The sequence below is a fragment of the Clarias gariepinus genome, chromosome 13, assembly GCF_024256425.1.
Source record: "Clarias gariepinus isolate MV-2021 ecotype Netherlands chromosome 13, CGAR_prim_01v2, whole genome shotgun sequence".
NCBI classification, from domain to species: Eukaryota; Metazoa; Chordata; class Actinopteri; order Siluriformes; family Clariidae; genus Clarias; species Clarias gariepinus.
The window spans coordinates 9,811,039-9,883,029 of NC_071112.1; the positions used below are offsets into that span (position 1 = coordinate 9,811,039).

At 39.1% G+C, this 71,991-nt stretch overlaps 3 protein-coding genes across 4 annotated transcripts; 2 read left to right on the forward strand and 1 right to left on the reverse strand.

Annotated features, from left to right (window-relative positions):
* Positions 1-10,993: 10,993 nt before the first annotated feature.
* sgms1a (sphingomyelin synthase 1a) lies at positions 10,994-24,330 on the reverse strand. 2 transcript variants are annotated; one of them, XM_053510201.1, is made up of 6 exons: positions 24,222-24,330; positions 17,989-18,779; positions 17,076-17,193; positions 15,561-15,714; positions 15,207-15,373; positions 10,994-13,226 (listed from the first exon to the last, which is right to left on the reverse strand). In XM_053510201.1, the coding sequence occupies exons 2-6, from the start codon at positions 18,591-18,593 to the stop codon at positions 13,038-13,040; spliced, it is 1,233 nt and encodes a 410-aa protein (XP_053366176.1). In that variant the 5' UTR covers positions 18,594-18,779; positions 24,222-24,330; the 3' UTR covers positions 10,994-13,037. The 2 variants fall into 2 exon arrangements, with proteins under 2 accessions (XP_053366176.1, XP_053366175.1); XM_053510200.1 differs by having other exon boundaries at positions 24,047-24,330.
* A 2,012-nt stretch (positions 24,331-26,342) lies between these two features.
* minpp1a (multiple inositol-polyphosphate phosphatase 1a) lies at positions 26,343-31,684 on the forward strand. The gene is made up of 5 exons (XM_053510078.1): positions 26,343-26,958; positions 28,024-28,218; positions 28,406-28,503; positions 29,222-29,352; positions 30,770-31,684. The coding sequence occupies exons 1-5, from the start codon at positions 26,382-26,384 to the stop codon at positions 31,125-31,127; spliced, it is 1,359 nt and encodes a 452-aa protein (XP_053366053.1). The 5' UTR covers positions 26,343-26,381; the 3' UTR covers positions 31,128-31,684.
* A 4,767-nt stretch (positions 31,685-36,451) lies between these two features.
* Positions 36,452-59,670, forward strand: ptena (phosphatase and tensin homolog A). Its single transcript, XM_053509802.1, has 9 exons — positions 36,452-38,121; positions 41,684-41,768; positions 41,870-41,914; positions 48,070-48,113; positions 50,213-50,451; positions 55,271-55,412; positions 56,280-56,446; positions 56,542-56,826; positions 57,331-59,670. The coding sequence occupies exons 1-9, from the start codon at positions 38,046-38,048 to the stop codon at positions 57,514-57,516; spliced, it is 1,269 nt and encodes a 422-aa protein (XP_053365777.1). The 5' UTR covers positions 36,452-38,045; the 3' UTR covers positions 57,517-59,670.
* Positions 59,671-71,991: the final 12,321 nt, after the last annotated feature.

The following is a 71,991-nucleotide window of genomic DNA, read 5'->3' on the forward strand; positions in this document are numbered from 1 at the left end:
TTTTAAAAAAAATCCCTTGATAAAATAGCATAAACAAATCATGGGTAGTGTATACCAGTGATTAAATATAAACAATACAACGCATGTACTGACATGTTTACAGCCTACAAGTGACTCAGCCGAGGTTCATCATTCTAAATATGTCCAAGATAACAAGGGAAACACATCCTGATGGCTAGAGTTCGTCAGGGGATTAAAAAACGCTAACAATTTCCTTTTTTGCCTTTACTGCGTTCCGTAGAAGCTCAGTGGTCCGCGCATATAGGCAATTTTTTATAGCCAAAAGAATCTACCTTCGGTATCATTTCGCAAACTGGCGCGTTCACGTTGTTGTCCCGTTGGACGCTGTCGAATCAAAAGAATCTACGGTACTTTGATTGGATGTCGTGCCGAGTGCGCTCATGCTCTCTGTCACACACACACGCACAGACACATAAACAGAGATAGAGCGGACCGTGTTAACATACTTTTTATCTTTGGGCTTTTTATGGGAAGTAGCAAGTCTTTACAAGTCAATAGGCGCAAGTCCAAGTGAAAGTCCGAGTTATTTATGTTAAAGTCCAAGTCGAGTTGCAAGTCTTTTTATATTTTGGAAGTCGAGTCTAAAGTCATCAAATTCATGACTCGAGTCCAAGTCACATGACTCGAGTCCACACCTCTGGAAGAGCCCACGCACGCGACGTGAGGAGAGCCCACGCACACCTACCTTCATATCTACACTACATGTTTACGTTTACATCCTGGACCATTGCACAAAGACACTTTAATAACTTTGCACACCTACCTTCACATCTACACTACATGTTTACGTTTACATCCTGGATCAGTGCACAAAGACACTTTAATAACCTTTGCACAAAGACACTTTGTTCTATGCATATTTGCACACCATCTTTCTTACAAAATATCAAAATTTCTCAATTTCTTAAATGCTCTTGTACAGTACAGTATATTTCAATTTGTACAGTATATTTCTATTTTTATGTACAGCATACTTCTATTTTTATTTTTAGTTCTATTTTTCCTAGTTTAATTTAATTTTTTAATTTAATTTTTCTATAATATTTCTTTTATTCATATTTATTTCTTATTATAAGGGTCACTGGCAGTCGTATAAGCATTTCACTACATGTGTATGTGACAAATAAAATTTGAATTTGAATTTTTGAATTTGAGAGCAGACAGAGGAATTTCCCGATCCGATGAGAACGAGAAAGAAAGGAGTTTTTAAATCCGTCTCTCACAGCTCTGCCGGATGCACGAGTTTAAGCCCCAGGAATGCGCGGCGGCTCGAAGCTTCTCAAGGAATCCGAGGCGCGCGCGTAGCACTTAATCGAAGCAGTAAAGTGTAGAGATCGCCCTCCGATATGGATTATACTCACAGAGGGACATCTCGTTTAAAACTCTGCCATTATCGGCAAGTTAAACACTTATTTTGCTGGTTAGACACAGACGCACACAACTAGGTGAAGACAAGAATCTGAGGAATGTTTCCAGTTCACTCCTATTTATAACCTGCAGGTGCGTCTTATCAGATGACGTCACCCGACCGAGGTTATAAAAGCCAAAAATTTTGTGTGTTTGATACATACATGCTTTACAACCGGCAACATGACAAGATGTTTCCCATAGCGTTTTCACGCAGCATCGAGTGTAGCCTTTGAAAGGAAACTGAACCGTTAAACCGTTGAGAGGTTATACAGGTTCCTGGGTTTATAATCACAACCCCATCACATGAATAAACTGACTGAAGAATTACCTATAGTGACCTCTAGAGCCCACTTACACTCCCACCAAATCATGTTATGATAAATGTATTCCGAAGGAATGAACAAACAGTTATTTATGCAAGATTTCCAAACTATAATAAATTATTAAATATGGGTATACAGTATGTCACAAATGCGAATTGTTTCGCCTTAGACCAACATGTCTGATATAAGTGTGTCTATAGGAATGACTATTGTTCATCTTCAAGGAGGAACACCAGCTTTTGAATGGGCTGCTCGATGATTGAGGGCTTAGAGCAATGGTTCTGTTTCTTTGTTAGTTTCCGCTTCCCAACTTGTACCTTTACCCGACGAACTAAACCATCTGTTCTTTCTGTAGTTTCAATGACTCATCCTAGCTGCCACTGATTCCTCAGAAGTGTATCTTCCTTGATAATGACAATGTCATTCACCTTCAAGTTGCGCCGTACATGCCACTTTTGCCTAAGGAACGAGTTTAGGAGGGATTCTTTCTTCCAACGGCTCCAAAACTGTTCAGTTAAATATTGCACAGCCATAGCTTCGTAAAACAGAGTTCTAAAGGGAAGCATCATCTAGTCTACCTGAACACTGAGCAATTGTCACATTTAGCACATTGCGGATGGTCCGAATTTGCTGCTCCCACACACCGCCTGCATGACTCGCTGAAGGAGCATTGAAAATGAACTCGCATTGTTTGTCTGCCAGAAAGGCTTTCAAAGACTCTGTATCACATTGCTTGGGTGCTTCTTTGAACTCATTTTTCGCACCAACAAAGTTTGTGCCCTGATCAGAGTGAAGCTGGCAAACAGCTCCTCTAAGACTAATAAAATACCCTAAGGCGTTAATGAAAGCATCTGTCGACATGTCTTCAAGCATTTCAAGATGGACTGCTCGAGATGACAAGCATGTGAATATGAGTCCATATCTCTTGCACTCTTTGCGACCTCGCTTAGTGACAAATGGCCTGAAACAGTCCATTCCGCATGACATAAAAGAAGCCGAAACTTCACAGTGTTCTCTGGGAATATCAGACATTCGTTGCTCCTGAACTGGTCGTCTGAGCTTATGGCATTGCACACATCTATATATTAACTTGGCGACTGATTTACTTGCACCAATCGCCCAAAATCCATTGGCCCGGAGCTCCATTAAAGTCTGGCTCCGACCCTGGTGGTGGATCTGAGCATGATAGTGAGACAAAATCAGCTTGGTGATGTGGCTGTTCTTTGGAAGTATAATGGGGTGCTTTAATTCTTGACTGAGTGTTGCTCCCTTTATACTTCTGCCAACACGAAGAAGACCCCCGACCAGAATAGGGTTGAGATAGTGAAGAGGACTTGAACTGAAAATAATGTCTCCATGAGAGCGCTTTTGCAGTGCCTTTAGCTCTTGAGAAAAGGCTTGCTGCTGGACGAGCTGAATTACCACCTCAGCAGCCCTTCTACGGTTCTCAACGGTCACAATTTTATCAAGATGTTTTAGTTTAGACCCTAGTCTTTTAATTCTAGCAACCACTTTCACAAGCCTTGTCCAGGTGGAAAACCGACTCAGACGGTTTAGAACATCTTTCCAGTCACCAACTTGAGTTGCAAGCACTTGAACCAATTTAACTTCCGGATCACTTGTAAGCAGCTCTGTTGAAGGCTTAGGCGTAGGAAGCACTTGTTTTTCCTATAGAAACTTGGGCCCTGTCAACCAGCTAGCTGAAGTGATGTCTGCTGCATGAAGACCTCTTGAGGCATGATCAGCTGGGTTTTGTGCTGTATCTACATAGTTCCATTGATCTGGGTCTGTAATTTCTTGTATCAGTTGAACCCGGTTCACCACAAACACATGGAACCTTTGCGCCTCATTGTTGATGTAAGCACGTACTACTTGTGAGTCAGTCCAGAAAAATTCTTGGTCGATTTTCATCTCAAGTTCTGCCTTCAGCATAACACTCATCCTGGCTGCTGTGACTGCGGCTGATAGTTCTAATCTTGGGATGCTAGTGATCTTCGTAGATGCAACCCTCGCCTTTGCCATTAAAAAACTGCAATGAATCTCGTTCTTGTCATTTTGGTATCTGAGATAGGAACATGAACCATACCCTACATTATTAGCATCCGAGAAGTGGTGCAGTTCCACCCTAACAATTTTACCAAAGTTTTAAGGATGGTAACAACGAGGCACGGCAATTTCTTTCAACCTCTGTAACCCATTCCTCTATTCCTCTCATCTTAACTGCAATGTCTCAGAAATAGGATCATCCCATCCCATACCTCTGCGACATAGCTCCTGTAGGATGCGTTTTCCACTTAGGGTGAAGGGAGCTACGAGACCAAGTGGGTCATACAGAGACACAACGACTGACAAAAGACCATGTCGTGTTGGGGGATGGTCTTTGGCATCAACATTGAAGCTAAAGGTGTCATTTGACCACTGAATGCCAAGTACGTGTTCTGTTGAGATTGCATCAAGGTTAAGGTTGAGAGGATCAGTGGTTACTGCTCTTTCCGAGGGGGCTACACAGGAGAGGACCTCCATTTGGTTTGAGTTGAACTTGTGCAAACGTAGACCTGCTTTTTTGCATAATTCTTGTGCTTCAACAATTAGTTCCTTAGCTTCTTTGACTGTTGGAACGCTGGTTAACCCATCGTCCACGTAGAAGTTTTTTTTCCACGAATACTGAAGCTGAAGGGTGGTCAACATTGTGTTTCTGTGCCAGATGCTTAAGACAAAAGTTGGCACATCCAGGGGAGGACGCAGCCCCAAAAAGGTGGACTGTCATCCTATACTCTTGTGGTTCAGTCCACCCTCTCACCAGAGGAACCTTAGGTAGTTGCGAACTTTAGGAGAGACACTGAACTGGTGAAACATCCTTTCAATGTCACAGATCACAGCCACTGCTTACCTTCTAAAGCGACAAAGAACTCCTATCATGGAGCTGATTAAGTCCCGGCCTGTCAGTAAAGTGTCATTCAAAGAAATTCCACGGAACTTCGCAGAGCAATCGAACACTACTTTTAGTTTGCCTGGCTTCTTGGGGTTGTACAACCCATGATGTGGGATATACCACACAGACTCTAACTCAGAAAATGGAGGGGCTGGTTCAGCACCACCTTTCCTGATAATTTCTTCCATAAAGGCTGTGTGCACACATCTATAAAATACTGTTTGTTGGCCTTTAACTTCTTTTTTAGGTGTTGTAACCGAATGGTAGCCAGTTTCTAATTGTTTGGTAGAACTGGTGGAACACTGCCCTTAAAAGGGAGGGGAATCTCAAAATGGCCATCCCTTTTCTGCTTAATGTTATCAATAAGGAGCTGTATGAAGCAGACGTCATCCTGCGACATAAACCTGTCCTCATAGCTTCTCTCATTGAAGTCTGTTTCCAGAACCTTTAAAACATCAGTGGCCACTGGCACTTCTTTAACTGCAACACGATGCACAAAGCTTTCGTTTCCATGTCTATCCAAATGGGGATTGGCTGAGCCTATAATGTTTCAGCCCAGCACAGTCCTTTGTGCAAAAGGTTCATTTTCTTTGCCCGTGATGACCTTCAAGAGAGCTAGTGCTGATGGGCAATCATAACCAATTAGCAGACCCGCAATCATGGAGTGGATGTAACTTGTTTATTAACTGTTTTAGATGAGGCCACTGAATGGCTGTACTTTTAGTAGGGATGTGAGACTTGTCGACTGAAATAAAGTCTTGTGTGTAAGTCTGCTGTAGTTGGATGTGAGTTTTAGAGTTGAGTCCCCGAACTTGTAAACCACTTTCCGCAATCTTGCTTGGTATGATAGTATTGACAGCTGTCATTGTGCTGAGTTTAAGTTGCACTGGCTGAGTGTTTACATTTAGATCAGTGACCAAATCTTCCAAGATAAAGGTTGAGTCGCTTTGTGTATCGAGTAGGGCATAGGTGAGAACTTCTTTCTGGGGTTCTATTGAGGATGACACAAGAACTGGAACAATGCTAGAGGTGGCCGAAACATGCCGCGTCAATGCATGGGCCATGGCCTTACGGATTTCCTTGCTTGTATGGTCTTTTGAGGAACCTTTGCTTGTAACAGGGCTACTGTTTCTTTCTCTGTGCAAGCAGGTTGGATGACGTCGACCACATGTACTGCAGATGTGTCGCCTTTTACAGTCTTTGGTAATGTGCCCCTTTCTTAAGCACCCAAAACACAGGTGACTATCATGAATAAAAGCTTTTTTTTCATCCATGGTCTTTACTGCAAAGGTTGAACACTTATCAACACCATGATTTTCATCTTTACAAACTAAGCAAGGTGGTTTTAGCTTTTCCGGAGTTCCTGAGATTAAGTTTTTCATTTGAGTACTTGTGCCTTGGCTCTCTTTGGAAGTCTCTCTTCTGTGGTTTTAACATTTATTACCAGAGGAGACGCAATCAGGTTACAAGCTATGCGAGCTTCAGTTCGTATAAACTCTGTAAAATGCGCAAAACTTGGATACTCCCCAGATTGGTCTAGGTCCTTCACTACAATACGACTTAATCTGCGCATCATCCACTCAGGTAGTTTTTTAAGAAGCTTGTAATTTTCTTCACAATCATTTAGAATACCCAAGCCCTTAATGTGAGGTATGGCTTCAACACAACCTTGAAGGAAATCTGCAAACTCTGCTAAAGCAATAGGGTCATTTGCAGCTATTTTTGGCCACTTCATGAGCTTGTCTCTGAAGGCCCTTTGGACAATGAATGGGTTACCATACCTATCTTGTAAGACTGCCCAAGCACCCTGATATGCCCTCTCTGAATTTAGGTAAAAAAATCCTTCAACAGCCTTGCGTGCTTCCCCAGCAAGATAACTCTTTAGAAAAAAATTTTTTCACTAGCTGGGAGGGGCTTTTGGTCAGTGAGAGCCATGAATGATATCTTCCAGTCTTTGAACCTTAAAGGATCACCAGTAAACGTACGCGGTTCTGGTACAGGTAAATGGCTTAGGGTGAGTGAGCTTGCAATTGCCTGAGCAAGGCTAACCTCCTCCTGAATTGCTGGTGCATTGGTGGGTGTGGAGTGAGGCTGGAATGGCACTGCTTGTGGATTTAGTGGACTTTTGAGTCCAGCATCTTGCCAACCATACTGGGTTTTATGGTCAGTCTCTTCCTCAAAACTTTCAACGTCATCAAAATTGTTGTATTGAGTTGTAGCCCGACCCTAGTGATGACTCTAAAATTACTGTTTCTGTTTTTGTATTTCCAAACACTGAGCCATACTCATTCTTATTTAGCGCCATTCTCACCCTCTATTTCTCTAGTTGATCATTGAAAGCCTCATCTATGTTCTCTTGTCGTTTACTGACAAGGTCACAAATCTCAACTGTAAGAGTGTCACAAGCATCCATTCTTTTGATGATATCCGAACTGGTAGTATGATTGCATCGCATGGGCTCATAATTTTGGTGTACTATAGCTTGTTTAGATTTAAAGCTTATTTGGATTTTACCAATATCCTCAGCTGAGCAGAAGGCCTTAGTTTTCCTCCTGACTCCTTTGCTGTGTGCTTCCAAAGGTCATATGCTTTGTTAAATGCCTTTTGCTTTCTGTTTATGTAATTCTTGACCCTTTGTTATTAAATTACGCTCACAGGAGCTCGACCTTATCTGTTGTGCTTCTGGAGGGTTGTCTTTTTGCTTATCGGGTGATGACATCTTGAAGATCTAATGGATCTGTGTACTGTAAAGCCTTGGGATTATTTTACGTCTAAACTCAAGTTTGGGTGAGTGGTGTCTTTAACTTATCTCTAAAATATATTACCACTCACATCAGACGTTTACACTTGTGGAAACCAAGGAAAGTACACAGAGAGTAAGCAAAATGTCATAGACACGAACACTGCTGATAATTTACAATCACAATTTTACCCCTCAGAAACTGTAAGATTCAGAAATTAATGTACACATCACATTGACCCTTACTGTACTCTTAGACCATGTAATTGTCAACCTTACAGGTCAAGCTTTTACAGTATTTTGTACTACACACTAGAATTATTTAGGGTATAGCAGCTCTTAATATCTCTAGATGTCCAATGTCCCATGCAATAAATTAGCTGAGCACATAGTCCCAATTACTGCAGTGACTTCTATGTAGTTTACTTGTATGTGTACGGTATTTGAATCAAAAACACACACTGACTTCAATGCACATGTTGGGGAAGGGAACAGAGGTAATGAAAATGTGATGGGCAGGTTTGGTCTTCAGGACATGAATGTAAAAGGACAGATGGTGGTGGACTTTGCAAAGAGGATGGAAATGGCAGTAGTAAATATTTTCTTCCAGAAGAGGCAGGAACATAGGGTGACATATAAGAGTGAAGGCAGAAGGACTCAGGTTGACTACATCTTGTTTCGACGTTGTAATCTGAAAGAGATCAGTGACTGCAAAGTGTTGGTAGGGGAGAGTGTAGCCAGACAACATAGACTGGTGGTGTGTAAAATAACCCTGGTGGTGAGGAAGGTGCAGAGGACAAAGGCAGAGCGGAGGACAAAGTGGTGGAAGCTGAGAAAGGAAGAATGTTGTGTAGTCTTTAGGGAGGAGTTGAGACAGGCTATGGGTGGTCAGGAGGTGCTTTCAGTTGACTGGACAACTACAGCCAATGTAATCAGGGAGACAGGTAGGAGGGTAGTTGGTGTATCATCAGGTAAGGGGAAAGTGGACAAGGATACTTGGTGGTGGAATGAGGAAGTCCAGGAGTGTATACAGGGAAAGAGGCTAGCTAAGAAGAAGTGGGACAGTGAGAGGACTGAAGAGAGTAGACAGGAGTACAGGGAGATGCAGAGTAAGGTGACGGTAGAGGTGGCAAAGGCCAAACAAAGAACATATGAGGACTTGTATGCTAGGCTAGACAGTAAGGAGGGAGAGGTGGATCTGTACAGGTTGGCAAGGCAGAGAGATAGAGATGGGAAGGATGTGCAGCAGGTTAGAGTGATTAAAGATAGAGATGGAAATGTACTGACAAATGCCAGGAGGGTGATGGGAAGATGGAAGGAGTACTTTAAGGAGTTAATGAATGAGGAAAACGAAAGAGAACAAAAAGTAGAAGATGGTATGAGAGTATGAAAAGAGTATAAGAAGGTCTGGAGTGGCAGAGAAGTATGTTAGAGTGGTGCAGGACATGTATGAGAGCTGTAAAACAGTGGTGATGTTGGTGTGACAGAAGAGTTCAAGGTGGAGGTGGGTCTGCATCAAGGATCGGCTCTAAGCCCCTTTTTGTTTGCTCTGGTGATGGACAGGATGACTGATGAGGTTAGACAGGAGTCCCCATAGACTATGATGTTTGCAGATGACATTGTGCTTTGTAGCGAGAGCAGGGAACAGGTGGAGGAAAATTTGGAGAGGTGGAGGTATGCTCTGGAAAGCAGAGGAATAAAGGTTAGCCACAGCAAGACAGAATACATGTGTGTAAATGAGAGGGACCCAAGAGGATCGGTGAGGCTACAGGGAGCAAAGGTAAAGAAGGTGCAGGATTGTAAGTACTTAGAGTCAACAGGACAGATAAACGGAGAGTGTTCAAAGGAGGTGAAGAGGCGGGTACAGGCAGGTTGGAATGGATGGAGAAAAGTGTCAGGTGTGTTGTGCGATAAAAGAGTACCAGCGAGAATGAAAGGAAAGGTGTACAGGACAGTGGTGAGACCAGCGATGCTCTACGGCTTAGAGACAGTGGCGCTGAAGAAAAGACAGGAGGCAGAGTTGGAGGTAGCAGAGCTGAAGATGTTGAGGTTCTCTTTGGGAGTGACAAGGATGGATAGGATCAAGAATGAGTTCATCAGAGGGACAACCCACGTTAGATGTTTTGGAGATAAAGTCAGAGAGGCCAGATTGAGATGGTTTGGACATGTTCAGAGGAGAGATTGTGAATATATCGGTAGAAGGAAGCTGAGGTTGGAACTGCCAGGCAGGAGGTCTAGAGGAAGACCAAAGAGGAGATTTATGGATGCAGTGAGAGAGGACATGAAGTTAGTTGGTGTGAGAGAAGAGGATGCAGAGGATAGGGTTAGATGGAGGCAAATGATTCGCTGTTGCGACCCCTGAAAGGGAACAGCCGAAAGACAAAGAAGAAGAAGAGGCCACTTACAATTTACATTCTTGTTTGTGTATTAAAATAATGTTTATCTGTCAAACTTTGATAATAAACTATATAAAAAGTGTAATTTTAACTTAATCAAGATTACTTATAATCTTATGAGCTAGGAACTAAATTTAGGTACATTTTAAATCCACATTAATAATTTAATATTCAGATCCACCAGGGGGCGCATACTGGTGCGCAGTCATCTTGGAACTGGTGTGGGGTTGTTTTTTGTTGGGCTCAGTCCCTTACTTCCAGTAAAAGGAACTCCTAATGCTTCAGAATATTTTGGATAATTTCATGTTCCCAACTTTTTGGTACATTTTAGGGATGGCCCTTCCTGTTCCCTTTCTTCAACATCATAATAAACCCTATAGATTGAGGATTGAATTGTACTCAAGAAAATATGCATGTGAAGGCAGGCAAGCAAATACATTTGGCAATATAGTGTATGTACCATCTTGATCTATCTATCTATCTATCTATCTATCTATCTATCTAATAAAAGTCAGTAGAATCAATAACAAAAAATGTTAATGACCCTACTGGCATTTATTATACAGATAGACAGAAGTTGTAGTGTGTCTATGATTATAAGTATACAGTAATTTATATAATAACATAATTGATGTAAACTTGTAAAAAGATTTAAAATGATAATTCTGTATAAATATTTAACTACATAAATAATTACGGTATACTTTTATATTTTATTTTTGCAATATTTTTGTTTGTTGGCTTAGTTATTTATATACAGTATCTACCCAATTCAAATACAACATGCTAGTTACATAAATATCACTTTATCAAATTATATGCATTGTTACGGAGTAAAGTTTAAAATACGTAAAAATTTGACAAAAACAACTAAGACTAGTTGAGAGAATTATACATAAGTTATTTTATTTAGAAAAGCTAAAAAAAGCTAATTCTGTTTAAGCCTATTGTATCCAACAACAACTTGGTTTTAAAATCAACCTGACTGTTAAAATTCAACACCATATTTTAACAGTTTAAGTTATCAATTTTTTTTTATTATAAAATTTTAAATGTCATTAAATATATTGATACTTGAAATACATTTTTTAATCTAAATCAATGATACTCATTAAAACAGCCAGTGAAATACAGAATAAAAAATGTTTAATTCAAACTTTGCCCCTTCATTCAAATTATAATCATTAATTAATAAACAAACAGATAAACATTGACAAGGGAAAATAATTACTTATATTAGTTTCTGATTCACATAAAACATAAAAAAACAATTAATACCTTTAATTTAACACAAAAAAATTAAGTTTGATTGGCAGCTTAAACAGATCGAATGATTTTAAAATTATCAGTAAGTTTGTAATCAAATAGGTTAATACATTTCATTAATATTTTACAAAGAAAAAATAAACAGAATTTATCACATAGTAAAATTAGTGTCATGTTTAATGGTATAGTCACTTCCATATCAGGTGTTTAAGCTGGCAGCTACATCGCTCCGGCTATGTTTGTGGTGTTTAGTTTGAATCTAACCAGACGTAGAGCATCAACAAACAGCGCTAAATTTATGCAAGATCGACATGACACTCTTTTCCAGAATAGACAGTTTGAAGATTTTATAATGATGTAATAAAGTGATTCATTTCTTTAGAATCATTATATAAACGTTTTATTTTTACATTCATGTTAGTGTACTAACGCTGTGTTGTGAGCTGTATAAAACATTATACCTCACACACACTAATATATTAAAAGGACAGGAGAGTACTGCACTTCTCTCAGCCAATCAGAACACACAACTGGAAAGCATTTCATTTTATTATACATTCTGGTTGAGTTGCTGTTGTTATTAGTCTTTCGGCTTCTCCCGTTGAGGAGTCGCCATAGCAGACCATCTGATCCACATTGGACACAACTTGGCACAGGTTTTACACCGGATGCCCTTCCTGAGGCTAAATAACACTGTGATTACGTATGCTAATTGTTGAGCAATACTACCTAAAACATCACATCCTGATACTTGGTCATATTATTCCCGTAATATTTGGTTCCGTATATAAAACTGCGTGCGGGATTATTTTAAACTAATACACAGATAACTTTTTTAAGTGTGAACCTGAAGTTCCCGAGTTGTAGTAATCGTCAGGTTTAATCGCTTAGTTACGGTAGTCTGTAATGCAGAACATGTTAACAAACCAAAAACAGAAAAAGAAAGGAGGTGATCCTTACAGAACAGGTGATCCTTACAGAACATCACGTTTTTTTACTCAGTACTTAAATAAATCTTTCAATTATTTTAATTATGTTGATGTTAATTCAGATACGCTTAAGGAGAAACACATCAGGGCGCTGGTACAGGAAAATATTCCACACCCATATAAACTAGCTGTTAATCTAAACCTGCACAACTCTCGGAGCTGCTGTAGGAGAACATCCCCTTTTTATCCAAAATTGAACAATGCCGTCTGACAATCGACGATTGATTTACACCTCTTCCCATTCTGAGTTAATGCAGTGTATTTTTGTTTTGTCCTACACTTCCAGGCCACCGTACTCCTAACAGACCGCAGACATAATTATAAGCACAGAATGGAAAAACTGAACGTTTCTGAGAGATCTGAAATGTCTTTGGACGATCAGGTGATGCAAACTTGGCCTTTAAGCTACATTCATAAGATCTGGTCACGACAAGACAAATAAACATTCAGAGCTCAAGCTCAAATTACAAACACGCTAACAAGCTAACACGCTCGTGCAGCTGTGGGGTGTTGAATCGCTGAGGAGGAAGGCACTGGAAAAAAGTCTCAAATCTCCCGTCAGGACGCTCCAGCATACAGTAAAAATACAAATCTAAAAAACATCCAATACTTTAACATTTTTTTTTACTTTGGGAAAAATAAATCTGGCAGTCTTTAGAAAAACTCTCCTACACAACAATTATTAAGATTATAGTGTACTTATAAAAATATAAAAAAATCTTCTGATACTATTTGGTGGTTACTTTGCCTTAAATATTTGTGTGTGTTTAGATGAGAAATCTCGGCAGCATTGCGCTTATTAAAATCAACTTCTTGGCGCTACGTCGTTTTTTTCTTCATGGACGTTTAATGTTTAAATTATTTTTGGGAAAAAAGAACACTCCACATCACAGTGTTGAGCCCCGGCTTTAAGGGCTGATGGGAAATGTGTCTCTGTTGCTGTCTTTCCCATCTTCAAGGTTAAAGCGAGTCCATGCGACTGTACTTCACCCGGCCCCCTGGACATGGTCGGCATGGTAACGGGAGAAATGGCACCAGCGCTTCGTAGTGGCGAGGGACAACACCCTGAACGTTTCCCTCAAAGTAGCCAAAGAAACGAAACCACCAGACGCGAGAAAATGGATTATTATGGGATTCCTCCTTCAGGCACTGAGAGAGAGAGAGAAAGAAAGAGAGAGATATTACAGATTTTACATATTCATTTGTCTTTAAAACTGAACAAAACAAGTCCCGCACATAACATTATTTTTCCTGTAAAAATATATGGAAAAATCATTATTGTGTGCTAAGTAAAATAAGTACATATCAATTCATTACGGCTGGTAAAATTAATACATAAAATTGTTTAACTCTAATTTTTTTATTTGCTGAATTTGTGTCCAGAGTTTATGTCAACACCGTTAGACGTTTCTAAAAAAAAAAAAATAACGTCGAAAAATAATGAAACTCCAAGGACTCCTCTATTGACCCCTGTTTGTTCTATAACCTGTTTAACTGCTAAGGTTCTTGTAAGTTTGACAATTTATTTTAAAATTTAAAGATTTAAGACTGACACTGCTATGGTCACAAACATAAAATATCAACGCTGTAGCACTTAAATGATATTAAATTTAAGGTCATTTTTGGTTAAATTAATACATTTTAAGCACATTAAAAATGTACAGTATTCAAGATGGTGAGTTCAGGGTTCAGAGTGTGGAATTGTGCGGCGGACACTAAATGTGAGAACGCCATGCTGGAGGAGCGATGCCACATGTGCCAAGGACTTGCCGCCAGCCAGCCAGTAAGGAGGAAAAGGCTGCTATGTTGCTGTTAAGGCCCCAGTTCCCAGTCAGGGAAAGCTGTCCAGACGTCAGATGTCCAGCCTGAGCACGAAAGTGGCATGCAAGAACAGCTGAATGTAATTAAATTAATCACATAACTGAATTAATTTACAGTTACTGTGACAAACGAGCAACCGTCAGTGGAAGAGCGAATGAGTAGGAATATGGATTAGCGAAAAAAGAGAAGGGAGAAGCTTCATAGAGACGCTGAACAGGTTGATGTATTCTTGAAAAAGGCGATGAAAAAAAGGGTATAACAGTCTCAGAGAAAGTTAAGAGAGCACAGAAAAAAAGCATTGGAAAACCTAATGTACCCGTTTACACAAATAAAATGCTGCCTACTGTTACTTTTATTGAGGACGCTGCCTACTGTTATGTTGGGTGAAGAACACCTGTCCAACGATTACAGTATGACATTAAAGCGGATCGAATGTGACTACCTGTGCAAACACCACCACCCACCAGCCATGAACCGCCTGCCGCTCGCTGCCCACGCAGACAAACAGAATTTTTGTTTTATATGGATAGTTTTCAACACCGTCATATGTGTGTCAACACTGTCAGGTAGGAATTTCTGGTGTTTATGTATTCATATTTAAAAAAAAAAATTCACTAATTTTATTTCTTAACATTAAGGAAGATTTTTTAATAGGATATTAATACTTTACTGTTTTTAGATAAAAAAAGCAAGAAAACCTAGAAAATGCCATGCCATGCAATGCCTATAAAATATTATTAAAAGGTGCTGTACTGAATTTTGAAATAATTATATGACATTTATGAAAAACATTTGGTTATTAGATAGATAAAACCTATGTTTTTAAAAATCATGTGGCCAAAAATCATAACCACACCTAAGGAAATGAGTTTCAAAGTAGTCTCTGCGCCTTTAAATAACGGGGGGAATCCCGGATGCAATTTTGTCCCACAAGAAATAATAAAAACTCCAATAATTAATTCCACAACCCACAAATATTCATATAAAAGTGATTAATAGAAAAGTAAAAATATAATTAATTAATCAGCCCTTTATCTTTGAAAAGTATTACCTCCAACAGGAGGAAGAGGAAGGCAGTTATTGTGTAAACTGCAAACATGCTCTTTACTTAAAATGCACACTACTAAGTTGTGGATTTTCTGAAATTAGGATTATTCTCCATCCGAAAAGCTTCTAAGCTCAGAAGTTGATTACTGTATCAAGAACAGAATTACTGAGAGAACAGTGTTTATTAGTTTATCACTAGTCCTGCCTTTACTTTCTTGCTCTATGATTGGCCAGGTGAGCGGTCACATAGGCCACACCCACCTGCTGATTGGCTAAAGTGTGGTACCACCAGAAGAGGCGTGTGGTGATGAAGTACGCCACCACCACGTCCACAGTGTAGTGATCATGAGCCAAGAGGATGCAGAAAATCCCAGTGACACTCAGACTGAGACACAGCCAGTGATAGGGCCTGAACCTCCGTGGGGAATCTACACACACACACACACACACACACACACACACACACACATATCTTAGACCACTGTTAAAGGTAAAGTAGAAGGTGGATGTAAAGATCAATATCAACACCAGATGGCACAACTGAGACATTTCTGTGTGTGTGTATGTGTGTGTGTGTGTGTGTGTGTGCGTGTGTGTGTGCGCGTGCATGCTCACACTCTTTAATAAACAGGTACGTTAGCGTTAGCATGACTGTGTGGCCACTGTACAGAAAATCACCGCACATGGCATGAGAGCCTGTGATGGACAAACCGCCACCCGTCATGATCTTCAGAATGCGCCAGCCCATAGACCACCAGGCACCAGACAACTATTAACACACACACACACAAACACACACACACACACATACCATAAGAACGTACACACATACACTGTGGCAAATTTCATTTTCTGGTTAAAAATTGCAATTTTATTCTACTGGGTCGACAAATTCTGAGAAAAACAAGATAAATTATTTTGACTTCTCTCTCTCTCATAAATGGTTATATTTTTAATAATATTGACTTTAAAAGGAAGAAAGTAAAGAAAGAATAATAAAATAAAAAGAGAACTGAAGAAAATTAATATGAAAAAAAGGTAGCACAAATGAAAAGAGCAAAAAACATAAAGGAAATATAGAATATATAATAAAAAATGAGGCAAACATAAAACTGTAAAGAAATTAAAATAAAAATAATTTTGAGGTGTGTGTTTGTGTGTGTGTGTGTACAAAATGATATCTATCCTGCAATTCTAAGCTGTTGATTGATATAACTCACTCCACACTCACGCAGCTCTATCACACACAAGCACACTTGCTGCGCGCACACACATGCACATACACACAACAAATAAAAAAATCATAAAAAACATATTAGGTTTAATTAATCAGGATTATTTCTTATTGTTCAATTAAGTCAAAATTTTACACTGTCTTTTTTAAAGGTAAAAGTTAAAAATAAAACATTAACTTTTGAGGATTTTTTAATGCTTTTTTTTTTTTTTTTACTAAACCCTCACTTGCTAAGAGCGAAACTCTTCATACTCATGAGTGCTAAAGCTGAAATATGAAGCCACTTCCTGATCCCACTTCCTTTTAGAAACACAAACCATCTCCACCCCCACCTCCCAAATCCCCCCCCCACACACGCGCGCGCACACACACACACACACACACACTTCATTATTTCCTTAATCTATTTATAAATTATATTCTTTAGTTAAGGCAGCACGATGGCATACTAGTTAGCACTGTCGCCTTGCACCTCCAGGGTTCAGGTTCGATTTCTGGCCAGGTTTGATTCCCACCTCTGTGTGCATGGACTTTGCATGTTCTCCCTGTGTTTGGTGGGTTTCCTTCTGGTACTCTGGTTTTCTCCAACAGTGCAAAGATCAGCCTGATTGGCGGTCCCAAATTGCCCGTAGTGTGTGAATGAGCGTGAGAGTGTCTCATGTGTGACACTGTGTGTGTGTGTGTGTGTGCCCTAGTATACAGTAGTGTGTGCACTGTATACAGGTTAAAGCGATATAGACGATAAGTGAGTGAATGAGTGAGTCTTTCAATTTAAAGAGAAAACAGTTTGGTCAAAAATAAAATATCTATTCATGTTAAATGTATCAGACCATCCAAGACATACAGTACTGTGAACGAAGCCAGTGTGACTGTAGGTGTGTGTGTGTGTGTGTTACCTTGGGTGCACATTTAAAGTGCATGCCTGGTACAGGTAAGGTGGTGACATACATGGTGACGCACCGGTACAAGTACAGCGTTCCAACGATGAAGAAGAAACGGCGACCAATGATGGACCTGAAAACACACACACACACATATAGGAATACAAAATTTGATCCTATTGTATTGATGGCAATGTGTCTGTTTCCTGTGTTCTGTCAAAACTGACCTAATTAACATTTTTTCAGAATAAAATGCAAAAAATGCATTTTGGGAGTGTTGCAGTACAAAACCAATCTGATGCATATGTATGAAAGTTACTTTTGGTTTGTATGTGCCAAAAAATCCTGCACTGTAGCGGTGTGTGTTACAGTTGGCTTAACACACTGACCTGTACACTGTAGCGGTGTGGGTTGCAGGTTGATATTACAAGCTGACACACTGGTGTGCATTACATTTTGGTGCAACACACTGACCTGCGCTGTAGCGGTGTATATTACCGTTTGGCGTTATAAACGCTGACCTGCACACTGTAGCTGAGTGTGTTACAGTTTGGCGTTACATGCTAACCTAGACCCTGTAGTGCTGTGTGTGTTACAGTTCGGTGTTACAATCTACCCTGCACTGTAGCGGTGTGTGTTAGAGTTTGGCATTACAATGTCACCTGTGCTATAAGGGTGTGTGTGTTACAGTTTGGCAATACAATCTGACCTGCGCTGTAATGTTACAGTTTGGGTTACACTTTGACCTGTGTGGTGGTGGTGTGTATTACAGTTGGAAGTTACACACTGACCTGCGCTGTAAGAGTTTGTGTGTTAAGGTTTGGTGTTACATTCTGACCTGCCCTGTAACCGTGTGTGGTACAGTTCGGCGTTACATTCTAACCTACACTATAGTGGTGTGAGTTACATTTTTGTGTTACACACTGACCTGTGTTTGAGGTGGATCCACTGTATGATCCACAAGCTGACAAGGACCATGCCGTTAATTTCACACATAGAAAACGCCCATTGACGCCGGTCAAAAAGATCAAAGAACTTATCCGGCAGGGGGGGAGACACCTCTTTGGATGGCACTCGTTCATGCACGACAGAAATCATGACCGATGTTAGGAGAAAGCAGCACAGCGCATACCCAAAGGCCACGCACGTTTTGTGCCATTCTGTTGGAAACACTGTGCGCTCGTACACTTCGGTTGGAAGTGGAATGTGGATCTGGACAGCCTCTGATCGAAATCCATTCTTTGGCTCCCCATTGTGAATCTTCCCATTTTCGACATGGCCATTTTCGACATGACGTTTGTTTCCATGGTCTCCCATGTGGTCGGCTATGCGCAGGGTCTCCACTCGCTCCAACAACCGCCTTCCATTGTCTCCATCGACAAAACACAACGGCGGGTTTTGAAAATCCTTCTCAGAAAGCCGCAAAAGAGCCACACCATCTACGTTCCCGAGAGTCTCAGAATACTCCGGCATACCCTCCTCAGACAGCCAGTCAGAAACGTCTGCTGTTGACCAGCTCCGAACCTCCTTCATGGCCTTCAAGTCAGAGGATGGGCGGGGTCAGTGTGACATCACAGAACAGAATAATAGAACTGATGTGACATGATGAAGCCGAGGCATTGCGGGGTATCCGAAGTGTTTGTAGTTTGGTTCACTTTTCCCAAACTCCTCCTTTTAACCATAAACATGGAAAGGTCCTGAAATCTTCTGAGATGATTCCTTCAAAATAATAGACACAAACAATTAATGAATTAAAACTGACGTGTTCATTAAGTTAAATAAATTAACAATAAATAAATACATTTGTTTTTTGGAAAAAAAATGTCCAAACATAATTATTTTTATAAACGTAAATATATTCCAAATAATCTGCAGTACACTAAATATATACAAGAAACACATGAGAATAAAAGTCATATAATAACAATAATATGTTTTAATAAAATAAAAAAGTCACCGTTCTTTCTTAATCAGAATATATAAGAAAAGTAAAAGTAATAAAATTTAATAACATGAAAACATGGTTAACGATTTGTATAATAATAATAATAATATAAAAATGTATTAAAAATTAAATATTAAAATGATGTCATTAAATTGTTTAATTGAATAATTGAGATTATTTTAATAACTCAGACTACTGAACGTGAACTTGTCGACTGTGTGTGCGTTTGAGATATGAACGGGCCAGTAAGAGAAATGTCAAGGCTGTGCACACAAACACACAGATGTGTGATAAATGACCCCGTTTTTTAATTTGTTTTATGAAAATTATCTATTAAAAAATCAACAATACGAGCACACCACAAACATGTCCTAAAAGTGGGCGTGTCCTGAATGGTGATGGCAGAATTCACACTAATAACTGAACGAAAACAATCACAGAAATATTGTTTAAAATGTGTGGAACATGTTCATTTCTCTCTTACTGAATCAAATCCAATCCAATCACCTGTAGCTAATAAACAGCTTGTGAGTAAAACCAACTGGTTGTTCGAGTATTTAAGTGACAGAGAGAAAGCACGAGAGAGACAGACTAAGTGAGACATTTGCCACGTCAGCTGTGCAAACAGACCTTTAGCCATGTAATCAGATTATGAAGGAACGTAAGCACACACATACACACATACACACACTAGCAGGCTAGCAGATAAGGAAAGAAAGATAATGTCACTCTATCGAGATCAAAGTCTGCAGATAAACAGGTTATACAATAGGGGTCGTTACAGAGGCTACTTGTTTCATCCTCCCCCAGAAACAGCGCAGGTCAGTGTTTAAGGCCAAACTGTAACACACAGTGCACAGGTCAGCGATCATATAACGACCAATTAACAGGTATCGGACAAGTCCCTCTTGTGCCACCGCTCCTGTGCCTGTTTATTCTGCTACCACGAGAGTGGAAGGCAGTCAATGCAGCAGATGCCAGCTGCCGTAAAAAGAATAAGTAGGGTGTACTGATGGTCCCACATGCTCTACAGAGAAACACAGCGTCACACGGCAAACAGGCGTTACTTTAAAAACCTAGATGCAGGTGGCAACACAGAATTTGTCAACTGGACCAAAAACAAAAAAACTGCTTATATGGAAGTCTTGCCTGTTTGTGTTGACAGAAGAGGCTTCACACATCAAACTGTGCATTTAGGATTTCTGATATGTTAAACAAGTTATTATTACTTTTAAAACATGCAAATTACTAAACTAATATGGGAATGACAAATGTAGAACAAAATATATATATATATTATAAAACTTAAGAATTAAAACAGAAAAAAAAAAGTTTATACAATTTATAAAAATTACACAATCCTGGCCCCATACAGTATACATTTATTAAAAATGGCTAAAAATGCTTTCATTTTTAGGAGCTACGTGCTCTGACCAACAGCGCCACTTTTGTGCTGGCAGGGAATGTCGACCCGTTATGATGGCTACTTTAAGTATATTTCTGACCTGTGGAAAACACATATAATATTGATATTTTTTTACATTTAAATGATTAAGATAATCAAACAAACTTAGTACACATTATTTTTATTAGTTATTTTTTTTAACAATGTTTTGTTACAATTCTAAACCGCAAAAGTGGGACTAGTTTAGAGCGCTCGACCTACAACCTTTCATCACCTTAAATGCAAACATGTATGCATTAAAAATGTATTTTAAAAAAATTTTATTTGGAAGTCATTTTTTCTCCCAACTCTAATTATTAAAGTAATTGAACGTACATGTACGTTGTTGTGCTAATTTAAATATAAACTTGCATCGTTAAATTAATTAACATAAACATGTTTTGTTGCAGTTATTAAACAAACAAATTGTTAAACCAATTAAACATATATCTCTATTGTTAAATATTAAACATAAAAATATGAGGTAACAACAATTAGACAAAACCGTACATGGTTACAACAATTAAACATAAATTAAATACACACGGTTACAGCAAACATAAATTGAACATACACGGTTACACTGATTAAAAATCAACCTAAACACACTGTATTGCAGGACTTTATAAATAACCATAGATTAGGATTAAACCAAAATTATGTCATTACACTCATTAAATGGAAATTTTTATATGTCACTATTGTACAATGGTTAAATGCAATATTTTTTTTACTTTTGTGCATTGATAATTCTTTCTTAAACAATCCTGACAGCCTGAGACAACCAGTGTACTTTTTTATTTAGTCAGCCAATATTTACATACAGGCACACAAAGACATACACACACACACGTGCACATGCATTATGTTAAACAAAGACCCAGATGAATAGAAAATGCAAACACACCTTAATGTTAAATTCTTTATTAATCCACGTACTGTAACCAAGGAAGAATACACACATGTGTGTGTGTGTGTGTGTGTGTGCGTGTGTGTGTGTGTGTGTGTGTGTGTGTGATTTTATGTGAGCATCACTAGACTCTTGTTTTTATTGGGTGTTAGACTGTAGCTCAGGTCATGTGATTGTGATGTAACTAAAATGCTTAATATTTACAAATAACACTACTAAACATTCACATCAGAAAACACTATTAGAGCGCACTATTTGTTATTTAAGTGCGCAGGGTGGGATCAAGCTGGGGATTTAATTCAGCGGTAACTGGGCATATGAATTTAATCTGTTCCAGAGGCGAGTTCTTAATCTGAAATTTCACATTGCATTTTCACATAGAGGATAATGTAAATGCAGATAATCCATTCCAGCCACCAAAAAATATTATCAATATTACCTAATATATAACACTATAATCATATTTTTGCACATAAAAAAAAAATCAAAACATTTAGAAAGCGCCTTTAAAGTAAGTAAAACATAAAATAAATCTCATTAAACCTGACTTAACCTTAATTTCCTCTTGACACTGGCTGCTTTAAAAACGAAACTGAAAGCAGCTCCGATTTCTTCTTCCTGCCCTCCTGAACACATTCTTGGGACCTATGTATACATACTGTATATATAAACAACCTAAACTGGGCTTTTCACTGACACAAACAAGTGTTGATCGGCTAGCGGATGTACGCCGCGACCCAAACGATTCGGGTGCTAGTATTATAAAAATTATGGTTCTTAAGGTGAAAATTCACAAAGGCGGGGCGTTTATATGCTGAGGTACCACCATACCTGTTAAAAAGCCCTTTTTGGTAGTTTAGTGTGCGGAGTGGGATTTAGCTGTAGATTTATTATCTATTAGACTGCACTATTTAATAGTTTAGCAGTAACCCCAGTCTCCTTGTGGCGTTTATTCATCCCGAATCACACTGAATCAAACGCTTCCTGAATTAGTGGTATGTCATTTCCTGTGATCTGACCGAGCTTCTCTAAAATTCTCCACTTCCTCATAACCAGAGTTCAATTTCAGAGCAGAAAAAAAACTGCAGAGTAAGTGAAATATAGACCAAAGACCCAAATCAGATAAATATATAACAGTACATTTACAAACCATAAAAGACATATGTTCTGATTAAATTATTTTAAAAAATAACTATTTATTGACTTATTTGTTAATTTTACTTCAGATTTTATCTTATTCATATTTACTTTAATAAAATGTACGGCATGCTTTAAGTATTTAAATTAATATTTAAATGTACAACTGCAGTTTGTTTAAGCCTACAAACAAACAAACAAATGAACAAACAAATAACATTGTGATATTAGGTCTTTGGGTGTAAAAACCTCTGGAGTAAATAGTCTATTTGCTTGTTATATTAAATACACATGCACACTTGTAACAGATTATGTCATCACAAATATACAGAAACAAGCAAACAAGAACTAATAAACAATAATAAAAAATAATGCTCTTGTTGATAAATAAACAATATTTATAACTCTATCACTTTGAATTCTGCAAACACACACACACACACACATTTTTGTTGTGTATTGAGTATTGATCATAGTGAGAGATTAATGTTGAATCTGCAGACCTGAGCTATATTTAGACTCAGCCACACAACACACATGCACTTCCCTTAAAGTGGGACACCATTTACAGCAGGAAAATGAAGAGGAAAAGAGGGAGGGAGGGTGGGAAGTCTAGAGTGAGAGAGAGAGCGAGAGAGAGAGAGAGATGTCGCCTAAAATATTTCCATGGATGTGTAGGTTACTGTAATTTGATTATCTCACCTTTTTGGAGCAAAAAAGCTAACTTCTCTAATACATAATAATGTGTATAGACACCAGATTGGCATTTAGTGCTCTGTGTGTGTGTGTGTGTTGTGTGTGTGTGTAGTAAAACTGACCAGATTCCCTAAGAGCTCAGTATAAAGTCCTGAAGGAACAGTAAACAGAGTTCTTGCAGCCGAGACATTCCCTTTCACACACAATTCCTGTGGTTCCTCTTTACTACGCGAGAGTCATCAATCATCCACAGAACATGTTTATAAAAAATGTGTACTTATCACGTTTATATTTCTCCAAGTTAAGTCTAGCGTCTAGGATGATTTAGTCCCTTCTTATCATTCACTAATTTGTGTGTGTGAATGTGTGTGTGAGTCAGAGTACAGCTGAGTGAACCTGTGTAAAGGTGACAGTGATAAAATGGCTTTACGTGACTCATCACTTGTCTAAATCAATTAGGAGTGACTTATGATACCATAACCTCCTCTCTCTCTCTCTCTCTCTCTCTCACATACACACATACACACACCTGACATGTCACAGGACACAGGGGTCAGAATAATGACAAATGAAAGAATGAAAGTAAAAAAAAAAAAAAACTGCCAAAGCATGAGGATGGAGATTATTTGTTTATTTATTTTATTAACTATAATTATAAAAAATAAAAAGTAATAAATATTTACATAAAATAATAGTTAAACTCATAAATAAATAAATAGTTTACCCATTAGAAGTGTTTGGAGAGGCAGGCCAGAGGGATTAAGGCGGGATAATTACGACCGCACCGAACCCAAACTAAACCTTTTACAGTATCGAGCAATGATGTGAAATAAAAGACAGACCCAATGTCTTACCTTATGACGTCAGCAGCCAGACCTGTAGATCCTTGTATAATAAGAATAATACTAATAATAATACTAACAAACGCGTGCGCGCACACAGAGTGGCGCATATAAACAGAACAAGACAATCTGTAGCTTGAAGCTGAACCTTTGAGCCGCACAAAGCGACTTTTATCCAATTATTTACCCCTAAGACTGAGGCTCATTCGCCCCTCCGCTCCGTCAGGTGGTAAAATCCGTCAGTAGTCTGTGTTTACGCCGCCGCCGCACGCACGGACGTGCTGCTTCTCAGCCTGCCTGCGTAACGTTAAAACTGGAGTGGTGGGTGTGGCAGCGACGACGTTGCGTGCTGCGTCACCCCTGATGCCGGAAGTGAATTCCTGAAAGCGCATCAGGAATGGGATCAGCCCCACCTGTGTTGTCCCATAGCAGTGTATATAGAGTTGGCATAGGGGTCTAGGTTACCCAAATTCAGTTGCTTCATTTATTATTTATTTATATTCTCTTTGTACCTTAAGCAGAAATGTCACAAGTAAATTTTATACTCAAAGTAAAGTTTGTTTTGTCCACTATGCAGTCTATTATGTAGCATGAACTTGTTTTTCTGGTCAGGTCAAGACTGGAATGTTAGTTTATCTGAAACTCAGTGTTCCACTGACGCCCTCATGACATGACGTATAAATTATCAAAATATTTTCACACCGATCTTTATAGACTGTCAGTGAGTTTCAATGTTAATAATAGTCTAATAAACATCAAAAGACACACATAGATTGATTTCTACACAGAATTGCAAAACGTAAACAGGCCCCCATGATTTTATGATAACTCGTCTGCACTAAAATATGTTGAATGTCTGAGTGAGTAAGGTTTAGCTATTAATACATCACTAACACTTCAAGAGCAACACCTGGCCCAGGAATGCAATAAAAGCCTTTTTCTTTGAACAGATCAGCATGAAGACATGTCTCAGAAGGCCCAGGTCTAATGTAGCTCCTGGTTCCACTCTGAGACAGTCCTCTCTCTTTTGAAATCAGGTATTTCTTGGGGATTTTCACTTCCAAGCTTAGAATTAAGCCTCTGATCAAACGGAGAAGGATGGACTACTACGAACTACCTTTTTTTTTGCCTTTTATTATTTATGCACATCTGTGCTTACAGATAGATAGATAGATAGATAGATAGATAGATAGATAGATAGATAGATAGAACCTAATTACAAATTTAGCACAGTACGGTCATTTCAGTCTCGATTTTATGAGAAAAATTCTGAATTTTGACATCAGTATTCCACCACAACATTAAAAGTTATAAAAAATATATATTTTTATGCCATAGAATAAAACAATCTATTATATAAGCAACCACTTTTTAGACAAAACAAAGTGGAAGCTGCTGGGATGCGCATGCAAAAAAAGAAGCAAGTGCAACAGTCAAGTTCCAAAGAAGAAGTGTGGGTGGTTCTGCCTACACACACTGTACTTGACCCTAAAGGGTTCTAAAACTTTTGTCACACCAAATACTGACTTTGTGTCATTAATATATATAGTGAGAGAGAGAGAGAGAGAGAGAGAGCGTTATATACAGTATATCAATATAAAATGTATGGCAATAAATTTATACATTTAGTATTAAATTTATAGAACTTTTTCTGAAGTGTGAAAAATAACTTCTAAACATTCCATCTAATATATTAACTTAAAAACAATTGAATTTTCTATTATAATTTTAAACTCACATACATTATTATTCATTCTAAACTCTAGTACAGTTTCTACCGCTTTTTACCACGGAGCTCCCTCTAGAGACCCTATCCTGTACTGCACATCATTCCCTGTAAATGCTACCGATAATGCTATACTGTAAGATATAATGTAGTGTAATGATACTATATATCTGAAATACTGAAAGTACAGAATATAATACTGCTACAGTATATATTTAGTTCTATACTTTCAGTATTATATATATATATATATATATATAATTTATAATTTATAAGACAATTAAATTGCCTTTACGGTACATTTTTCTACAGGTACTAGGTACGTTTTAAGGTCAGTGGGCGGGGCTACAACTCGGTAATGACAGGCTCGCTGGGCGTGGCTTCAAGTTTTAAAAGGATTAATTCTATTTCAGCTGATAATCAAGTGCCCTGATCTCATCTAATTTTTTTTTTTAGACAAGTGTAATTGAATTGGTTAAATTGACAGCCAGTCATGAAAGAAGGTAGGGCTTCTACCACTAACCAATCAGAATGTAAGGAGGCGGGGCTTGGTGTGTAGACCACACATAACCAGTCACAGAGAAGCCATTTGGGGACTTGGGAGACATTTCCAGCAGTACAATGGGTGCCCTGTGTTTCTTTGTTGTTGTGATTAATTTACACGCCGTGTCTTTCGCACTCCCGACATCCTGGTGTAGCGTGACATCACCACCTGGACCCATTCCTGACAACGCGCTGCGATTCAACACAAAAAGTCGGTATGAAGAAGTGAATCCCTATCTCATCTCAGATATTTTGGCCATTAATGAGTCCTGGGTGAAACCTCCATCTGCAGAATGCAGAGCTGTCCACCTGAGTGCCATCATCAGGCACGGGACCCGATACCCCACCTCGGGGAACATCAAGAAGATGAGCATGTTCTCCAAGCTGGTGAAGAGTCAAGCTAATCTGAGCTGCGTCCAGGAGCTCCAAAGCTGGGAAATGTGGTATAAAGAGAGCATGGATGGACGTCTGGTGAAAAAAGGACGCTACGATCATCGACATTTGGCTCAGAGGCTGATTAAATCATTCCCAACCCTGATAACTGAAGAGAACATAAAAGGGGGACGAGTGAAGCTTATCACTAGCTCCAAACACAGATGCATTAACAGCACACTGGCATTCATACAAGGAATCTTGGAGCGTCTCGGCATTCAGGGTGAAATTTATTAAAACATTATATAAGAGTTTATATTCAAATGCTCTGATTAAATTCCTCATGAGTGTGTGAGATAAGTCTTCATGGCTGGTTAAGATTTTTCGGTTCACACACACTTGCTGTCTCATATGATTTTTTTTTACCCTTCTATGAAATGTGCCTGAGCCTTCCAGTCGGTTTTATTTATTTACTGGTTTGTCTTATTGAAGTCTTCGACATAGGACAGAATTTATTCTAAAAGTGAACATGAACTGTGGTAAAGGTCTGAGGTGAAAGTGCAACATGAATGTGTTTGCAGATTCCTCCGCACTGTTTAAAATGTGTGTGTGTGTGTGTGTGTGTGTACTTTATCTCAAAGGCTTGCAGCATGTTCACAGCATGTTTTTGTACTAAAGGTGATGTTGCAATTCTTAACATTTTTCCTGTAAAATGTGTTTTTCAGATCCATTAAAATTGACAAGTATACGGGCACATAAGCAACACCTCATTTACTGAAATTGCCACACACAGGCTGTGCCTTCTTTACAGAGACTGGCACACATAGACCATGCCTTCTTCATTAAGACTGATACACACAAGCCATTCCTCCTTCACTAAACACTAACACACAGGCCACACTTACTTCACTGAGATGGGCACACATAGGCCACGCCTCCTTTACTGAGACTGGCACACATATGGCACACCTCCTTTACTGGAACTAACACACATTGGCCACGTCTCCTTCATTGAAACTGATGCACACATAGGCCACGCCTTCTTTACTAAGACTAACACCCATAGGCCACGCCTCCTTTACTAAGACTAACACACATAGGCCACGCCTTCTTTACTAAGACTAACACCCATAGGCCACGCCTCCTTTACTAAGACTAACACACATAGGCCATGTCTCCTTTACTGAGACTGACACACACACACAGGTTATGCCTAATTCACTATAATTAACATACATAGGACCTCACCTCCTTTACTGAGACAGACATACACATAGGCCACACCTCCTTCACTAATACTAACACACACAGGCCACGCCCCCTCACTCAGTTCTTTATTTTGTTGTAGGTATAGATTTGCCACACACAATTGATGACGGGCTGATGCGTTTTTTTGATCAATGTCGCCGTTTCGTGGAGACAGTGGAGAAGAACAAAGACGCCTTAATGGAGATGGAGCGTTTCAAGAATGGCCCAGAGATGAAAAGAGTTCAGGAGAAACTCGCAGATCGGTTACAGCTTCCTTACAGCAATGTTACTGCAGGCTAGTGCACACTATTCTTAATGACATAAATTAGTTAGCAAGCTCATTAGTTAGCATACACAGTGTTAATGTTCTCTCTGTGGCTAATCAGGATGGCTGGTAGAGCCTGACTAACGTGATGCTCCCAGCAGGTCTGTATACCTCACTCTGGTTATCTGACTGATTTAGTGACTGTTTTGCATTGCAGACTCTGTGGAGACGGTATTTTATCTGTGTGCGTACGAGTTCACCATCCTGGACGTGAATTCCCCCTGGTGTCGCTTACTGGACGGGACAGATGGACAGGTATGGGACAAACCCACACTCACATACCAGTGTGTTTACCTGATCAGGATGGGAAGTTCAGTTAAACATTTCTTATCCAGAACGTGATAAATTCAGCTGCACACTCAGCAAATATTAGCGTGAGACTGTAGGAAGTTGTGTGTTCTTTAATTATTCATGTTGTAATGGTTTGTTTTTAAGTACAGTATGTACTGAAAAGAATATGTATTTTCACAATCTATTTGAACATTTATTTATGTATTTCATTTAAATTTGAAAGTGATGATTAGATTTATTTTATTTTTATTTAATTGAATACATATTATGATTACGTATTTCATTATTATTTTGTCATTTTTAGTTTGCCTTTTATTTGTTTGTTTATTTGTTTGTTTGTTTTAGTGCACCATAACATTGTTTTTGTTTTTGTTTGCATGCCAAATGCCAAATACCATTGTTCAGGTATTTTATTTGTATAAATTCAATTTATTGACATATTTTAGTTGTTTTTCTGTCTGTTTGTTTGTTTTCCATCTATTCTGTACAAATTTCTGGATTAAAATTATACAATAGATTTAGATAGAATTATAAAATAAATTTAGATTTTAGTTTTTAGTATTTAGGTCTTAATTAACTCTAATTTAATATAATTCAATATTTTTGTTCCCATGTTTAAAACCCTGTACTGCTCTCTCACTCTGAACTCACTGAACATATTTTTTTTCCCATTTTTACTCAGGTGCTGGAGTACCTGGGGGATCTGAAGCAGTTTTGGAAACGTGGCTTTGGTCATGACATTAACAGTAAATCCAGCTGTGTTCTCTTTCACGATCTGTTTAAACGCCTGGACGCGGCAGCCGAGCAGATCAGGTACGAGCCTCTCAGCTAAGGTGCAGCTTCTCTCCCCAGGCAGGTGGCCGGAATTATTAAAAACACCATGCTAAGAAACTAACATAATTCCAACAACTACTAGAGTCATGAAGTCAACAACTAGAGCAGGGGTAAGCAAGTTCAGTTCTAATCAAATACACCTAAACAAGCTAATCAAGGTCTTCAGGATTACTAAGGCCTCAGGCAGATGAGAGTTATTTCATGGCTGGAGCTGAAATGTGCAGGACTGTGGTTTTAGCACCAAAATTGCCTACCCCTGAACTATTTTATGCACAAGTGTACTGCTTAAATGATGTACTTTTACAGTGAAATAATTTGATCTGCTGATATCTAATCATTATGCTGATAATTATAATAACACAACGATCAACTAGAATTAAGGATCAGATAAAAAAAATAAATACAGTAAACATATTTGTAATCAGTGATATTATTTTTTTAGGTTGAAGCCCACGTACATGTCTGTCTTTCTGTATGACAGATCTCTCTGCCTAACTTATAAATACAAAATAAATAAAAATCTTGTAAGGTTGAGTTTTTTATGCCTTGTTTATAATAAGTTGTATTTCTTTCGTTGTCAGCCAAATACACTCCCTGTTCTGTACTCGGAGAGTGAATTAGATGCGAAATCGAAAAAGTAGGTGGGATAAAGTTTAGTTTTAGAACAACTCCAGCATGTTAAAATTCACTTAACCACTTTAGCACTGTTATTTTAACAGTAAAAATATTGTGTGAAAGTACAAATGTAATCTCAGTAAAAAAAAATGATGTTTTCTAATTAATATCTATTGCTGCAGGTGTTAGTTTACATTGAGCAAGTAGCTTATTAATAGCTTATTTTAAAGTACTGTAGATTATTAAATCCGGCACATAAATGTTCATAACATCACTTTTACTTAACACTTAGACACTTAGACAGTTAGTTAGTTACTAGCTCACTAACTTACTAGCTAATTAGTAGTTTGTTTGCTGGTTAGTTAATTTATTTACAAGTTAGTTACTTACTCACTCACTTGATAAGTAATAGTTACTTATTTTGTTAGTTGCTTGCTTACTAACTAATTATTAGTTAGTTGGTTAGTTGGTTAGTTAGTTAATGTAGTTACATCGCTTGCTTGATATTAGCCAGTTAGTTGGTTGATTCATTAGTTGGTTGGTTGAATTACCTGAGTGATACAGGTGATGTGGATAAGCAGTGAAACTATTCAGCACGAGGCTGAGGAAAAAATGCTCTGTAACTTATTTTTTTATTATTAAATATATTAAATATAAAAATGTACATACCCATGTGTGCTGTATTTTGTATTGATTTATCAGTACAGCCTCTTATGGAACTCCCATGCACTTATTCCTCACCACTCCTTTGTCTTTACACTGCTGTGTGCTGTTTGGGCAGGTCAGGTGGGGATGTCCCAGAGGTGGTGACGGTGCAGGTGGGCCACGCTGAGACATTACTGCCCCTCATCACACTGCTGGACCTTTTTAAAGACCAGGTTCCTCTCAACTCCTCCAACTTCGCTTCTCATCACAGCCGCATGTTCCGCAGCGGCCTGATTGTACCGTACACCGCCAACTTGCTGATGGCGCTTTTTGACTGCCCTGATGGCCCTCGGCTGCAGGTGCGGCTCAACGAGCAACCTTTGATTTTGCCAGGCCTTGGTGACCTTTCACCTCTGTACCAGGATGTGAGGAAACGATATGAACAGCTGCTGCAAGGATGTGACCAGGACGCAGTGTGCAGGATGGACAGATAGAAGAAACAATAAACACACTGAATAACAGAGCGGTCCTGTCAATCTTCACAAATACACTGATCATGTTAAGAGTGTCTGCTGTGTCTGTTGTGCCTGTGTGTGTGTGTGTGTGTGTATGTTTTGTAAGTATGATGATCTGGTTTTTATCTCTCTTTAATGTTTTATTCACCCTTCACTGCATTTGGATTTATTTACATGTAATTATGTATTAGGAACATAGCATATGTTTGGATCTTACAGACACCTACAGACACACACACACACACACACACACCCTTGCTAGACTAATAGTGCTATTAAACTGTGTGTATTATGCAAATGAATTAGAGTCTTAATTTGGATAATCTATTTCTCTTACTGAGCACATGCGCCCACACACACACACACACACACACACATATGGGTCACACCTAACTGCTAAACACACACTTACAGGCATGATGCAAGACTCGGTGTGGTTCTGAAACCTGCTGTATTTAAAGGAGCAGCTCCGTACACAATGAATCATTACAAAATTACAGAATAAAATCATGACTATTGAACATTTAATTATTAATTAAACTGAGTATAAGTGTGCTCATTTATAATCTGAATATATCAGTCTTAAATACATATAAATAATATATGTAAATATTTTCTTTTATGTGATTCTTTTAGGTTACAAAATGTAAATATATAGATGTGTTTGATATAAATAATGATTATTTGTATAAATTTCCTTTTATTATTATTAATAATAATATTAATTTTGCTATTTTAATTATTGCATAATCTTAAACCTGTAGCAATAGGATCTCCTAAAAAATAAAAGAATTAAAATAATGAAAATAATTTGAATATATAAATATAAAATATGTTTCCAAATTTTATTTTTATATTCTAAACAGCTTTGAGCTCTTTAACATTCACACAAAGCCTTCAGGTCACAACATATTTTTTTGGTCATTTGTTAATAATTTTGTGATATTTTATATTATTTTTAAACAAACAAAAAAAAACACCTGTTTTAAAATTTTCAGAAAGGAAGAAAAACAGAAGAAACCTCAGTGAGGGTGATGTAGCTGCCAGCACAAAAGAAATGACAATTTGGTGTTTTATACTTTGCACACAGCACACTACCGCCCCCTGCTGGACTTTACCAGCAGACCTCTCTCTCTCTCTCTCTCTTTCTCTCTCACTCACTCACTCACACGCACACCATACTGTAGTACACTCTAACAGAAGGAGAAGCCTTTATTGTCATGTCATGTATACTTTACAGCACAATAAAAAGTCCTTTCCTTTTATTGACAAGCTTGTTAAGAATTTGGTTTCAGAGCACAGGGTCAGAGTTAGCGCCCCCTGGAGCAGAGGCGGAGTAAAGGCCCTTGCCTTTACCTCATTACAACACCCTGTAACGCAACGCATTATAACACACTGTAACACAACACACTGTAACACAACAGTACTGTAACACTACTCACTGCAACACATTACAACACACTGTATCACATTACACTGCAACACATTACAACACACCAGTAACACAACACACTACAACACAACACACTGCAACACATTACAACACACCTGTAACACAACACATTGTAACACATTACAGCACACCTTAACACAATGTAGTGCTCACATTAAAACACACAGTAACACATTACACCCTGTAACACACAGTTACACAACACACTGTACACATTACAACACAATGCAACACATTACAACACACTGTAACACAACACCCTGTACACATTACATCACCCTGTAACAGATTACAATGCCCTGTACAATAATCCGGCACGCTGTAACACAACACCCTGTACACATTACAATACAATGTAACACATTACCACGCCCTGTGACATACTCCAGCAAACTTTATCATACCTTAACATACTGCAGCACACTGTAACAAACTGTTGCAAACACTGACACACTCTTAACACCCCGTAGCATATGATAACACCATCCCGTAACACTGGAACATATTGTAACATATGATAATACACTGGAACATATTTTAACATACACCAATACACTGTAACACACAGTAACAAATGTTATCAAAATGACGAATGCTAACATTCTGTTAGAAACGCTAATACACTGTTACATATGCTAACATACTACCGGGTCTAACAGTTTCTGCACACATTAACACATGCTTTAACACACATCTACACACACTTGTATACTCTATCAATCTATAACCACAATGCAAACACAATCTGTAAATAAACTCCAACACACCCCAACCATCTCTGACACACTATGGCACACTCTAATATACCACACACTAACATACTGCAACACACTCTAACATACTGTAACACATTCTAACATACTCTACCATGGACACGTTCTAACAAACTGCAACACACTCTAAAATACTCAAAAATCCTAATACACACAAACATATCATACACCTAATAAAATACTGTAATGCACTGTAACTCACTCTAACACATTGTAACACGCACTAGCACAACTTAACACTCTCTACCACACAAGCACACTAAAACACACTCACACTAACTCACACTAACTGTAACACACCAACTGTAATACACTTTACACTCTCTAACACACTAACACCATACAGTAATATACAGTACTAACACACTGTAACTCACCAACACATTCATACACACTAACACACAAGAACTGTTACACATTCTAACACGCTGTAACACACTCTAAAAACTAGAACAATTGAAATGCTCCAATATACTCTAACATATAGTAACACATTCTAACACAATGTACCGTACACCAAACCACAATCTCTAAGGGCAGAGATATACAGACATATGACGGCTACTTCACGTGTCTTACGTTTGTTTGGTGCGTAGCTTTTGCATGTCCTCGGAAATGAAAGCAATGTGCATGCAACATTCGTGTAAACAGCAGGGGCCGTGTAGTCAGCAGAAATGGCAAAAAATGGCAAAAGGTATTGAAGAGGAGTTGTGCGACTAGTCCTGCAATTCCCGTTGCTAATTTTTCAATTCCCCTATGATTTTTCTTTACCTTTGCACAGAGACAAACAGAGTTAAAACAGTGTATGGAAGATCAGTACTATCTTATATATCAGGTGTCTCCAAATCCAGTCCTGGAGGGCCAGTGATTAGCACAGTTTGTAATGCACTAACACTTAAACACACCCCCTGAACCTAGTAATTAACAGATTAGTTAAATCAACTGTATTTGAAAAGAAGAATCACCAAACTGTGTTGGACACTGGCCCTCCAGGACTGGATTTGGAGACCCCTGTTCTATGTCATGGAAACTAAGCTCCACGAGTGTCGCCATGTTTGTGTACTTTATGCAAAACTGTCTAATTGTATTCATTCTCTGGTGCGCCCCCTACTGGAACAAACCACATAGTAAATAGGCAAGTATGTGAACAAATGCATTCACAACATTGCCAGTTGACTATGCAAGTGCATGGTTTAACAGCGAGTATATTTCCACCATAACACTGCAAACATACCCCAACATACCCTAAACCACTTTTAAAATACTGTAACACACACTCTAAGTGCGTGACTCTGGCCTCATGGGTTAAAGTGTATGTGTTAGAGCAGTGGTTATATAATCAGGGGTTATCTATAATCACACAGTGATAGATGTGATATAATTGTTGTCATAGTCCTAAGCTTTCTTGACTGATCATTTGAATTAATTGGTTCCAACTGGGACACGCCCGAGCAGACAGGGAGAGTCTCTTCCCACAGGCCATGAGAGTGCTGAACAACTGCATTACTGCACTAACCGGACTACACTTCATTCACCTACACAACCATGTCTGTGTGTACCCTTTACACGTAGTCCATAAATATTGGAACAAATATAAAGGTGTTTTTGACACTGGCTCTCTCTACACAACCACACTGAAGTTGAACTGAAACACTTAAGATGTGAGCTTGCCAATTAATTCCTTCTTTTTAAGAAAGTTTCAATCCTGTTGTACAGATCACTCCCCATGTTTTTGTCATCTTTCTGATGGGTTTATTTGCTTTTTTTTTTTTTTTTTAAAGATGGCCTCCTTTACTTGCATCGACACCTCCTTCCACCTCATGTTAAGAGTTAGAGTAAACAGCAACCAAATGCAAATGTAGCACATAGAACCACCTCCAGGGGAATGAAGGAACAGGGCACACCTGGCCATGCAACTGCTTGTCAGCCATTTGTTACATCATTTGTGATCCCACAAAATGGAGGTGTGTGTGAAAATGGGTGTAATTCCTTAATGGTTAATGCCATACTTGAATAAAAACCCTTTGAATTAAAACTGAAACCCTTGACTATGTTGCATTTCAGATTCAGTGTGTAACTTGTTTCGTTACTTGGTTTTGGCACTTAATTATCAAATTGCAGCTTTCCTTTGGATACTCCAGGTTCCTCCTCCTGTAGAAATACATGCAGATAATTGCTGTTCACAAATTCCCCCAAATAGTGTGTGTGTGTGTGTGTGTGTGCCCTGAGATGGATTGGCACCCTGTCCGGGGTGTACTCCGTATCGTGCCCAAAGTCTACTGGGTCAGGCTCCCGGCCCTCCACGAACCTGTAACCTAAAGATTAAGATCATGTAGACCTTAGTTAAAAATTTATTGTTTACATTTTTATTATGAATTTAAAAATTTTATTAAATTTCGAAGGAAACTTTTACATATTTGCTAATATGTGAACTGTTGTGAAAAAGTTATTATCAGAAAAATATTAGGATGTGTATCCAATAATAAGGTGTATTTAAATAATAATAATAATAATAATACAGTCAGTGACGTGTGCATGTTCATTTAACTGTAAATAATTAATTTGTACTTGAACTATAACATTAATATAAACGTCCTGTAATCACACGTGAATATGAAAGTGAATAAACAATGGGCGAAGCCAAAGACTAACAAAAAACAATTATAATATTAAAAGGTAATAAAAATAAAATAGGTCGTGTGTGTGTGTGTGTGTGTGTGTGTGTGTACAGTCCCGGTTATTAGACTGTAACATGCATCACATTAGAAACTTCCCCAATGAGCTGATCACGTGACCACTTTGACAGGGTCGAAGCGCCGCCATCTTGCTCACCTCCGTGTTCTTCCGCCGCGCGCCGCGATCAGAGTTTGAACCCGTTTCTGCTCGGTGTACAACATGGTTATTTTTCTTTTTTAAAAAACAAAACAAAAACATGATGTAAGTCAATCTGTGAATAAAACCCCCCTCTCTGTCGAGGGATGTGTAAATGAGTGAGCAGAAGCTCGGCGGGGGTTTTGCGCGCTATTTGTTGTAAGCGCGGAGGGATACGTGTTTCATTCTGCCAGAACTAGCTTCTTTTTTCCTCCGCTGGAAGCCATGATGGAAGTTTGAGAGTTCAGCTGGAGAGAGAGACGCGGCGAGAGAAACGGCGAGAAATGAAGATGATTCCCTTCGACGGATTTGAGGCGTGGAGGTGTTGATGACGTCTGGGCGCTCGGAGGTCGGTGTGTGAGCCGCGGGGAGGCTGACAGCGGTGTGTTTCGGTGCGTTTTTGTGTCGGAAATCGCGTCGACCTTTTGAGCGGCGGAGATGATCGCGGTGTAGGACAGCTTCGGCTTTTTAAAGGTGGAGGAGAGACACCGAGAGAGAAAGAACGAGAGCGAAATGGCAGCTAGAGCCTGATAGGGGGTAATAGGGAGGTTTCCTGGCCCCTGTCGACCCCCCCCCCTCCTCCTCCCCCCCACTACCACTACAGGAGAGGCGATGGAGAGGTTTTCCTGCCCGGTTCGGAGGTAAATCACGGCGGATCTGATGCTCTGCATTTGGGCTTCTGGAGGATCCGAGAGCCCTTTTCTCTCCTGGAGGATTGGGACACTCAGGATTTCTGCTTTCATTTTACTCTCTACGAGCATCCTGATCAGCTTTAGGACTCATTTATAAAGCTTGCATGGAGTGTAATTAGTGCTATGTCTGTGTCAGACCCTGAGACCGTCTGCTTCAGGCCTGCTGTAGTCTGGACCGGAGCCCTGCTTGGGCCCTTCAAGCTTTAGGACACTCACAGCATCAAATCCTGAACAGCATCTCATTTTGATGCTGAAACTATCCTCATTTTAACACTTCTGATACTTTTTTCTATATTAAAGGAGAGATCCGGGAAGCTATCATAGACACAAGCTTTGATAATCGTAATTTTAGTCAGAGTTCTAACAGAACCTCTCAGACGACGAGGCATAATCCGGGTCCCTGTCCGTCCGTCCACACTTCCTCAAAGACGCAAATAATCCTGTTTGTGTGTTTCTTTTTTTTTTTTTTTTTTTTTTTAAATAAGCTGTTTCCTGTTCTCCTGCTCTAGGTGTATAAAACATATATTCATTGATAACTCTTAATTTGTATACAGAATCAGGACCATTTGGAGAACCACCACAGCGTGATCTAATCACAGACCCGGCCCATCATTACTGTAGCCTGGAGTATCCTAGCGCTGCTTCTCCATCCTTTCATTTTGGAGTGGTTCCACCTTCCTTATCTTTATCCACAACCAAAACTCCTGATCATCATCAAGAACTCGAGAACCTCGATTTGAAATTTGATTTCACCCCCGGGAGCCTTTTCTTCTTTTTGCACGAATCAGGAATCTCTACAAGGCCTGGATTGGGCTTCAATGATCTAAAAATAATCCAGATAGTCACATCTACAACCCCGGACCACGTCTTTATGTCCGTATTAAGCAGATTGAAAAACTTTGTGGACGCAGATATACGCTTAACCTAATTAGCCAAGGTTTCGTAAATGGAATCTGCTGGATTGGACGTGTCTGAGGCTGTTGTGGTGTAAAAACACACACACAAACGCGCGTGTAAATATAGAAATCTGCTTCAAAGCAGTGCATACAGGGACGTGGGACTTTTTCTACAGAAAAAGTCACGTTTGTGAGTGAACTTGGGAACTGCGATGGCGTTCATTAAGCAGATTGTGAGCCGAGAAAAGAGGAGATACCAGGAAGATGGATTCGATCTGGACCTTACCTGTATCCTTGACCCATGAGCCTGGATTTTTATTTATTTACACACTAAGTGTTTCATTTATTTTGATCAGCTGCTGTGTGCATATTTTGTGACTTTTATTATACAGCTTTTATGTTGTTTCTTTTTGCAAAGTAGTTCTGTTAGAAATTATGACACAGGATGTTTTTGGGTCAGGTTAAAAATCAGTACTATATTTGGGACAGGATTGCAGGTCTACGATTGAGTAAATTTGATTTTGCTGCATCGTGGGAGTGCATCGTATTTTGATGATTAATTTTTTTGTAAATTTATCATTCTGAATTGCGTGTGCCTAAAAATCTGTCAAAAAAACACAGAATGGTGAAAACAGCGTCATGTAAAAATGTCTCTAAAGCCCCATATTCGGACAGCGTTAGTTTCTTACATAGAGTTGTGTAACGTTATTCTCTGTGAAACCGCATGTGTGACTAGATTGCAGATTTATGTTTGGTCAGATCGGATTTTATTAGGATGTTGTACTCAACATTGTGAAGAAATTTTCATGTATCGCCCAGTCAAAACAAATTAGATCTTTAGTAATAGTTTTAATTTATATACATATGCAGTTGAGGTTGTAATTGTAGGTTCTAGTTTCTCCCTAATCCTACAGGTAAAGTGCTCTTAACTATTCAAACCTTGATGCCCTTTGATAATTTGCTTGGTTTGTTTAAAATTGTAACAAAATCTGAATGCTAACATGGATAGACAGGTGGGTAGATATATATAGAATTAGAGTATTTCTAAAATTGTCATACAGAATCACAATACAAATAGATTAGACGGGGATTTGATGGAATGGGATATAACTGCATCTGATCTGGTTGGTGTGGTTGTTGACTGATCTTTCAGTGTGTCCTTAACTTTGACGATAATTTAATAATTTTGAAATTTGGTTAGTCCACGATCTATGGGTTTTCCAAAAATGCTAAAAATGAGTCCTGAAATCTTAGTATTAGAAGAAGTTTGGCCTCTTATTTGGAAATATATAATCCATGTAATCACAGGTCTCTTTAAGGATAAAGAGACCTTTACAGCTGAAAGCGTTAGATTTTGAGCACAATGTACGTACAGTGTAATGAAAGTTGTCGGTCCACTTAGAAATCTATGCCGAAAATAATGCTGAAATCCAACTGTTTTGTCAATTTGTAGGTATCTGTGTTTGGAGGACAGGATAAGTTTCTTATGTAGTTGTGTGTTGTCGTTATTCACAGAGAATCGTGGGATTTGTTCAGGTTTTGCAACCTGGGTTTGACATCTGATTTTATGGTTTAGTTTTTTGACAATAAGGAGTGTTAAAGGTCCGGTTTGTAATCACAACTTTATGGTGATTAAGAAAAGACATGTCCTTGGTTTTGGTGCAGAGTGATCACGGGTCTGGACCAGTCGTATGGTGTGGGTCAGTTGCAAAAAAAATTTTGCGGTACTTCTCCATATCCAAAAACTAAACTTCAACAGCAATCACCGTTATAGGACAGCTCTAATTGGATGAGCGGCATTCCACGAGTGGTGATAATAGACCATAACAGTACTGGGATGTTTAACTGTATTGTGCAAGAAAACATATTCAATATTGTTATATTACTTTAAGCAAAACACCTTTTCTTTGCTTAGTAAATGCTTCCAAGTCATTTTAAATCGTCTATGAACCATCTGTGGTGTTCTGTTTACAGCTAATGTGAGCTACAAGCTAATTAGCTTCTAACACTAGGCTAGGAGTTATAAAATTCCTCTCTAACCCCTGATCAAGCTTTCGTACACCCTACAGCGCACTAGCTTTTCATTGAATGCTGTTTGGTATTCAACCCAGACGTTAACAGAGATGATATTCTAAAGCAGATAAAATGGAAATATAAAGTTAATCTCGGGAGTTTCTCTGGACTCTCCACAATCTCTGTGGTTTATTCTCCTTACCTTTTGGCTACATAGTACCGGCAAGAATTAAAAACTTTCACCCCTGATTATTTCACTAATTGTCGGTCGCTAAGTGTCAGTTGGAACCTCCGGCAGGCGCAGTTAGTTGTGTTAATATTTGCTGGCAGAGCAAAATAATTGGTTAACTAAAGAAACTAATCATAACGTGTTGATGATAAATGGTGTTTGTGGAACTGTTGTATAAAAGTAATATTACACTCGCTGTTATGCTGTTGTACTGGATATCAGCCTAGCTGTGATATCCTCTCTACTCAGCCCAAGATAGAAGAGCCATAAACTCTAACACACCGGCTTTCTTTTACCAGTTTTCAAGAAAAGTTGTGTAATGTTTCTGTTTTGTGATTTCCTTCTTGTTTACGTGAGGAAATGCATATGGCAGTGCCCACTAAACTCTATAAAAGGTAAAGCACACAGAGTGCTTGGAGCATGAAGCGATCAATTGGTAAAAAGCCCTTGTGTTGTATGGGTCCATCAGGTTGATTTACTACTTTTTGTTTCATTGGTGGGAGGAGATTCCTGAGATGACCTCATGAATGTCTCCTTGTTTATTGTCATGGCGATGTCATGCATTACATGGTGGGCTGCAGCGCTTTCAAAGAAACACCCATGAGACCCAAATGTGTGGGACTGAACCCAATTTTGTAGCTTCTTGTAGCTCTTTCATTTTTTTTTTTTTTTTGCTTTTTTCTTTACGTTTCATTTCCGTCACCTTTAGTAATGCTGGTTTCTCTTTTTCTTTATTTTATACAAGTTTCTTCCTCTTTCTGTTTCCTTTATTTCCATTTATGTTTCATGACTTTGTTACTTTTTTTTTCTACATCCATCTTTTTTCCCTTTTTTTTCATCCATATTTACTTTTCTTTTTGTGTCCATCTGTCATTTTTCTCTCTCTCCTTCCATCCTATTTCCGTCCATCCTTCTATTCCCTCTTTCTTAGTTTGTTTCTTTTTGCTAGTTTTTTTTTCCTTTTATTTTTTCTTTCTTTTTCTAGGATCCATCTGCATATAAAGCTATTTCTTTATAAATCCATTCATTTTTTCTTTTTTCTTTTACTATGTGCATTCAGTCATCTCTCTTTGTGCTTAATTTTTTTTTTTTGCATCTATTTTATCTTACCTTTACTACACTAGCACTTGTGTGGTGTCAGACTATGAGTGAACACTCTCCTCACTCACATCTGAGTGACGTCATTGTTAATCTCTGAATCATATAAAGCGAATGTGAACCTGTTCGGTTCCGCCCCAGATCAGCTTTACTCCCAGACCCTCCCTGCAGCTCACCTTCTCTTGACCTCCTGATTAAGCGCTCTTCTTGCTCTGACCCCAGCGCAGTGTTTACTATACAATCTTCTGGTAGTGACTGTGTGTGTAAGTGGCAGCACCTGACCTTTACCGTTATCATTTTTTTAGGGAACCAAACCAAACCCCAGCTGTCCATCCACCACCAAACCACAGAATAACTGCCTGTGCAGCGGCACACACAGACATCCCAGAGAGTGAATGTGTGCGCACATGCACTCACACATGTTTAATACTGTGTTGTTGATGCACATGTATTTGGTTTTGTGAAAGTGGTGTTTGGACGGATATGAGTTCCTTAACGTGTGTTTGTTAGATATTTACCCAAACATCATCGCTATGGGGTTTCCAGCCGAGAGACTGGAGGGAGTTTACCGCAACAACATAGATGATGTCGTACGGTTAGTCTGACACACACAGAGTATTGTTTATGATGTTCTTTCAGAGTTTCTATGAAATAAATGTTAAATATCGCGTTAAACACCTGTTTTTGTCTCTACAGATTTTTGGATTCCAAACACAGAAACCATTATAAAATATATAACCTGTAAGTACAAACACATTTACATATATTGACATTGACATGTTTATGCATATTTTTATAGATTCATATATGTACACACCTTTATACATATATGGACACCTGCACACATGTACACACACTTGCATATAATTACACTTACATTTATACATTCACATATGCATATACACACCCCTTTACACATGCATTTTATTGCCAAAAGTATTCGCTCACCTGCCTTCACATGCGTATAACCTTGAACAACATCCAATTCTTAATCCATATGGTTTAATATGATGTTGGCCCACCTTCTGCAGCTATAACAGCTTCAACTCTTCTGGGAAGGCTAATTCATCCCAAAGGTGTTCTCTCGGGTTGAGGTCAGGACAGGCGAGTCAAGTTCTTCCACACCATACATACACATCCGTGTCTTATGGATTATCATATAGACCTTGCTTTGTGCACTGGTGCGCAATCATGTTGGAACAGGAAGGGGTCATCCCCAAACTGTGAGCATGAAATTGTCCAAAGAAACAACCTCTCACCAATTCTAACATGGGATGAATAAAGGGCGGAGACTGCAAGCCAAGCCTTTTTGTCTGACAAAATTTGCTTCTAAAAAAATGGTCGAAAATTCCCACGAACACGGTCCTAAACCTTGTGGAAAGCCTTCCCAGGAGAGTTGGAGCTGTTATAGCTGCAATGGAGGCGGGACCAACATCATATTAAACTATGTAGATTAAGAATTGGATGTTACTTCATATGCCTGTAAAGGCAGACGAGTGAATACTTTTGGTAATATAGTGTATATACTCCTATGTGTGCGCACGCACGCACACACGCGCGCGCGCGCGCGCACACACACACACACACACACACACACACAAACATACATACATAACTGCTGAACAGGGACATGCGCACACACACAAGTACATACCTGCTGAACAGGGACATGCACACACACCTCTTGCTAAACAAGGACATGCGCACACACACTTGCACACACCTGCTGAACGGGGACATACATACATACACACACAGCACACACACATAGCATACACACACACACACACATAGCACACGCAAACACTCCTACTGAACAGGGACACGCACACAACAGGGACACGCACACCTGCCGAACGGGGACACGCGCACAACACGCACACCTGCCGAACGGGGACACGCGCACAACACGCACACCTGCCGAACGGGGACACGCGCACAACACGCACACCTGCCGAACGGGGACACGCGCACAACACGCACACCTGCCGAACGGGGACACGCGCACAACGCGCACACCTTCCGAACGGGGACACGCGCACAACGCGCACACCTTCCGAACGGGGGCACGCGCACAACGCGCACACCTTCCGAACGGGGGCACGCGCACAACGCGCACACCTTCCGAACGGGGGCACGCGCACAACGCGCACACCTTCCGAACGGGGGCACGCGCACAACGCGCACACCTTCCGAACGGGGGCACGCGCACAACGCGCACACCTGCCGAACGGGGACACGCGCACCACGCACACACCTGCCGAACGGGGACACGCGCACCACGCGCACACCTGCCGAACGGGGACACGCGCACCACGCGCACACCTGCCGAACGGGGACACGCGCACCACGCGCACACCTGCCGAACGGGGACACGCGCACCACGCGCACACCTGCCGAACGGGGATACGCGCACCACGCGCACCACGCGCACACCTGCCGAACGGGGACACGCGCACCACGCGCACACCTGCCGAACGGGGACACGCGCAACCACGCGCACACCTGCCGAACAGGGACACGCGCACCACACGCACACCTGCCGAACAGGGTGCTCTTTTTCTGTCCCTGTTCAGCAGGTATGTGTGTGTGTGTGTGCGCATGTCCCTGTTTAGCAGTTATGTATGTATGTTTGTGTGTGTGTGTGCGTGTGCGCGCGCACACACACATAGGAATATATACAAACTATATTACCAAAAGTATTCACTCGTCTGCCTTTACAGGCATATGGGCAATTCTTAATCTACATAGTTTAATATGATGTTGGTCCCGCCTCCATTGCAGCTATAACAGCTCCAACTCTCCTGGGAAGGCTTTCCACAAGCTTTAGGACAGTGTTCATGGGAATTTTCGACCATTTTTTCAGAAGCAAATTTGTCAGACAAAAAGACTTGGCTTGCAGTCTCCGCCCTTTATTCATCCCATGTTAGAATTGGTGTGAGGTTGTTTCTTTGGACAATTTTATGCTCACAGTTTGGGGATGATCCGTTCCTGTTCCAACATGATTGCGCACCAGTGCACAAAGCAAGGTCTATATGATAATCCATAAGACACGGATGTGTATGTATGGTGTGGAAGAACTTGACTCGCCTGTATGGGACACGCACACACCTGCTGAACAGGGACATATATATACAGACACGCACACCTGCTGAACAGGGACACGCACACCTGCTGAACAGGGACACGCACACCTGCTGAACAGGGACACGCACACCTGCTGAACAGGGACACGCACACCTGCTGAACAGGGACACGCACACCTGCTGAACAGGGACACGCACACCTGCTGAACAGGGACACGCACACCTGCTGAACAGGGACACGCACACCTGCTGAACAGGGACACGCACACCTGCTGAACAGGGACATATATATACAAACACGCACACACCTGCTGAACAGGGACACGCACACACCTGCTGAACAGGGACACACGCACACACCTGCTGAACAGGGACACACGCACACACCTGCTGTACAGGGACACACGCACACCTGCTGAACAGGGACATATATATACAAACACGACACACCTGCTGAACAGGGACACGCACACACCTGCTGAACAGGGACACGCACACACCTGCTGAACAGGGACACACGCACACACCTGCTGAACAGGGACACACGCACACACCTGCTGTACAGGGACATATATATACAAACACGCACACCTGCTGAACAGGGACATATATATACAAACACGCACACACCTGCTGAACAGGGACACGCACACACCTGCTGAACAGGGACACACGCACACCTGCTGAACAGGGACACACGCACACCTGCTGAACAGGGACATATATATATACAAACACGCACACCTGCTGAACAGGGACACGCACACCTGCTGAACAGGGACATATATATATACAAACACGCACACCTGCTGAACAGGGACACACGCACACCTGCTGAACAGGGACATATATATACAAACACGCACACCTGCTGAACAGGGACACGCACACCTGCTGAACAGGGACATATATATACAAACACGCACACCTGCTGAACAGGGACACGCACACCTGCTGAACAGGGACATATATATACAAACACGCACACCTGCTGAACAGGGACACGCACACCTGCTGAACAGGGACATATATATACAAACACGCACACCTGCTGAACAGGGACACACGCACACCTGCTGAACAGGGACACGCACACACCTGCTGAACAGGGACACACGCACACCTGCTGAACAGGGACATATATATACAAACACGCACACCTGCTGAACAGGGACACACACACACCTGCTGAACAGGGACACGCACACACCTGCTGAACAGGGACACACGCACACCTGCTGAACAGGGACACACGCACACCTGCTGAACAGGGACACGCACACCTGCTGAACAGGGACACGCACACCTGCTGAACAGGGACATATATATACAAACACGCACACCTGCTGAACAGGGACATATATATACAAACACGCACACCTGCTGAACAGGGACATGTGTATATATATATACAGACACGCACACACCTGCTGAACAGGGACATATATATATATATATATATATATATATATACACAGACACGCACATATGGCGTCAGATTTATGTCAAAAGTCACGAGCGCGTAAGACATGCTCACGAGCACATTATTTCACACGCGCAAAAATGAACCTTCAGGTGGCATGATAAAAGTACTCGCGCACAAATTCAACAACCGGGAGGTGTACAGGCAGCTGCGCGCGAGCGCCTGGCATACTCTCATAGGTTAACTCTGCTCGCGCAGTGGAATCCTGCTCGCGCGCAGTGGGCTTCTGCTCGCGGAGCGCTGTTTTGCTCGCGCAGTGGATTTCTCCTCGCTCAGCTGATTTCTGCTCGCTCGAGTCTAGATGACTTTTGACAATTTGGGGGCGGAAACCAAGGAGGGCACTGACTCTCTTATGAATGGTCACTTTCATCGTAATCACACCCACAGGGACATCCTTGTACCTTGATTGACAGCTCTCATTACAGGAAGGCACGGAGTTGGGTTAAGTTACCACCGAAGAAGAGTGGGAATTAATTTTCTAATATACATAAACTGTCTATCCACGTATAAAATGCTGCGCAGATCATAGTTAAATCAATTACCATATTTTCTCTTACATCTATAAACGGCAAGATGAGCTGGAGCCACACAAAAATACAATAAGGGACAAGGTGTTAGCCTGCAAAATCAAATGCATTAAATCAGCGTCAGTAAGAATAGCACTTGTACATGTGAAAACAATTATGTTATGATTCAGTTAGCCTAATGTTAGTTGTCTAAGATGCAGTTTTTAAAGATTACAAGTTTTAAAATGAGTGTCGGGCGATCAGCATCACAAGTGTTGGCTAAGGCGTTAGCTACAGAACGAATAGGCTAGCTAGTTACGTTACTTATTGCCCAAAAATATGGTAATTGATTTAACTATGATCTGCGCAGCATTTTTTACGTGGATAGACAGTTTATGTATATTAGAAAATTAATTCCCACTCTTCTTCGGTGGTAACTTAACCCAACTCCGTGCCTTCCTGTAATGAGAGCTGTCAATCAAGGTACAAGGATGTCCCTGTGGGTGTGATTACGATGAAAGTGACCAATCATAAGAGAGTCAGTGCCCTCCTTGGTTTCCGCCCCCAAATTGTCAAAAGTCATCTAGACATCTAGCGAGCAGAAATCAGCTGAGCGAGGAGAAATCCACTGCGCGAGCAAAACAGCGCTCCGCGAGCAGTTAACCTATGAGAGTATGCCAGGCGCTCGCGCGCAGCTGCCTGTACACCTCCCGGTTGTTGAATTTGTGCGCGAGTACTTTTATCATGCCACCTGAAGGTTCATTTTTGCGCGTGTGAAATAACATAATGTGCTCGCGAGCATGTCTTACGCGCTCGTGACTTTTGACATAAATCTGACGCCATACGCACACACCTGCTGAACAGGGACATATATATATATATATACAGACACGCACACACCTGCTGAACAGGAACTCGCACACACCTGCTGAACAGGGACATATATATACAGACACGCACACACCTGCTGAACAGGGACATATATATATATATATATATATATATATATATATATATACATATATATATACAGACACGCACACACCTGCTGAACAGGGACATATATATATACAGACACGCACACACCTGCTGAACAGGGACATATATATATACAGACACGCACCCCTGCTGAACAGGGACATATATATACAGACACGCACACCTGCTGAACAGGGACATATATATACAGACACGCACCCCTGCTGAACAGGGACATATATATATACAGACACGCACACACCTGCTGAACAGGGACATATATATACAGACACGCACACACCTGCTGAACAGGGACATATATATATACAGACACGCACACACCTGCTGAACAGGGACATATATATATACAGACACGCACACACCTGCTGAACAGGGACATATATATATACAGACACGAACACACCTGCTGAACAGGGACACGCACACACCTGCTGAACAGGGACATGTATATACAGACACGAACACACCTGCTGAACAGGGACATATATATACAGACACGAACACACCTGCTGAACAGGGACACGCACACACCTGCTGAACAGGGACGTATATATACAGACAAGCACACCTGCTGAACAGGGACATATATATACAGACACGCACCCCTGCCGAACAGGGACACGCACCCCCCTGCCGAACAGGGACACGCACCCCCCTGCCGAACAGGGACACGCACCCCCCTGCCGAACAGGGACACGCACCCCCCTGCCGAACAGGGACACGCACCCCCCTGCCGAACAGGGACACGCACCCCCCTGCCGAACAGGGACACGCACATACCATTACATGTGTACTGTAATTAATTAGTGTTTGTTTTTACAGGTGTGCAGAACGACACTATGACACAGCCAAATTCAACTGTCGGGGTGAGTACAGGAAAAATGTGTACAGAAATTCATTTGCTGAACTTGAGCAAACAAATTTCTTTTATATCTCATTAAAATAAATAAACATGAGGTACGTGCTGGAGCTTGGCTCTCACAAGCTTTAATCTTTCTGACTGAATCAGATTATTTATAGATCAGAAATATAAAGCAGCTCAGGTTTGGGGGCAGGTTGAGTTTTGAGGGGGAAGACTTGAGGGGGAAGTGGATGGAGGGAAGTGGACCAGCGCTCGTTATGATTCGACACGGAGCTAAAGCGAGCGTGTGGTCGTTCATTTCGAAACCGGAAGAGGAGAAACAAATTGGGGGAAAATCTGACGCCTACAGAATCAGAAGTCAGAGGAAACATCGAGGGGAAGTGGACGAGGACACGCTGAGCACAGGGATTATTTCATTAAAAGAAATCTATTTCTTTGCCATTTTGAAACTAAGTCTAGGAGATTTTTTTTTTAATAACCAATGCCAGGTGTATTACTGTAGACACTGGAACACACAGGTCTTTCTCTCTCTTTCACTCACTCACACACACACACGTTCTGTTTGGATTTTTCAGGGCTCATGTTGATTTAAAGGGAAATGAAGAGAGGAAGTTGATATGAACCGCTTTGCCAAAGGCTTACCACAGCTACATCATGCGGTTCAGACTCGTGTGAATGTTACAGTTTCTTTTTCCATCAGTTATGATACTAAATCAGGACAAGGAAGTTTTTTTTTTATTTTTTAAAGCAGAAGCAACAGGATATAGACATGGCTTTAGGGCATCATAAATGTGCACAGGCATGTTCTGGAGTATCAAGAGAGGTTTTTGGTTATGAAACAGGAAGTCTTTTTTTCCCTAACATAAGAGGGGATGTTAGGTGGTGCTCTTTTTCTGTTTCCATGGACAGTTAAGTGGAGCTGTGTTTACAGCTCGACAAGGATATTTAATTGGACTTTGTGTACAAAAACAGCAGGGGAATCGATTTATTGACCAAAGTATGTTTGACTCTGTTACAGTAGGTGGCGATATGCCCCCTTTCAGCTAGTTAGTTTTGTATATCTTGGAAACCCATCACATCACATTCCATAGCAACCAACAAAAAAAATCTATTTAGTGAGTATTGCAGTAATATGCTAAAGTTTCTCTATAATCCTTAAGGAGCACTCTAAACTATTCGCAGCACAACATATGTGTGACAAAAGCAAATTCGTGGCACAAGCAGATTATTTGCCAAGTTTGTTTAGAAGCGTAAAAAAAAAATAATTGGTGGATGTTTAAAATATTGTAATACTTATAAAATCACAATATAAATAAAATCTGCTCCTACTTATAGTGATACTGTAGCAATGCCAAACTGGTAGCTTGCGGAGTAAAGCAAAGCTCCCATGCAATATCTGCCTTTCAGTAATCAGTATCTACAGTATATTGTTTAGCTAGTGCAGGTTATTCAGTGCTTATAAACACTAAACACTTTGTGAATTAGTCTTCATGTCGGATTATTTTGTGTTCTGAGCACGTTCAGCCTATGCTAGGTTACGTTGTCGTGTAGGTCAGGTATTAAACACATTTTTTACTTAATTTGATTTAACCCCTTCATAAGTCAGGGAGTATCTGTGTTAAATTTCTTCTTTGTATAGTGTACGAGTGACACTGGCATGTAGGAAAACAGGTTCTTGTATTCATGTTGTCAAAACAAAATGGAAATGATGGAAAGCTCATGATATAGGTTGAAGACATGAAACATTTTAAAGTGATCGGTTAAGTGAAGCTATGGTTCTGTAAGCCCTTTGGGTTTGGACATCATGGTAACATTTGTTGTAGATTGTGGAAAAGGTTTATTAACAGACAAGCCTTGAATACTCTGAAAGTGCTGAGAAGTTTGGCTAGTGACTCTAATTAGATACTTAAAAGCACAGGATGGCTTCCAACAAGGTTCTCTTTTAGGTCTCCTGTTGCTCTCCTGTTTATCTACACTCTTAATTTATGTCTATAACTACACGAGGAATGCATTTGGTAAAATATTGTCAAACATTGTCAAAATTAACGGCGTCTATCCTTGAGAACAGTGAATAGAACAACTGTCTTCCCCCCCCTCATTCAGTTGCTCAGTACCCGTTTGAAGACCACAACCCCCCTCAGCTGGAGCTCATTAAGCCATTTTGTGAGGATCTTGATCAGTGGCTGTCCGAGGACGAGAACCATGTCGCAGCCATTCACTGTAAAGCAGGAAAAGGCCGCACCGGGGTGATGATCTGCGCTTACCTGTTGCATCGTGGGAAATTCATGGAGGCGCAGGAAGCGTTGGATTTCTACGGAGAAGTGAGGACCAGGGACAAGAAGGTAAGATGGGAGCTGGTGCTTATTTATGTTTAACATCAAATCATTTCGTGGTTGTTCAGAAGGTTTGTTCAAAACGAGCACCCTAAGAGATTTCGTTGATCACCACACAAGGCCAGGTGATTTAGCAAGTGTCTGTAAAAGGTTACTTATTACGTCATGTTGAGGAAGAGACCGGAACTGCTGTGGTTTATGTTAATTAACTTTCGGCGTCATATTTAAATATAACCTGAAACAGAAGAGGCTGTAGGTAGATCACACATGTTTGTACGCATACATGCTCATCTACATAAACATAAGATCTTTTTTGTAAGTTATTAAATGACAGGTTATGATGGTTAACTTGGCTGGTAATAATATTCGTTTTCAATTCTTACAAAATTGTAATAATTAAAAAAAGTAATAATTTATTGTTTAAGAGTTTGATTCATTTGAATAAGTGGTTAAGAATTTAAGAAAAACTATAAGACATCCAGGTAACCTTTGGTCTAGTACGACTAAAAAAAAGTGAAAAAAAGCTTATTCTTACTAGGTTTTTACCTAATAAGAATAAAAATTTTATTTACCTAAAAATAAAGCGACTTAAAATTTAGGGAACCAAAAATGTTACCTAAAATAACCATATATGAGTAGCTCCAGAGTTTGAGTTCTCTAAGACAGTGGTTCTCAAACATTTTCTGTCATTCCCCACTTAAGGGGTGGGCGAATTTTCAAGCCCCACTTGTCAACAAAATGATAACGAAAACGGCCAAGTGTACTATTTATTGAAATATCAATTTCTAAACCAATAAGATCAAATAACAGCAAGTTCAAAACAGATAAAATACACGTGCTATTGTTATAACAGGCTTACTTCGTCACTTATCTAGAGCTTTCTTTTAAAGAAGTCAAGTGGCTTATTAACGTGACTGGGGTTCGTTGTCTCTAACTGTCTTCCTACTTTGTTGGGTCTCATGCTGTCTGCTGCCAGCGGTTTAAGACACAAAACACACACAGGTCTCTCTTCTGCCCTCATCATCACCACCATGAATCCAAGCGCAACATAGGCTTCATCATAGGCTTTTTGGTTGATTAGGCTGATGATGCTGAATCACCTGCTTTTTTGTGGTCCATGTAACAAATGTATCCATTGATGTTATTATGCTCACTACATACAGTACGCTACTGGCCCGATGTTATGCTCTAAAATGCTCCCCTCGCCACGGATTGCCTCCCCTACATAATCTCTTTCAAATAATATATTAGAAAATAATTTCGTAGATTTATGGTTTACAAATTACAAATTATAGCAAACGAATTTAATTATAAAATAAGCAATATAAAAAATGTTGTATAGGGGAAAACTATATAAATTATATATATTTTTTCATAAACATGTATATTTTTATATTGCTTATTTTATAATAAAAATCGTTTCCTATAATTTTTCACCACAAACAATATTTATTTAGTGTAATTTGTGATAAATAATTTGTTATTTGTACATTGACAAACCCCTGCAAAATAAATGCGCCATAAAATAATCATTTTGGGGGATTTGTATTAATCGTCTCGACGAGTGTCACGTGCCTAGGGTTAATTATAATAGTAATAATATATTTAATAATAATAAACCTTTGAATGTATGTCCTAATATAATATTTGATGGAGATTACGTGTGTATGTGTTGGGGATGGGTTTGGGCAATCCGTGGCATGGGGGCATTTTAGCGCATAACACCTGTTTGTGTCCGCGGTAAAGTTAGTTTGATATTCGCATCTCCGAATTCAATAGCTGCGTAAATAAACCGGCGAATAAGATACCCAGATATATTTCCTCTCTACATTTTGTTTAAGCTACATCCGCCTTAAATTATACATGTTTAAAAGCATAAACACCATTATACTCTACGGCGCAACGAGTGATTTAGGGATCATCGCAAAATGCAGCACACCAACAAAAAGCGTAGAACGATATTGATCTTCCCTTCTGTTCAGCGCCTGAAGGATCAAAAAGCAACTTTGTTGCCGCACTGGAAACTAGAAATGCCAGACTAGTACTGCCTGAAAAAATACAGAAACATCAGCATACACATTGGAATAAATGAAATTACATACATAATACCGAATGTTTCCTTATATATTGTTCCTCTGCGACATGCCGACGTTAAACCGTTATTGTTGCACTATGGTTCCACTTTTTCTCTGATGTTATTTTAATTTACTTGTATTAATAATCCATTTCTTTGCATGTGATTGTTTAGTTTCGAGTTTCTGATGTTTATTGTCAATAAAGAAAAGCATGAATTAGAATAGGTACTTTCCTATTATTTTCCACTAATTCCCTCCCGTTCATTGCGCCCCACCTGTCATATCTGTATTTCCCACTAGTGGGGCGCGCCCCACACTTTGAGAACCACTGCTCTAAGAATCAGAATATCGGATATGGTAAACATTTTAAGTTACTCAGTCATCAGAATTTGAGTTCCTTGCAAATCTAAGTTTCCTAAGAATACGAATTTGAAAAATAATGCAGATTTTTTATTTTTTTTATTTTTTTTAAATGTCAACCTACCATCCAATCATCAAACAAAACAATAAAGAAAATGGTGGAATGATCCCTGTTCAGAAGTTTACATACCTTTTAGTTCTTACTATCAATTATTGCCCTATATAGAATAAATGATGTAGTCTGTCTTTTGTAATAATTGTGCATGAGCTCCTTTTAAAAGTGTAAAGAGATCTTTTTAGATACTTTTTCTGTTTTATAAGGTTCAACTACTTTATTACGCAAGTCCAGTGGCAGTTGTCTTCTCTATGGTGCAGTATGCAGCCAAGTCAGTGCATCGCCTCATGAGCTGAGCAACTCACTGACTATTTATGCACAGACACTTATTACAATTACAATGAGTCATAGGTGTGGAAGCTTCCCTTTAAAAGCCAATTAAATCTGTGTGTTTAATATGGCCAAACATTCAGGATCAGGGTTGTTTTGGGTGATTTCGGGTATCATTAGGTTCTGAAAAGGTATCAAACAACTATGTGATAGTGACCACTATTCTTAAACAAGAAAAATTATTTTGCATTATTAGTCAGATTTTCCAAATATGTGGAAAACACTGATACTGATGCCTTTACTTTAATGCTGGTTCCTGAACAATATCTTTTTCAATTCTGACTTTATAAATCCAAGTAGATGTTTTGAAAGGAAAATAAGTGTTTAAATAAAAAAAAAAATGTGTTAATAATAAATGGTGTTTTTGAAACTATTATATGAAAGCAATATCACACTTGAGGTTGTGCTGTTGTTCTGAATATCAGCGCCGCTGTAATACCTGTAAGTACTTGGGCTGTGTGAGAACAAGCACAATCTTGAAAGTGTGATGTTGCTTAATTGCGGAGCATGTCTTTAGTTTTATTTTTCAGACACTTTTGATGTTTATACTTAATTTTTATGTCATAAAAGCCATTTGAAAGCAGTTTTACAACATTAAAAAATTTGCTTGTTTACTACAACCCAAAGTTGTCTGTTAACACTGTTGTGCAAAGCTCACACTTCAGTAGAGGCTAGCTTAAAGTTCACCCTCATTAAAATGAACAAGTTCACCTTCATACTTTAACGTTTGTAATTATGATCTAATCTTCGCTACATCTCTGACTAGTATTACTAGAGAGAGAGAGAGAGAGCACAATTCATAAAATGAATGATGATATACACCAACTGAACTGAGCCTTTGCCTCTTGTGTTCACCCCCTGCATGTTAACCACACTTTCACTTTCTTTTATTATAAACTCAACCGTTCAGTTCAGCGTTTACTGAAAAATGTGCATGTTTGATGAATGCTGCAGCCCGTTTATCCACAGCACAATATGTTTATATTAATAAATAAAAATCAAAGTCAGAGTGTAATGCAGATGCTTCACATTACCAGACACTGTAATACTTTTTGAAGCTTTCAATTTAGTGTTTAATTTTTTTTGGTCTCTACACTCAGTTACATGTAAAGTACATCTAACTCCCAGTTTAAGTCACCAGCAGCGCACCTTATACAGTACCGTTTAATGTAGTAAATAAGCTGACAAACATTTGTTTGCTAAACATTAGCTGCTACAACCCCGTCACACTTCTGTCATCAGTAATACGTGATGATGGAAATCCGTTGGTGGAGATTCTGAAGAAGTTTTATAACATTGTAAATTTGAACGATGAGAGGAGGATAGCTGTGGGTTTGTTTCTCTTGCAGTTAAAGACGAACCACCTTTCTGCTCACAACATACACATACACATATTTACGTGTGTTATTAATGTTGTTGTGGTTTTACTCTGGACCGCAATGTCCTGTTGGTATATAGTGCATCATCAGCAGATAAAATCATCACAGATGACAAAACAGCCACGCTTTTGATGGAGTAGACATTTTTACACCGACTATGCGACACACTCAGTATTTACTCACTCACTCACTCACTCATCTATACCGCTTTATCTTGTATTCAGGGTCGTGGGGACCTGGAGCCTATCCCAGGAGGCTTAGGGCACGAGGCATGGCGGGGTTTTTTTCTATGTTATATGATATAGTAGAAGTTTGTTCAAAAGTTTTGAGGTTCAGTACCCAGGCCTATCTAAAAATAAGTTTATAGATTACCCGAGCGTGATTCTTACCTGAGGAACTCAAGCTGCCGAAGAATAAGTTGTGAGATTATAAATCAAATTAATCAAGAAATACAGCATTCACCAGCTGAGTGTGTCTAGATTAAACTGAAATACAGCAAAAAAGTTCACTTAGTCAGCCCAGGATTTCAAACATGAATTTCAAAACAGCTGTGTTTTGTTGTGTGTCAGGGTGTGACAATCCCGAGTCAGCGGAGGTACGTGCACTATTACAGCTATCTGCTCAAAAACCATCTGGACTATAAACCTGTGGCTCTACTGTTCCATAAAATGGCATTTGAGACGCTCCCCATGTTCAGCAGTGGCACTTGCAGTAAGTCCCAGCAATCTCAGATTCTCAAACACCAACACTTTCTAATTTACTGAATATAGCTGCCGTGTGTGATGTTACCAAACGGCCTCAGCAACTTTAACCAATCACAGATTGATGTGCAAATTATTAAGTGTAACAATATGGTGAACATTTAGCGACTGGTTTTAGTTTCATTGTTTTCTTAGCTAAAACTAGTGATTAATGCATAGGGGTGGCCATAGTAATGGCATAGTGTGTCCTGTTTGTATTAGACTGAATTACATGAGAGTAAGATTTATTTACCCAAGAATTTGAGTAAGCCAAGATTAAAAATAAATTGCTTTAAATTTAAACCTCAGGAATTGACCCAAAATAAAGGTTTCAGTTGACCCAGAATAAGAGCTTGGGATACATCAAAATTAACAGTTTATATTACATGGAATGTGAATTTGATCAGAATAAGAGTCTGATTTTTATTTAAAATAAGAATTTGAAGTACACATGAAAGAGTTTCAATACCCCAGAATGAGAGTTTGAGTTAGCCTAGAATGAGTGTTCAGGTACATAATAGTGGGAATTAACTGTAAAATAAGTTTATGGTTTGACAGGTTTTTTCTGTTTTGCATAAAAATTAAATAAAAAAAAATAAGAATTAGTTAGCCCAATTGATCACAATTCAGACTGAGTTATCCAATAACAGAGAGAAGTACAGAGTGGTCCCAGAATTTGAAATTTCCAAGTTGCCGAGAATGTAGTGTAAGGATTTAATTTCCTCAATGACATACGTTAGATTTGAGAGCTTTTGTGTAGTACTAAGTGATTATTGAAATTCTGAATGTCTGCAGACGAGTGATGCATTTGAACAATTCATTTTCCTTTTTTTTTCAGACCCTCAGTTTGTTGTCTACCAACTTAAGGTGAAAATACACACATCCAATCCGGCTCACACGAGGAGAGAGGACAGAATCATTCATTTTGAGTTTCCTCAGCCACTTCCAGTATGTGGTGACATTAAAGTCGAGTTCTATCATAAGCAGAACAAGATGATGAAGAAGGTCAGTGACCTTTGACTTCTTGATCCTATCAGATCTCTGAGTTCACCTGGCATTGAATTGACCAGTTTATAAAATGTGTGTTTCTCTTTCTATAGGATAAAATGTTCCACTTCTGGGTTAATACGTTCTTCATCCCAGGACCGGACGAGGGCGGAGAACGAGTGGAGAACGGCTCAGCAATGAATGACAGCGACAGCCACTCGTCCAATCAGAGCCAGAGTTCTCCCTCGGAGCGGGATAGAGGGATGGGTGGAGGAGAGAGAGAGCGGGACAGGGAGAGAGAAGGAGAGAGAGACTACTTGATTCTAGTGCTGACAAAGAACGACCTGGACAAAGCAAATAAAGATAAGGCGAACAGATACTTCTCTCCTAACTTTAAGGTGAGGACATGACACAAACATGTGGAACATTAGTCATGGATCAGGATATATTACTGTATATTCACATCTCTCTCCACCTCCCTCTCTGTCTTTTATTTTGTTTTTCCCCTTCCTTCTCTCCCTGTATATTCACCTCACTGTGTCTTTCTTTCTTATTTATTTGTCTGCCTGTTTCTTTGACTCCTTCTTCTTTCTTTTTGTCCTTTTGCTTCCTTTCTCATTCACCTTCCTCTTCATGGATTCCTTTGTTTGTCTATCTTTTTTAACTTTCTTTTCTTCGATTTTGTCTTTTTTTTCTCGTTGTTGATTTGTTTTTGTTTTGCCTCTCATCCTGTTTCTCCCTCTCTTGTTCTGTCTACCTCTTTTGTTCATTCTTCCTCTTTGTCTTTTTTTCTTGTCTATTTTATCTTCTTTTCTTTCTTTCCTTTGTCTATCTGTTTTTGCCTGTTTCTCTGTCTGTTTCTTGGGCACTTTCTTTCCCACTTTTATCTCTCTTGCTCTTAGGTGAAGCTGTTTTTCACGAAGACGGTGGATGAGTCGTCGAACTCTGAGGCGAGCACTTCCACCTCCGTCACTCCGGACGTTAGTGACAACGAGCCGGATCATTACCGTTACTCGGACACAACCGACTCGGACCCAGAGAACGAACCGTTTGACGAAGAACAGCACACACAGATCACAAAAGTCTGAATGCTACACACATATATTCAACTACCTACAATAGAGACATGGACATTAAACAGCCAACCAACACCAGACGTAAAAAAAAAAAAAAAGGAGAAAACTTGAAAAATGTACTGAAGAGAAAAGGACCTGCCCACATCGCTATCGCTAACCAAACCATCTCTCCTGCTCTCCTGACCAATCTCTGCTTTTATTATTATTATTATTAATATTATTATTATTATAATATGGATATTGACGGCATTGGCGGGGGCGAGTGGGCGGGTCCTGTAGCTACTCTGTATATATATCTATATATAAATATAAATCTATATTAAAAAAAATCCAGTTTTGTGTCAGACGATAAAAACTTGGCAATCAGGCGAGGAGAGGAGGAGCAGGACGGGCAAAGACGAAACCACACTCGTTCATTTCTCCATCCTTCTTTTTTTTCCTTCTCTTCACCCAGGCCAGTGCTGCAGTCGCCAGACGCTCCCTCCATCTCCTCCTCTCCCTCGTAAAAAACCCTACCCCCTCCCTAACCCTTGCTCGCTGTCCTCTCCCTGGGCGTGTGCTGATACTCGAACAGTTGACGTAGATCCTAAATAAGACACAGCTGAGGAACGAATGATCTTGCATCAAAATGGCCATTTAAATTTTATTCCCCAAACGAGTCGAAATGGGTTAAGTAATCAAGCTTATTATGGAATATTGCGAATATTGTACAGTTAAACAGGACATGATTTTTTTTTTTCACGTCAGTTGAAGCAGTTTTTCTGTCTATTATCATCGGGGGCGAAGCTTCTTTCTGACCCATTGGATCATTTGGGAACATTGTCCATAAATCAAATGAGCAAAATAAACAACATTGAACCTGGGGCAATTGGTGCATGCTGATGTCACTCTGAATCTTTAAGAATGTTGATGCTATGCAACCTGAAATGGTATACTTGATGTATTCGCTAGGTGATTAGCTAGCTGTTGATCTGGCTAGCTCACAACATAAGGGCGCAAAGTGATTTTGGGAACCGGATGGAGTAATTAGTAATGTCAAGATTTATGATGTCAGTGTCAGTAAATTGAAAAAAATATATACTTTAATACTAAAATTACATTTTAAGTACTGCTAGCACATTCGGTTACAATTAGTACGTCTAAAGGTACGTCAGTTGTTTAAATAGACTTCCTGGTCATTTTATGGGTGTGTGATATGTGTGATATGACTGGGCTATATTAAGAAAAGACAAATTTTCGGTCCTGTTTTATTCTGATGCATGAAGGTGACAGTTAGCTGACTGTTATTTTTCAAATTTGAATTCCAACTGCCGACTGGTGATGTCACGCTGGGATCCTGGAACTCGTTTAAACTCCGCCTCCTTTCCGTCACCAAGATCAGTTAATAGAACAAACAAGAAACCAAGAGTCACTTTTAGTGACCCCTAGACGACGTGACTTTTTTTTTTTTTTAGATGTCAGTGACCTGATGTCAGTGGAACAGTGTTTGAATTTAACTCCACCCACATTCTGAGGCAAATTTGCCTATTCAAACTTTGCAGGTTAGTAATGCTGTTTAGATTCAGCTTTTCATAACTGTTATTTTTTTAAATTAGAATTCCAACCGCCATCTGATGTCGCATCAAGGTTAGAGATTAAATTCCGCCTTCTTTTTGTTACTGAGCTCGCTCACAATCATGCCATGTTGTGTAATTTTAGTGTTATACATCTTTTGCACAGTGTATTTACCTGTTAATTCTTATAAGATTTTGAAAAATAAATTGCCCCACACTCTATCAGCATCCGCCCATTTCCCTCACTGTGAACGCTTCTTGTGCCGTCTGCAAGCCCATCCTACTTGACCTCTAACCCTTATTTTCCCCTTGCATTGTGAACTATGAATTCTGGGATGCGTAGTTCCTTCCAACCCCCTTTCCCTTGCCGTTTCCTTGCTGTGTATAATGTTAAACTTTGCAGAAAGAAGAAAACCATGTAATTGTCCATGTTTTTTTTTTATCCTTAAATAAATCTATATAAATTTATCTATATATAATACACAGAAGCGCAGGGAACCAGTGTTTGCAATAATGTCAACACTCAACATTTAAAGGACAAACTGGTGTGCATGTTATATTGGAGTTAGTGTACATGTTTAATAAAATGCTATACAATGTGTTTTTATTAAGAAAAAAAATGTCTGTTGAACTTTGTGTCTCTGCACAAACACAAACAGGCTAGCTAGGTACAGCTTTACACATTAGCCATTTAGATAGCTGCTGTTACTTTACCTCCACTAGCATCTCTACTGTTTAAGATTAAGATGCAGTTATTTGTCACATGGACCTTACAGCACAGAAAAGTGAATATTTTCACTTTTTTTTTTTTTTTTTTAAGCGCAGCTTAGTGGTGCTGGGCCTTAAACCCCTGACCTTCTGATCAGTAACCCAGAGCCTTAATGATTTATAAACCACCTGTTGGGGTGAGTTTCCACCAAGCGTGTGGTAAACAGAAGCTCAAGCCTCTTTACACAGAGTTATGCTGTGAGGCTTCAAGGTATTTGATCAGATTTGTTTGCCTGAGTTTTAAAGTTCTAAATTAAACCTGAGAAATCTGGTGCGCCATCAAATCAGTTTAGCTGCAGGGTTCATGTTTAAAAAAAGGACATAGTGTCTCTGTTAAACAGCTCGCTCACAGGACAGTAGCAATAAGCAAATCGCACTCTGTGTGTGTGTGTGTGTGTGGGCTGGATGGGGGCTAGTTTGGATGTGCAAAAGAGACCTTTGGCCCACCAGTGTCAGTCTTTCACGCCATCTCTCTATTTCTGATTCTCTTTTTCATTCCCTCTCTCACTTTCTTATTCCTGCCTGCATCTTCCTGTGTCTACATGTATCTCTCTCTCTCTTATTTCTTACATTCACCTTTCTTACTGTCTCACCCATTTTACTTCTCCTTGTCCCTCTGTTTCTCTCGTTCTCATCTTGCTCTTTCAAAGCTTATGAATCTCTCCTTGTGTATGTGTGTGTAAACCTAAAGCATGTTTCCTTAAATGAAATAAAATGAGCAGCCAACCTAGTTAGAAGTGTGTGTGTGAGAGAGAGAGAGAGAGTGACTCTCAGGTCCTGATGGATATAACATTTGTGAGTGTGTACTGATACATGGCCATGCTTAACACACTGATTCAGTGTCCCATTCATCAGGACGCTCCCTATACAGTGGAAATAAAGTCTGACTCCTTACTATGGAAGAGTACACACACACACACACCTTCTGTCCTATTATGCTTAGTCTGAGGAGCAGCTCTGAATGACTCTCTCTCTCTCTCTCTCTCTCTCTCTCTTACACACACACACGCATTACTGATAGGTTTCTTTAGAACTGTGTATTTTCCTTGCTGGTGGGCTAAAGGTCATTTACACACACACACTTCACACTGTGGTCTGATTTATGACAGCAAATGCGCACACATACACACACTGAGATCTACAAAGAAATATCTTAATCTGACATAATGAGCAGAGCTAGCTGTTTAAACCACAGTTGTCTGTTTTGTTATCTAAACCTCACACACACTTTGATGTGTGTTCTAGGGTGAGTATGTCATTCTGCTAGTGATGCAAAGCAATCAGAAGTGATGCACCGTGACACACACACACACGTTAACAGCACTGTTTTCTAGAACCCTTAAACACTGCATGAACTTTCAGAGTAAAGTTTACTTCGCAAATTTTATGCCAAGCTTTTCTGCAAAGGTTCTAAAATGATGGTTTTGAAGTTTTCCTGAATCCCTGGTGTGAGGGTTCTCATATGCTCAGTGCAAATGTTTTGTGAATCTTTGACACTGTGCATCCCTTCTGCAGAACAGTGATCTCTAGAATGCTAGTTATGAATCCTTGTTATGAGAGTTCTGCAGTTCCCAGCATGGAGGTTCCTGCATGAAACCCTCCTAGAATTCTCAGAATTCTGTGTGGAGGTTTTCTGAACCCCGAGCTGATGTTAGGATCCTTACTGTCAGGCTTTCTTCGTGTGCACAGAATCCTGGTTGTAACCCCATTATCTTTAGCATGGAGGTTCTAAGAGTTCCCTCACCACTCCTTGACGACTGCATGTGAAGAGGTTTCTGTGGAGTTTAAAGCCTAGAGCTCCAGCATGGGTGCATCTTGAGTTTCTTTCTTGGCTACAGTTCCACAGTCGATCTCCAGCTAAAGGTGAGGTCAGAACTTGCAGATCTTTACACACAGATCAAACATTTCATCTCTAAAATTATTCTAGAATTATTTACAGTGTAAATGCCGTGTCCCAAATTTATTACAGTGCACCAAATATTGTGCTACCTGCCATTACTGCCGCTTTACCATGAGTAACATTACTAGTAAGACATGCATTGGGGGGGGCTCCTTACTTCCTTACATCTCATGTCATAATTCTAATAGCTTTTATAAACACACTTTTTAATTATCCAAAAGTATTGATAGTACCCTTTTAATTTAAAAGCTGAAATACATGTGGAGTCAGTGATCTTCATAATGTGTGTATCTTTCCGCCCTATACACACATTAAACATTTATTTAGGGTACAGAAATGATTCTGTAACATAAGTGAAAGGGGTTTCCAAGGTCTAAACTAACTGTTTTCGTTAGGAAAGGGGGTAACCCCCTGTTTTAAAAAAATTTATCCAACGCGGAAGTGCTAAAACATGCAGTTCCTGAAAGGACCACTAGGCAGGCTTCAAATGTGAGTCAATCCCCATGGAGCCCCTTGTTAAAACATTACAACAGAAATAAACGTGTTTGGTCTCCATAGCCTCTGTATTTTTTTTCCATTCATAACAACTGTGCAGGGGTGAATTTTTATGTAACTCATCAGTTAAAATTATATTAAGCCATAACATTATGCATAATTAGGGACAAGGCTGATTTGCGTGACGGTTCCATTGCAGACGTCACTTAAAGTATGATGTGTCATTTTTCACTAAATAATAATCATAATAGTAAATTGCTGTGGTTTAAAAGGAATAAAACATTAAATCATTATATGGTCAGTGCAGATATTTTTCAGAAGTAAAACTGAGGAATCTTTAAATGAAAAATGTTTTATTTTTAATCGGCTATTTCTGATTCCCAGCTATACAAAATCTAAATTCAGTTTTAAAAAATTAGAAAATGTCCTAGTTTTCCCATGTGCAAATATTCTTTAGGGCTGCCAATAATGTCAACACATTATTATTTATAAAAAATACATTAATTTAACTTTAGTTTACTTCCAGGTACTTACTGTCGTTAACTTTGTAAGTTAAAATGATTTAATTTCCACATTTCTGGGTGTTCACTCCGCTCCAGTATCTTCATTTAGAGTTTAGTTTCAAATCATTTATGTTTATTAAAGTGTGGTTTAGTGTATTAGCTGATTTGGGGGTCATTCTTTATTTGTGGAATTCCTCTAATTTACAATAGTTGAAACAACTTGAACTACCAATAAATCATAAAATGTTTTCATATTTGTATTCTGTAGGAAAATACAATTTCTGCACTCTTAATAGTTACATTTTTGTTTTAAAATAAATATTTATTTGAGTTTGAGAGATTGCATTTGTAGCAAAATATGCATGTTTCAATCATACTTCAGAAAGGGTATCATGGAATGTAATTTAAGATTCATATAATTTTATTAAGCCCAGAGGGAAATTATTTATGCAATTCGGTTACAGGTGCTCACAGATGTTAACTAAGAAAAGGTAATAAAGAATAAAGGTAATAAATAATAATAGTAATAATAATCTTGAAAAAAAAAAAAGTTCCTAAAACAGTAAGTACCATCAGAATATGACTCAAGGTCACTTATAAGTATTGCACTGTAATCTAGTATATTTATGTAATATTGTATTATTATATGTAATCTTGTATTACATATTTTATTGGGAAGTAGTATTGCAGTAATCATATTATTAATATGGTAAGTGATAATGTCCTGTTGTGTAACAGTGAAAAATCCACATACATGTGTGTATGAGTTACAGAGAAGAGTTGTAAACTTTTATGGCCGTTGGGAGAAAGGATCTCCTGTGGCGCTCTGTGGAACACTTGATAGTAATCATTCTCTGGCTGAAACTGCTCCTCTGTTCAGCGAAAACACTATATATCTCCCCCTTTACAGATATAGGAGTCACAGGGGTCTTGCTTCTCCTTACATCTACAACCATCTCCTTTGTTTTCCCGATGTTCAGTTGTAGGTGATTACGCTCACACCAGGAAATGAAGTCATCCACTACAGACTGGTACTCCGGGGTGTCACCTTTCTTTATACACCCAACAACCACAGAGTCATCAGAGAACTTCTGCAGGTGGCATGACTCTGAGTTATATCTAAAGTCAGATGTATATAGGGTGAAAAGAAATGGAGACAGTACAGTACAGTCTCCAATGCTGCAGATCAAAGTCTCAGACACACAGTTCTGTAGTCGGATATACTGGGGACGGCAGGTCAGATAGTCCATGATCCACAAAACCAAGCGGGTGTCAATGTTTATGTTCATTAGTTTCTCCCCCAGTACTGACGGTTGGATGGTGTTGAAGGCACTGGAGAAGTCAAAGAACATCATCCTTACGGTAGTCCTAGGCTTGTCAAGGTGAGAGTAGGTACGATGTAGCAGGTGTATTATGGCGTCATCGACTCCCATGAACGGCTGAAGAGGGTCCAGAGAGGACTTCACCAGGGGATGAAGTGTATCCAGGATCAGTCTCTCGAACACCTTCATAATGTGCGATGTCAAAGCAACAGGCCTAAAGTCGTTCTGGGCACAAGGACGTGGTGCTTTGGGTACCGGCACAATGCATGATGTTTTCCACAGTACAGGGACTTTTTGCAGAGACAGGCTCAGGCTAAAGGGGTACTGGAGGATACCACATAGTTGGGGAGCACAAGACTTCAGGACTCTCGGATTGATCTTATACGGATCTACAGCTTTTGTAGGGCTGATATTGATTGCTGGGAGTGCAGGAGTAGTGACTGTGACTGATCTCTGTGTCAGTTTTCTCCTGTATGACTCTTTCCCCTCCTTGATTTTACCAGTTAGCATTTTTTGAGCCTTCTTCACTGCTTCCTTATTACCAGACCTAAAAGCAATTTTTTTTGCATTTAAACACGCTTTAATGTCCTTGGTGACCCAGGGTTTGTTGTTGGGGAAACAGCGAATATCTCTCATCGGTACACGTGTCAACACAGAAGTTAGTGTACTCTGTGATGCAGTCCGTCACTCCATCAATGTCCCCGCCATATGATGCACTGAGAACCTCCCAGTCCGTAGCCTCGAAACAATCCTGTAATGTAGCAGTGGCTCCTTCTGACCACCTTCTTACACTCCTCACTATGGCAGCCTGTCTCTGAACAAGGGGTTTGTATGTTGGCATAAGGTGGACCAGGTTGTGATCCAACCTCCCCAGGGGGGGAAGTGCTGCAGCACTGTAAGCACCTTTAACATTAGCATACAGCAGGTCTAGTGTCCTCTCCCCCCTAGTGTGGCAATCCACATATTGAGTAAAGGTTGAAATAGTCTTGGTCAGCGATGTGTGGTTGAAATCACCGGAGATCAGGAGAAAGGCATCAGGGTGTCGAGTCTGGAGTTTGGCAGTTACAGAATGAATGACTTCACACGCGGCAGTGGCATTCGCGGATAGAGGAATGTACACAGCCGTTATTATCACATGGGAGAATTCTCTTGGTAAATAATATGGGCGAAGTCCGACAGCCAACAGTTCAATATCTGGACTACAAACGCGCTCCTTAACAGTCACATGACCGGGGTTACACCACACGTTGTTGATGTAAATTGCAATAATAAGACATTGTTAACACAAATAAAGTGGTTATATTGTGCATATTGATTTTATTAAATGTATAATTTTGTTAAATAAAAAAAAACATTTACAGATTACACCTACAGATGGTACTTAAGCGGTATTCTGGTTTTACCGCCACGCCTCACGGTGGCGGCATTTGGGTTTGTGCGTTTGCTGGCTTTTACCACTGAGTGGCGCTATATAACTATAGACTGACGCATTGGGCATCAGTTCATTCTCTCAAGGATTAATGAGCCTCAGCTCCTTTAGAACTGCACGCAATAGCGTAAAAAATCAAGTGAAACATTGTAGTTAAACGAATTCATAATCACAGTACTAACATTACAGTACAAGTGTAGAACTTAAATCAAATTAAATCTTATTAGGATCGAATTTAAGCAAAGTAAACGTTAACACAGGCGCCTTTAGATTTTATCATGTATAATTAGAAAAGCTACGCATGTGGGTTTTTTGTGATCTTATATTTTGTGTTCTTTTAACTTGTAGTAGATTTATTAACTGACATAAACGAAACTAAATGACGATAAAAATTTAAACATTGTCAGGATGTGCTACTGCGTCAGCAAATGTTCTATAATAAATAATGAAAACATTTTACCAAATTACATTTTTACATCCTAGCACCCAGTTGCGCTGTAACACCTCCGGCAAAAACCTTATAAAATACAAGTGAAACATTAAACAAATTTATCATCACAGTACTAAAATTACAGTAAACATTTAGAACTTAAATTAAATATAGGCGTTTGTTAGTTCCATCAAATTTAAGCAAAGTAAATGTTAACACACACTGTAAAAAATGTTGAGTCTTCATTGTTCCAATATTCATACACACACACATTTTATATATATATATAATTTAATTTTCACAATCCCACCAACAGCTCACCAAGAGCAGTTATTTAACATGTACTAAAAAAATAAACAGAATTTCTGCAGTATCTATAGTTTAACTTTAAATGGATCTGAAACTTGTGTATAATTACCAAATTTTGAGATACCATGAATTAAACATTGGCCTGTTTTTTCATGTATTTTTTTTTATTTATTTTTTTACAAATGCTAAAATAATGGTGTACAATATGAAAATGGTCTTGAAATAAAGTATATTTTTGTGTATAATGGGCAAATGTGTATACATGATGTTAACCTAATTAAAATGTTAACGTCTTTATAATTTTTTTTTCTTTGCAGTTTTTCTGGTCCTTAATAAAAGGTGTTCTTTACTCGCAACAGGTAAGATCTGCTACATCTACTAATGCAAATCCTGTTTCTTACATGACCATTTCATTTGTTAGTTCTGAGTAGTTTGTTATTTTTTATTTAGTTTTATTTACATTAGACATGTGCTTAATTTCATAGTGAAATGTTAACTCACTTAATAGGATTGTATTAAGTATATTAAGTACTGTTTTTTTTTTTCTTTTTTTTTTTTTAAATGTTGAGAAGAAGAGCGAGTGTCTCATCAAGACACTTTGTGTCTACCTAAATGAAGATCCGGACAGTCTCTTCAAAGAATATCTGGTAGGTAATTCTTTTTTTGCACTTTTTTGAAAATGTTTGGATGTTTTGTTTTGGATGCAATATATTTAGGCTTTGTTTGTATTTGATAGCAAAAAATAGGGGTAAATGATCTTTTGAACAAATGTTTAGTTGGTATTATTGACCTTAAGGACATGGTTGTGCATTTTCCTTTTAAAAAATGTTTATTTATTTTTTAAGATTCATACAGTGAGAACCTTTTTTGTATTCTATTTTTTTGTGGGTGACATGATTTTTTTTCTTATGTAAAACATGTCCAGAATACTGTTTTAATGTTTTTTTCACAAAATTTTTCCCCCTCTTTAAATGTTTCAAAGTTAAAGTTGGGGATAAAACGTTAGAATATGTTGCATTTTGCATACAGTATGTCTTTTGTATTGTTAGACCATAATATTCTCAATTTCTCGATTGCACATTGTGAACATATTTGCATGGCTTGTCATGTCAAAATACATGCCCGCTGCAGACATGTCGAAAAGGTTTAGGATAAAAGAGATGATCGCCTTTACAATATACTAGAAAGACACCTGCTTAACTCTGCTTTCACAATAATATTAAGCGAGTATCTAGCAAACACAAGTGTCTCTTTTATCATAAACCCCTTTGATGAATGTCTGCAGCAGACATGTATTTTCACAAAAAAAGACAAAATTGATGATTTGATTTAGGTTTGTATAAAAGTATTCTTAATAGTTTCTTAAAGGTAAAATCTGAATGTTTAGCAATGCAACTTTCTTGCTGCCAGCTTATGTGATAAAATGGTGCTTTCACATAATTGCTGAATGAATTCACTTACAGTGGTGTGAAAAACTATTTGCCCCCTTCCTGATTTCTTATTCTTTTGCATGTTTGTCACACAAAATGTTTCTGATCATCAAACACATTTAACTATTAGTCAAAGATAACACAAGTAAACACAAAATGCAGTTTTTAAATGATGGTTTTTATTATTTAGGGAGAAAAGAAAATCCCAACCTACATGGCCTGTGTGGAAAAGTAATTGCCCCCTGAACCTAATAACTGGTTGGGCCACCCTTAGCAGCAATAACTGCAATCAAGCGTTTGCGATAACTTACAACAAGTCTTTTACAGCGCTCTGAAGGAATTTTGGCCCACTCATCTTTGCAGAATTGTTGTAATTCAGCTTTATTTGAGGGTTTTCTAGCATGAACCGCCTTTTAAAGATCATGCCACAACATCTCAATAGGATTCAGGTCAGGACTTTGACTAGGCCACTCCAAAGTCTTTATTTTGTTTTTCTTCAGCCATTCAGAGGTGGATTTGCTGGTGTGTTTTGGGTCATTGTCCTGCTGCAGCACCCAAGATCACTTCAGCTTGAGTTGATGAACAGATGGCCGGACATTCTCCTTCAGGATTTTTTGGTAGACAGTAGAATTCATGGTTCCATCTATCACAGCAAGCCTTCCAGGTCCTGAAGCAGCAAAACAACCCCAGACCATCACACTACCACCACCATGTTTTACTGTTGGTATGATGTTCTTTTTCTGAAATGCTGTGTTACTATTACGAGCCTTAATGTTCTTTTTGCTTAAAAGTGGTTTGCGCCTTGAAAATCTGCCATGCAGGCCATTTTTGCCCAGTCTCTTTCTTATGGTGGAGTCATGAACACTGACCTTAATTGAGGCAAGTGAGGGCTGCAGTTCTTTAGATGTTGTCCTGGGGTCTTTTGTGGCCCCTTGGATGAGTTGTCTCTGCGCTCTTGGGGTAATTTTGGTCGGCCGGCCACTCATGGGAAAGTTCACCACTGTTCCATGTTTTTGCCATTTGTGGATAATGGCTCTCACTGTGGTTCGCTGGAGTCCCAAAGCTTTAGAAATGGCTTTATAACCTTTACCAGACTGATAGATCTCAATTACTTTTGTTCTCATTTGTTCCTGAATTTCTTTGGATCTTGGCATGATGTCTAGCCTTTGAGGTCCTTTTGGTCTACTTCTCTGTGTCAGGTAGCTCCTATTTAAGTGATTTCTTGATTGAAACAGGTGTGGCAGTATTCAGGCCTGGGGGTGACTACAGAAATTGAACTCAGGTGTGATAAACCACAGTTAAGTTATTTTTTAACCAGGGGGGGCAATCACTTTTTCACACAGGGCCATGTAGGTTTGGATTTTTTTTCTCCCTAAATAATAAAAACCATCATTTAAAAACTGCATTTTGTGTTTAATTATGTTATCTTTGACTAATAGTTAAATGTGTTTTCATGATCAGAAACATTTTGTGTGACAAACATGCAAAAGAATAAGAAATCAGGAAGGGGGCAAATAGTTTTTTACACCACTGTATGTTCAGTTTATTTATGTTAAAAATAAAAAGTTTTTTTCCTCAGTTTAAATAGTTTTCTGTCTGCTTTGGGAAATAATTATAGGTTTTAACCATATTTATTACAACATAAACCTTTAAATTAGACAGTTCTGAACTGTGAAAAAGATGTTCATGAACCGTAAATATTACAGTGTAAACCCTGGAATTTGACAGGTATAAACAGTTTTTTTAGCAACATAAGTATGTTAATTAAACAGTTATAAACTGTAAAAAAAAAAACAATTAAAATCCGTAAAATATACAGTACAGTGGTTGCAATCCTGTAAAACTAATAACGTTGCTACTGTATTTTTGATGGTAAAGTTCTTGCAACCACAGCTGCCGTTTTTTATTGTTAAATTTACGGTTTATTTTTTACAGTGCAGTGAGCATTTATATTTTATCATGTGTAACACTCGCGTAGTCAGAAAGCTCTTACTGTGCATCAGAAAAAGTGGGTGTGTCACAGGTGTTGTCAGATTAATGGGCAAAAACTATATAATAAAAATATATAAGATAATAGCCTTTATAAGACTCTATTTAAGTGCATGTACAATGAAGACAAAACATTATGATTCTGTATCGGTTTCGGTGAACTTGAGCTCATCAGGAAATGAACCGAAACTTTGTGTATACTCGCCTCACAGACGTGAAAAATATATACTTACAGAAAGCAAAATGTCTGCTTTTATATAAACTAATGGAAAACATTTCAGCTTATGTAATTTGTATGAAACGTGAATTTTTGGCGCATCCACTGCTGCGGAGACGACATGATGAGATGATCGCCTACATCCCAACCAAAACCAAAGACTTCAACTTATCAATGAATTATTAAAATGGCCAGTCAGTTTAATTGCTGTTTTCCCTGACGCATTCATAATCATTAGTCTACTTTTGCCGATGCGGTGTTTCTTATCCCCACCCTGTTAAAACGGCGTATTCAGAGAAAGGCTCGCCCGCGGAAGGTTGTGCACGCGCGGTCCACTACACAGCAAAAATATGTTAGTATATTATGACTGAAATCAAGCGGCTCACATCGGCGTGCGTTTCGCACAGCGCCGCAAAGACAGTGCTTATTTAACACATATAAATTTGTGTTTGTTGTATTTCTGGAAAAGAGAAATCTCTTATAAATCTCTAATATCGATGCGCGCGTTCATCTGACTTCAGACCAAAACTCAGCAAAGAGAAAGAGCCATTCACACACATGCATTGTGCTATGGTGTTTGTACACACGATATGAGCCGACACGAGCAGCTTTGTTTCAGTCATAATATTCATCTTTCATAAAGAGGGGCAACATATACTTGCTGATTAAACACTGCATTTTTTAAAAGTGAAAGCGCACGCGATGTGAGCAGCTTTAATTATTAATAATTAAATAGTTATTTAATGCTGGACATATACAGCAAAAAGCACAATGATTATTATTCTTTTGATTATTATTATCATGTTCTTTTGCTATTTGGGTTCAGCGTTGAATGATTATTTGAAACTGAAGCGCTTCGTTTCAAATAAATTTACCGTTAAAAATAAAAATGTTTTTACAAGCTTTTGTTTTGTCCTGTTTTCTTTAATAATAACAATAGATAGAAACAAAGAGTCTGTCTAAACAAAATTAATTGCAGTCGTTTTGCAAAATGTCCCTTTTGCGCCACCTGGCGGTCATTTCACAAATTACTTTAAATTGTGACTGATTTATTTTGGCAGTTGCCGTTTGGCCGCGACAGAGTGCGCGGCAGTAATAGACATTCCCCTTGAGTAACCACTGTAAGAAAAAAGTTGTCACTCAAATTATTGTCTGTGGTGTTACAACAATGAAAGTCGCCTATTTAAGAAAAGGGAGAAACCTATTTGTATTACTTTCTATTTGTATAAATTTCCATGCAGGTGTTGGTTGATCTGAGATGGTGAGTACATTCTTTCTTATTAATTTCTTAAAATTAGCTAAATTTTTGACAGTTACATGTGTCGCACTTTATTAGTGTTTGTGGTATTATGTTGATAACTTGCAGATCTAACATATTTTAAACAAAATGTTGATAAGTACATGCTTATTAATATTTTCAAAATGTCTCCTGGTCTTGAAGTTATAGTGGCAGCCTCTATTTTTAGAAAAATCTGTCTGTCTGTCCTGGTCACAGACTCTATAGACAGACAACCAAAATGCAACCAAAAATATTCTATTTTTAATAAAATACATAGGACATTCATAATCATATAATTGTCTCTATTATCTAATCTCTATTAGCTATTATTTTGCTTAATAAACTTCTAATTGTTTAAACTTTTATGCAATATGAAGTCTGTGGTGTTACTCCAAAATGTATCTGAAATTTTATGTATTTCCAAAAAAAAAAATAATAATAATAATCTCCTTTGGCAGAAATAGGGGCCAAGTTAAATGATTAAACATATAAATTTAATTTTTTAAAGAAATTATCAATGCAACTAAATTATTAAAATAACTATCTATCTATCCATCTATCTATCTATCTTGTTGTAGCTTTCATTTGATATATATATATATATATATATATATATATATATAGAGAGAGAGAGAGAGAGAGAGAGAAACAGGAGGAAATTTACTAACTTAGAAAACCAAACTCACTACTTCCCCTAAAACACTAATACAATAAAAAAGAGACTGGCATAAAGGTGGAAAGACAGTACAGTGGCTTTAGTGGTTAGCACTGGCACATTACACCTTCGGGGTCCAGGTTTAATTCTGTGTGCAGTCTCTGTGTGCAAGGAGCTTGCATGTTCTCTCCGTGGGTACTCTGGTTTT

What these genes read in the sequence shown, in the direction of transcription:
- sgms1a (XM_053510201.1), bottom strand. Translation starts at nt 18,593, where the DNA reads ATGAAGGAGGTTCGGAGCTGGTCAACAGCAGACGTTTCTGACTGGCTG. An exon ending in GTACCTGTTTATTAAAGAGT is followed by an intron (nt 15,374 to 15,560) that starts GTGAGCATGCAC and finishes GTGTGTGTGTAG; the next exon opens with ATTCCCCACGGAGGTTCAGG. An exon ending in ACACTTTAGCCAATCAGCAG is followed by an intron (nt 13,227 to 15,206) that starts GTGGGTGTGGCC and finishes TCTCTCTCTCAG; the next exon opens with TGCCTGAAGGAGGAATCCCA.
- minpp1a (XM_053510078.1), top strand. Translation starts at nt 26,382, where the DNA reads ATGGGTGCCCTGTGTTTCTTTGTTGTTGTGATTAATTTACACGCCGTG. An exon ending in TTACAGCAATGTTACTGCAG is followed by an intron (nt 28,219 to 28,405) that starts GCTAGTGCACAC and finishes TTTGCATTGCAG; the next exon opens with ACTCTGTGGAGACGGTATTT. An exon ending in GCGGCAGCCGAGCAGATCAG is followed by an intron (nt 29,353 to 30,769) that starts GTACGAGCCTCT and finishes CTGTTTGGGCAG; the next exon opens with GTCAGGTGGGGATGTCCCAG.
- ptena (XM_053509802.1), top strand. Translation starts at nt 38,046, where the DNA reads ATGGCGTTCATTAAGCAGATTGTGAGCCGAGAAAAGAGGAGATACCAG. An exon ending in TGAGGACCAGGGACAAGAAG is followed by an intron (nt 50,452 to 55,270) that starts GTAAGATGGGAG and finishes GTTGTGTGTCAG; the next exon opens with GGTGTGACAATCCCGAGTCA. An exon ending in AGAACAAGATGATGAAGAAG is followed by an intron (nt 56,447 to 56,541) that starts GTCAGTGACCTT and finishes CTCTTTCTATAG; the next exon opens with GATAAAATGTTCCACTTCTG.